General features: G+C 43.6%; 2 protein-coding genes, 2 long non-coding RNA genes and 1 pseudogene across 7 annotated transcripts; 2 read left to right on the forward strand and 3 right to left on the reverse strand.

Annotated features, from left to right (window-relative positions):
- Positions 1-6,025: 6,025 nt before the first annotated feature.
- On the reverse strand, positions 6,026-19,077 carry ZNF200 (zinc finger protein 200). Of its 2 annotated transcripts, none has more exons than XM_079945041.1 (5): positions 18,951-19,077; positions 17,907-18,233; positions 17,185-17,276; positions 16,763-16,886; positions 6,026-8,215 (listed from the first exon to the last, which is right to left on the reverse strand). In XM_079945041.1, the coding sequence occupies exons 2-5, from the start codon at positions 18,151-18,153 to the stop codon at positions 7,461-7,463; spliced, it is 1,218 nt and encodes a 405-aa protein (XP_079801167.1). In that variant the 5' UTR covers positions 18,154-18,233; positions 18,951-19,077; the 3' UTR covers positions 6,026-7,460. The 2 variants fall into 2 exon arrangements, with proteins under 2 accessions (XP_079801167.1, XP_079801168.1); XM_079945042.1 differs by lacking the exon at positions 18,951-19,077 and adding an exon at positions 18,440-18,558.
- Positions 19,078-19,256: 179 nt separating this feature from the next.
- On the forward strand, positions 19,257-38,813 carry LOC307198258. The gene is made up of 3 exons (XR_013831592.1): positions 19,257-19,389; positions 36,055-36,293; positions 38,170-38,813. It is a non-coding gene; the product is annotated as an uncharacterized lncRNA (long non-coding RNA).
- LOC307198256 (pyrin-like) lies at positions 28,404-30,182 on the reverse strand (annotated as a pseudogene). The gene has a single exon. The product of its transcript is annotated as a pyrin-like (transcript).
- Positions 32,588-42,505, reverse strand: MEFV (MEFV innate immunity regulator, pyrin). Its single transcript, XM_079945051.1, has 5 exons — positions 42,076-42,505; positions 38,960-39,778; positions 36,621-37,000; positions 36,100-36,195; positions 32,588-33,033 (listed from the first exon to the last, which is right to left on the reverse strand). The coding sequence occupies exons 1-5, from the start codon at positions 42,350-42,352 to the stop codon at positions 32,704-32,706; spliced, it is 1,902 nt and encodes a 633-aa protein (XP_079801177.1). The 5' UTR covers positions 42,353-42,505; the 3' UTR covers positions 32,588-32,703.
- On the forward strand, positions 39,206-53,988 carry LOC307198259. Of its 2 annotated transcripts, none has more exons than XR_013831593.1 (3): positions 39,206-39,343; positions 42,551-48,217; positions 53,900-53,988. It is a non-coding gene; the product is annotated as an uncharacterized lncRNA (long non-coding RNA). The 2 variants fall into 2 exon arrangements; XR_013831594.1 differs by having other exon boundaries at positions 42,551-46,974.
- Positions 53,989-63,377: the final 9,389 nt, after the last annotated feature.

Here is a 63,377-nt window from a genome sequence, read left to right on the forward strand (position 1 = left end):
CTACATATTATTTTATCCAGTTGCTTTCAAAATCACTTAAGAGAGTAAAGGAGAAAAAAAAAACACTTATCTTTTATAATTACCTACTTTTATCAGCACTCTTTGTTTGTGTGGATTTTAATTGCCATCTGGGGTCACTTGCTTTCAGCCTGAAGGAATTCCTTTAGTATTTTTTGTAGAGCAGTTCTGCTTTTTTTTGAAAGCTTTGCTCGATATAGGATCTTTGATTTACATTTTCCTTCCTGGGCATTTTTCACTTAAAAATTTTTTTTTTTTTTGACTGCGTTGGGTCTTTGTTGCTGTGTGCGGGCTTTCTCTAGTTGCAGTGAGTGGGGGCTACTCTTCCTTGTGAGGCACAGACTTCTCATTGCGGTGGCTTCTCGTTGCGGAGCACGGGCTCTAGGCGCGCGGGCTTCAGTAGTTGTGGCGCACGGGCTCAGTAGTTGTGGTGCACGCACTTAGTTGCTCCACGGCATGTGGGATCTTCCCGGACCAGGGCTTGAACCCGTGTCCCCTGCATTGGCTGGGGGATTCTTAACCACTGAGCCAGGGAAGCCTTAAATTGTTTATTGTTATTTGTGAGATTTCTTTAAATGTTGACTTCATAGCAAATTGTTGAACCATATTTTTTGAGCATGTCAGACACCCTTTCACAAATACTACAACTAGCTTTCCCTAGTTTATACTTTTCAGTTTTGCTTATTTTTGGATATATTTTAATTTCATATAATTATAACCAGAAAGTGCTGCATTTTCTTCCAGTTCTTTTAGGCTTTTCTTCCCCATTCTTTCATTACTTAAATATTTAGCTATATTTTCTTCTAGTTGTTTTTGGTTTTTGCAGATTAAATCGATAAATTGTATTTATGGTTCTAATTTCATTCTTCATATATTTACAAAATTGCTCCAGTTACTTTTTAATAACCTTTCCATACTTCACTGTTTGTAACACCACTTTTATCATTTGTAAAATGCTGATCATTGTATCTAATATGCATTGGGAACTTAATATGTGCTAGCCAGTTGGCCGAGACTTTTCTCTTCATATCTATTTTAATATTGCAGCCATGGGGTATCATTATCATCCCCACTCAAGGACATCCCTGGGTTTAAGGAGATTAAGTGACTGTCTCAAGGTCCCACAGTTAGGACATGGTGGAATCAGGTTTCTGACATATCCAGCTCCATGACCAAGTCCATCCTCTGAATGCCTCTGTAAATTCATATAGAGATGAATAGATGTAGATATATAAATATAGGTATAGAGAGATATAGATATATTTTTAGATTCTCTGTTCTGATACACTGATATGAGCTTTTATTATTGGGCTAATACCATGCTATTTTAGCTTGAGGCTTTTTAAAAAGTTTATAATACTTCACAATATCTGGTAGATTATTCTTGCAAAATTATGCCAAGATGCATGTATAGAAATATTTATTATTGTAAAACTAAATAGATATAACACTTGGAAATACCCCAAGTGTCCATCTAAAGGGGAGCAATTCAGTAAATTATGATCCATCCTTATGGAATCCAGTACAGCCACTCAAAGACTGTAGTAGATTTGTAAGTTCTGATGTGCAAAGAATTCCCAAGATATAACTTAAGGAGTGTTTTACAAACTCATCTCTTTAGTGTAGATGAAAATAAAGGATTATATTGGCATAAACATTTTAGGAGAGATACCCCAAACCTCTTCATCAGTTCCACCTTTTCATGTTAATACATACGGACTTAACCTTGTTTCTAAAGGAAATGTATACCATTTATTTTTCAAAATAATTGAAATAATTTGAAATATTTTTCAAAATATTTTATCAAAATAAGTAATAAAGAACCTCCCCACCAGTCTATTTAGTTGACATATTATTTTATTTAAATAGCTGTGATTGATGAACATTTAGGTTGTCCAGTGTTTTTTAGTTTAGTTTTGTTTTTTTAATTTATTTTTGGCTGCTTTGGGTCTTCAGTGCTGCACACGGGCTTTCTCTAGTTGCAGTGAGCGGGGGCTACTCTTCGTTGCAGTACGCGGGCTTCTCATTGCAGTGGCTTCTCTTGTTGTGGCGCATGGGCTCTAGGTGCGTGGGCTTCAGTAGTCATGGCATGCGGGCTCAGTAGTTGGGGTGCACGGGCTTAGTTGCTTTGTGGCATGTGGGATCTTCCAGGACCAGGGCTCGAACCCATGTCCCCTGCATCGCCAGGTGGATTCTTAACCACTGTGCCACCATAGAAGCCCCTTGTCCAGTGTTTTATCATTACAAATGTGCTGTGTAAGACATCCTTGTGTCTGTACCTTTGCTTACATTTGCGAGAATATCCTATCTGACCACACTATCTTCATTTCTGAGTTGTTTATATTTATCCTTTTTACTAGAATGTAATCTCCACGAGGACAAGGATTTTAATCTTTTCTATTATTGTTTGGCAAATATTTAGTCCCCACTCACTTCCCCTTGGGGTAACATATACTTTCCTATTCTGTTGACTTTGAACTTGGCTGTGTGACTTTCCTTAGCAAAATGTGAGTAGTCAAAACATGAGACCTTAAATCTGCTTGTGCAGCTTGGTTTGGCTCTTGTGCTGCCATGATTACCACAAGAAGGACTTCACCGAGTAGCTGCTGCCCCTTTAGTCCAGGTTTCAGAACGTGACACGAGAATCAGACCTCAATCCAACCTGAAGTCTAGGGTGAAGCAGAGCCACCTCAACCAACCTGTAGACCCAGGAGTGAGAAAAACAAATGCTTACTATAATCAACTGAGTTTTGGGATATCTTCCCTAAGTACCACTGCAGCAATAACTGACTAATTCAGTACAGAGATGTGGAGAGTATCGTAACAAAAGCCTAAAATATGTGGCATTGGTCTTAGGATCAAAGAAATTGTTTTTTTGGCCACAACGTGCATCTTGTGGGCTCTTATTTCCCTAACCAGGCATTGAACCTGGGTCCTCAGCAGTGAAATCGCGGAGTCCTAACCACTGGACCTCCAGAGAAGTCCTTATTTCCTTGTCCTATTGCATTTGCTAGAACTTCCAGTAGGTGTTGAATAGGAGTGGTGAGAGGGGATATCCTTGTTCCTGATCTTTCTTATTCCTGATCTTAGTGGGAAGGCGTCTAGTTTCTGACCATTAATTATGATGTTGGCTGTAAGTTTTTATACATGTTCTTTATCAAGTTGAGGAAGTTTCCCTCTATTTTTAGTTTGCTGAGGGTTTTTATCACAAATGGGTGTTGGATTTTGTCAAATGCTTTTTCTACAGCTGATCTGATTATAAGATTTTTCTTCTTTTTTTTTTTTTAATGTTCATTGCTTTTGAAATGTTGAACCAGACTTGCATACCTGGAATAAATTTCATTTGATCATCATAGATAATTCTTTTTATACACTATTGGATTCAAGTTGATAATATTTTGTTGAGAATTTTGGTGTGAATATCCGTGAGAGATATTAGCTGTAGTTTTCCTTTCTTGTAATGGCTTTGTCTGGTTTTGGTATTTGGGTAATGCTGGACTCACAGAATGAGTTAGGACGTGTTCCTTTTGCTTGTATTTTCTGGAAAAGATGGTAGAGAATTGTCATAATTTCTTCCTTAAACATTTTATAGCATTCATAATGAAACCATCTGTGCCCAGTGCTGTTTTGGAAGGTTATTAATTATTCAGTTTCTTTAATATGGGCCTATTCTGATTATTTTTTCTTGAGTGAGTTTTGGTAGATTGTGTCCTTCAAGGAATTGGTCCATTTCCTCTAGGTTATCAAATTTATAGGCATAGAGTTATTCATAATATTCCTTTATTATCATTTTCTTGCCCACAGGATTCATAGTGATGGCCCCCTTTTTTCATTTCTGATAATAGTAATTTGTGCCTTCTCTCTTCTTTTGTTAGTTAGCCTGGCTAGAGGTTTATCAATTGTATTGGTCTTTTCAAAGAACCAGCTTTTGATTTTGTTGATTTTTCTCTGTTGATCTTGTTGATTTTCTCTATTGATTTCCTACTTTTAATTTCTTTGATTTCTTTTCTAATTTTTATTTTACCTTTTCTTCTGTTTGGATTTAATTTCCTCTTTTGTAGATCATAAGGTAGAAACTTAGATGATTGATTTTAGATATTTATTCTTTTCTAATATATGTATCCAATGCTATAAATTTCCCTCTAAGCATTGCTTTCACTGCATCCCAAAATTTTCATAAGTTTTATTTCCATTTTCATTTACTTTAAAATATTTTAAATTTTTTCTTGAGACTTCTTCTTTGACCCGTTTGTTACTTAGATGTGTGTTGTTAAATCTCCAAATATTTTGGGATTTTTCAGCCAACTTTGTTATTAACTTCTAGTTTAGTTTAATCTCATTGTGATCTGAGAACATATTTTGTGATTTCTATTCTTTTAAATTTGCTGAGGTGTGTTCCATGGCCCAGATGTGGTCTATCTTGGTGATGCTTCATGTGAGTTTGAAAAGAATGTGTATTCTGCTGTTGTTGGGTGAAATATTCTATATATGTTTAGTGAAGTGTTGGAATTGGAGGTGAAGCTGGAGTGGGCTCGAGAGAGTGGAGAGGATGAGACTCACCCTGATGACTAAGGTTAATGAAAACCATTATTTTTATTAGCTTTATCATATGCCACCCTATTTATCCAACCATTTAGGTCATTTCTAATTTTTTCAGCATTATGATGTTGTGATACCTCCCCTTGTACATAGAAGATGAATTGCTGGGTCAAGGAGTAATAGTTTTAACATTCTTGTCACAGTAAATGGATGCTGCTGTCATCCCTCTTCTGCCAAGCCAAACATTTACACACACACACACACACACAAAACCTGCTCATTTAATGCACCTAAAATGGTATCTTGTTCTTTCAATATATAATTCTTAGATTACTATTAAGGCCAAACGTTCTTTCATATATTTCTTTTAGCCACTCATGTTTATCTGAAGATTATCTGTTCATGTCTTATTACTAGAACATCCCTTCGCTGCTCCCTTCCTCCCCCATCTCATCCTTCTGGTCTCAGTTTAAATGTCACTTCCCCAGAAGTCCTCCCTAGAAAACCCACCGGTATCACTCCTAGCAGCCTTTCCTTCCTAGCACTTGTGTGTAGCTGCATACCTGTTTTTGAGATTTACTGAATTTCTGCCCCCACCGGCACCCCACACCCTGGGAAACTCCATGGGTTTGTTGCTCCCCATTACAACCCAGGGCCTGGTGCCAAGGCTTTAGAGGATGTGTGCTTTAGATTTATAGCTGCTGTAGGAATAGGATCTTTGGTCCTTCATATTTTCTAACTGGACTTTGCTGCTCTACTGGAAAACCATTCATTGTTGTGTTTACTTTTTCTCATTAGCTGTTGTCAGGCTCCTTATCAAGCACTTACTTGTCCAACAGCTTCTCGGGGTGCCCTCCCAGGGACCTCGACCTTGCACACTTTACTGGCGGGGCACGGAAGACACTTGCTGGGTGTAGGGAGGGGGTTTGGGTCACGGGAGTATCACCAACCCAAACATCTTGGGGACCTTGTGGCCTGACTGTTGGGCAGGGAACAGGACCATCTTGCCCCCGGGACCTCACCCTCTCCTGTCACTGCCCGGCAGCCATTTAGCCTTTTAAGTTTTCTGGGTGCACAGGTGGGTCCCTCTGCACAATAACTGGGTGGACTCTGGCCAGACTTGCAAAGGAATAAGAGAATAATGCTGGCAGCCAGTTTTGTCCCTTATTTTAAAGGATACAGTAGGCTTGAAAGACAACATTGATAAAGGCTGTTTTAGTGTGGCTTAAATGGGGTTTCTTTTTCTATCTTTAATTAGGACTCAGGACTGAATTGTATCATAAAATGTCCTTTTAGCATGCTCTGTACAACAACAAAGCTTAAGAACCACATATTTTAACAAAAAAGAGCAATAGGCATAAAGGAAGAAACAAAACTACTATTTGTAGATGGTATAATTTTTAACCACAAATTTTAACAGAACTGAGAAATTACAAAATTACTGAACATTACATTCAGAGAAGTGGCTAGTTTTGCAAATATATAATTAAAAATAACTTTCCTATGTAAGAGCAATAACCAACTAGAAAAATATAATGAAAAAAACTATTTACAGTAACAAAATTGTGTAGAACTTACATGAAGAAAATTAGAAAAACTTAGGAATACTCTAATCAATGGAAAGATATGTTTCTGGATAGGAAACAAAATTTGTAAAGGTAATTTTCCCCCAATAGTACTGATATATAGCATTTTAACCTATTCCAATCAAAATACCAATGTAAAACCTTAGGAAATCTAAGAATAGCAAGACTGATCAAGAATCCTTAAAATGACGCACCACAGGATCGGTCCCGTGAAGGCACCGCTGGCCCTGCCTCTGGCAGACAAGTCAGGAGTCTGGGTATCAGGAGGCCAAAGAGAACAAATATCCACTACAATGAGGACACTGGAACCCTGTCTCCTGAGGGGCAATGTGAGCTAGCTATTGGAGACATAATTTCTAAAAGTAAAACACTTTGCTTGTGAGGTAGTGACCACCCATTGCCAAAGGTCTGATGGGAAATACGCATATGGCAAGTTTACTGACCAGCCATGGATCCAAGCCAACGTCCTCCTCCTCCTCTTGCCGTTTCCTTCCTAGCAGGTTTTCTTCTAGACTCAACAGAGGGGCAAGATTCTAAAGAGCTTTTCCAGGAGCGGGGCTGGGTGGCCAGGCCTGAGCGACCCAAACTTCTTTTGGCAAGGGAAAGGCATGAGAGAGCCGTGTGAGCAATTAATTGCGGAACAAAATACAGTGAGAACAGCAGACACTTTTAAATAATGCTCTGAAAAGGATTTCTGTAAAACAGTCACTTTTCACCACAAACTGCAAATGTTATTGAAATTCATCATTAGATCACATACAAATGACAGAGTAAGTCCTTAACATTCACTTGCTGTATTTTCCTAAATTCCAAAGTAAACAACCCCTTTCAACTCTCAGGCTTTAAGGGTATCCTTAGAGGGTTATATGAGTTGCTAGTAGAAGCTGTTGACCTAACAAATCAGTAGTTTGGTTCTTTTAGGGGAACACAGTTCCAGATAAGGACGTTTACATTATTTCTCAAGTGTGAATTCCTATGTGGGGGAAAAGCTGGATATACTTTCAGGACACTCATCACTCTTCACCTTGAAGGTAAGCATCCCCCAGACTTATATTTCAAAGCATTTTTCAGGGAAGGGGTCTGTGACCTGTACATTGTTATACAAGTTCACAAAAGCTCGAGTCCAAAAAGCCTGGTTGCTAACTGAGGTATAGCCCTTGAGGATGTTTTTGTTTTTGTTTTCTTCCCCCCTGTGAATTTTCTAAAAACTTGAGGTTTCAGCAAACATGGGTATTTATCCAATTTTGGCTATAATGAGGTTTTCTTATCTGTATCTTTTCAGATAGCCTGGGAATTCAGAATTCCTTAAGGAATATTTCAGGTTGAGGCAGGACCATCAGACCTTTCCCGATCCCACTTCTGTTTTCGGATCTTACATGCTGAATGGGTTTTTTCATGCCGGGTACAGTTTGACAGCCGACCAAACCTCCTCCCACACTTCGTACAACCATATGGCCTCTCAGCCTCGTGACTCTGCAGATGAATCACAAATTCTTTGTTTCCTGGGAAGGTTTTCCCACATTCTGGACACTTAAATATCTTCTCCCTTATATGGATTCCCTCATGGCGACTCCGATGAGAATTCTGACGAAAGTTTTTCCCACACTGAGAACATGAATAAGGTTTCTCTCCTGTATGGATTCGCTCATGTTTATTAAGGTTTGTTTTATGATTGAAGCTTTTCCCACAGTGACTACAGTCATAGGGTTTTTCTCCAGTGTGAGTCCTCTGGTGGGAAATAAGGTAAGAACTTTCATTAAACTGTTTCCCACACAGTGGACAAGTATACCATCTTCTTGTTCTCCGATTTCTGGTAAGTGCGATAACACTGATATCCACATATTTTGAGAGTTCCTCTAGTGGAGTATCATTTTCGATGGTAACTAAAAGATTTCTCATTTTCCTTTCCTTTGGAATGCATGTATTTAGTCCTTCCTCTTTCTGGCAATCTGGAGGTTGCTCAGAGACCACGGAGCAATCAATTTCATCACAATCTGAAGACTTTTCTCTCTGTTCTTCATTCTCTACAGGTTCTTTCTGAAGATCTTCACCCTCAGGATTACTGTCACTGACTGTTGAAACAGAGAGAGAATTTAATAACTTTTGAGGGCTATGATACCAGGCAGGAAAAAACAAGTCAGATTTCTCATGAAACAATAACCTTGAAAGTCAGAAATCTGAGGACTGGCTGATAATTGCCATCAACACTTTTCTACCCTTAATGAGGGTGGGATACATGACTGATAAATCTTTGCATACCCCATAAAGCAAGCACACAGTCCTCTTTTTACTTTTCTTTAAAAATTGGAATGAGTGGGACTACATTAAAATATTTCATTTGTTTGTTTTCTGAATAAGCACCAACTACTCATTCAACAAGTTCATACTGACCTTATATTCTGTGTAGAGCACTGAGCTAATAAGGACCAGGGGATGAAGGACATAAATACTAAAGGGTACTACTTGTAATCTTTAGGAGGCTAGTAAGTGAATGGTAAGATGAGTTACTTCTAGGTTTTCACTACATTAAATATTAAAATATTATAGTATTAGGTAATATTATAATATCCAATATAGTGAAAAACTGGAAAAATTCAAATGACCACAACTAAAGAAGGTACAGCAAATTCACACAATGGATTATTATTTGGACACTAAAGGATTACTACAATTGATAAAATGAAACTATGTTAGAAGTCAATAGTTGTCATTTTGGGGGAGGAAGGAGAGCAGTGACTGAGCAGGGGGCACAGAGGGATTTCTGGGCTGTTAGGAATAGTCAATTTTGGGTGTGGTTAGATAAATGTGTACATTTTGTGAAAATCTGAGCTGTACACTTAGGATCTGTAGACTTTTCTGCATTCACATTTCCCAAAAAAAGTCTGTGTAAAATAACAAATTATAAAAACTAGGCAATACAGTGAAAAAAAAAAAAAAGTATGCTCTGAACAGGTGACGTGACAAGGGATTTGTCTAACTCCAGGCAACTTACTGAGATTAAAGTAAAGGATTAAATCAACCACTTAGATAATGTGACTGAACATGAAGCTAGAATATGAATTTCTGCTGGATTTAGCAGTTTCACACCAATAGAATTTTTTCTTTTAAATTATTTCTTTTAATGATTCCCTTAGGATAATGAAAATGCTGGGTCAAAGCACATGCCAATTTTTATCACAGCTCTTGGTATGAACTGTTATACTACTTTCCAAACAAGCTGTACAAATTTCAATACAATCATCAACATGTGGTTATCAATTTTACCTAATCTTGCTGGCAGTAGATATAATTTTCAAATATTTAATAGGTATACAATGGTTTCTCATTGTAGCTTTACTTTGCACTTTGATTACTGCAAACTAGTAATTTATCTATTGGGCTGAGACTTTATCAATCACTACTGATATATTAATGGAAGTCTCCCTCTATAATAACTCCACGACTTAAAACCAGAAAAAAAAATTAGTCTTAAAATCTGATAAATTTCTATTGTTTCCTGGCCATTTTTTTTTAAAAAGGTATTTTTTAAATTAATTTATTTATTTGGCTGCATTGGGTCTTCGTTGCTGTGCACAGGCTTTCTCTTTTTGTGGCGAGCGGGGGCTACTCTTTGTTGCGGTGCACAGGCTTCTCATGGTGGTGGCTTCTCTTTGTTGTGGAGCACGGGCTCTAGGTGCACAGGCTTAGGTGCTCTGCGGCATGTGAGATATCTTCCTGGACCAGGGATTGAACCTGTGTCCCCTGCATTACCAGGTGGATTCTTAACCACTGTGCACCCAGGGAAGTCCTCTAGCCATTCTTTTATGCCTTATTATTACAGTTAACTCTAATACATTTGGAGTTTAGTATCACACTGTTTGTTGTTTGTAACATGTCTAATATTGGTAAAACCAGTCAGAACATCCACTTCTACCTTTTCACAAATTTGACTGAGTGTATTTACAGTATAAATAAATTTGGAGGGCACTGCTATCTTTATTTTACATGATTTTAGTTTTCCAGTTTAGACCTGTTCCTCTCCAATATTTAAGAATCTTCTTTTCTATTTACCAATAAAACATTTCTCTAGCTTACTCCTATCTTACAGTCATTCTGAATGACAGCTCTCATTATTTTGTGTTTATTTAAGAATGCTATTTATTGGGCTTCCCTGGTGGCACAGTGGTTAAGAATCCACCTGCCAGTGCAGGGGACATGGGTTCAAGCCCTGGTCCGGGAAGATCCCACATGCCACGGAGCAACTAAGCCCGTGTGCCACAACTACTGAGGCTGCGCTCTAGAGCCCACAAGCCACAACTACTGAGCCCACGTGCCACAAGACTAGAGCCTGTGCTCCGCAACAAGAGAAGCCACCGCAATGAGAAGCCCGTGCACCGCAAGGAAGAGTAGCCCCCTCTCACCATGACTAGGGAAAGCCCACGCACAGCAATGAAGACCCAACACAGCCAAAAATAAATTTAAAAAAAAAGAATGTTATTTATTGATTGTTAAATACTTATTCCTATCAACCTACTTTAAAACTATTAAATATAATAATGTTTTAGTTGATCCTTCTAGATTTTCTAAGTACAAATCATATTTTGGTTCCCTCTCTTTCCAATATTCATTCTTCTCAACCCCTTTTTCTTATCTTCTTGCTTTAGAAAATTAGTTAATGATATTAATAGTGATAGCAGGTTTCTTTATTCTCAGTTTTCAGGAATTATCATCAGCGTTTTATGAATGATTATAAACATTAGGTTATATTAAAGAGCTAAATATCTGTTTTCAGAACAATTAGTTGAAACTCATAAGATTTTTCTGATTTTTCTGAAAGGGTCAATGAAAATACAGTCGACTTCAACAACACAGGTTTGAACTGTGAAAGTCCACTTATACGCAGAATGTTTTCAACAATAAGTACTACAGTACTGTGCAATCCAAGGTTGGGTGAATCTGCAGATGCAGAACCATGGATATAGAGGAACAGCGGGTATGGAGGGCTGACTATCAATTATGCATTGATTTTTGACTGCTGGGGGGGTCAGCACCCCTTATCCCTGTGTTGTTCATGGGAAACTGTATTTTACCTTCCTTTACTGTACTAACTTTAAAAATAAAATAATTTTAGTAGCTAATATATTTATATGGCTCAAAAAATCAAAACATGAAAAAGTATACACAGAGAGCATTACTCTCATACCTCTCCATCCATTCTATTCATTCCCCAGACAGGTAGCAGTTTTTATTAATTTCTTTTTGTTTTCCCATTGTTTCTTTAGGCAATACGTTTTCTTTTTCTCCCCATTTCTTACATAAAAGGTAGTACACTATGTATATTTCTGCTACTTGCCTTACTTCAGTCACTATATTCCAGTGCACAGAGATTATCATGGTATGATGTGTGGAAACATACCGTATTCAACCAGCCCCCTGAAGAAACACTTGGATTGTTTTCAACTTTGTTTTTACAAACAATACCACAATGAATAAACCCTGTTTGTACATTATTTTGAATGTGTGCTATTGCTATTATCTGTAATTCAGATTCCCTGAAGTGGGTCTGCTAGATCAAAAGGTAAATGCATCTGTAATATGGGTAATTACAGATTCTCATAAACAGGAACTGTACCATTCTGCATGCCCACCAGCAATATACCCATCTCCCAACAACCTCACCACCAATGTGTTGTTTCTGATTTCTATAAATCTGATAGATTTTTTTTAAAAAAGGTAACTCAGTAAAGGTTTTATTTGCATTTCTAATTATGAGAAGGGCTGGACATCTTTCATGTATTTTATTTTTAAAATTTCTTTTATTGATTAATTTACTTATTTTTGGCTGCGTTGGGTCTTCATTGCTGCTTGTGGGCTTTCTCTAGTTGCGATGAGCAGGAGCTACTCTTTGTTGCCGTGTGCAGGTTTCTCGTTGCAGTGGCTTCTCTTGTTGCAGAGCACGGGCTCTAGGCGCATGGGCTTCAGTAGTTGTGGCTTGCAGGCTCTAGAACACAGGCTCAGTAGTTGTGGCGCATGGGCTTCGTTGCTCCGCAGCATGTGGGATCTTCCTGGACCAGGGCTCTAACCCATGTTCCCTGCATTGGCAGGCGGTTTCTTAACCACTGTGCCACCAGGGAAGCCCTCTTTCATGTATTTTAGAGTAATTTGTATTTCTGAGAAAATCTGTTGATCTTTCTGTTCCCAATTTCTAGAAGTTCTTAATAAATTAGGCTTTTGTCTGATATAAGGTGCAAATATTTACCTCCAATTTACTGCATTTTATTTGCTCAGATATTTTTTATTTTGTCATACAGAAGTTTTAAATTTTTTTTTTTGCAGTGCGCAGGCCTCTCACTGTTGTGGCCTCTCCCGTTGCGGAGCACAGGCTCCAGATGCGCAGGGTCAGCGGCCATGGCTCACGGGCCTAGCTGCTCCGCGGCATGTGGGATCTCCCCAGACCGGGGCACGAACCCGTGTCCCCTGCATCGGCAGGCGGCCTCTCAACCACTGCGCCACCAGGGAAGCCCTTAAAATTTTTATGTATTTACTTTATTGATCTTTTCTTTCAAGACTTCTGGATTTTTGAGTCTTAATTAGAAAAGCCTTCCTAGGCCACAGTTATAAAGGAATTCACCCTTTGATCCACTGGGAGTTTTTCTTGGTGTGCAAAATAAGGTATGATTCACCAAATGGCTACTAAGTTGTCACAACACCTTTTATCAAAAAGTCCCTCTTTACCTTGCTGATTGGAGATTCCAACTTTATCACAAACTAAGTCCTCATGTGTATTTGGTAAAACCAGTCAGAACATCCACTTTTTTTTTACTTAATTAATTTTGTTATTAATTAGTTTATTTTTGGCTACGTTGGGTCTTCGTTGCTGCGCGTGGGGCTTTCTCTAGTTGCAGAGAGCGGGGGCTACTCTTCGTTGCAGTCTGCGGCCTCTTCATTGCAGTGGCTTCTCTTGTTGCAGAGCACGGGCTCTAGGCGCACGGGCTTCAGTAGTTGTGGCGCATGGGCTTAGTTGCTCTGCAGCATGTGGGATCTTCCCCGACCAGGGATCGAACCCATGTTCCCTGCACTGGCAGGCGGATTCTTAACCACTGCGCCACCAGGGAGGTCCCTGGACTTCTTATTCCATCCCATTGATCTATCTAGTCACATGCCAATACTATATACTGTTTTCATGGCAGGCTTTAGAGGCTGCTTTAATACCTGATACGGCTAGAACCCTCCTGCACCACTGCTCTTCTCTTCAGTTTTCTCCGTTACTTGTAGTTATTTTTCCATTTGAATTTGAGATCGGACTGCCTACTTCCAGGGGAAAAAATCCTATTGGTTTTGTTAAAGGGATTACATTGAATTCATAAATCAATTTGGGGAGAACTGACCTTTTTTTATGTTAAAATCTTCCCCACCAAGAACATGATACTTCTTTCCATTCATTCAAATCTACTTCTGTGTCCTTTAGAAGTGTTTTAAAGTTTTCCTCACAATTTTTGCGCACTTCTTAAGTTTATTCCTAGGTGTTTAATCTTTTTTGTTCCTACTGTATACCTTCTAAATGATTGTGTTTGCATGAATGATTTCGGTATAATAATTTTACATCTCATTGCCTTACTAAATGCTTATTATCTGGAATAAGCTTTCAGACATTCTCTAGGATTTTCCAGCTACACAATTATATCATATGTAAATAGGTGTAGTTTTATCTTTCTCTTAAGTTCTTATAATACGGCTATTTTCCTTCTCATTTAACTGCACTGGGTAATACCTGAAACAAAATATTAGACAGTAGTAGTGGTAGTGGGCTTCACTGTTGTATTCCTAATTCTAGTGGGAATGCCCCCAGTGTTTCCCATTAAAGATGATGCTGGCTGAAAGGATATGTAGCCCATTAAGGAAGTATCCATTAGTCACTAGTTTGTTAAGTGTTCTTATGAAGAGGTTTGTATTTTGTCAAGTATCTTTTCAATAACTATGAAAATGATCATAGGCTATTTCTTTTTATTTTCAGATGGATAGACTTATAACAAATAGACTTTCTATGACTAAATCATTTTTGTATTCCTGGAATAAATCTTATTTGGTCATTGCAATTTTCATCAGATTGTGATATCTTTGTTACACTAATGTCATAAAAAGAACCTGGAAGTTTTCCTTCTTCTTCTATACTCTGAAAGTTCTCACAGAATTTGAACTGTCAGATTTTTAAAGATTTACAAGAATTTTCTGTGAAACTAAGGCTGGTCCTTTTTCTTGTGTGTGGGACTAGTTTTCTGACAATTTCAGTTTCCTCTATGGAAACTGGTTTATCTATTTGTGTGTAAATCATTCTACTTATTAGTTCCTCTACTTTTTCTATTTTTACCTTATTGATTTCTAAGTTTGTATTTATTAATATTTTGTTCCTGTTTTCCCTTACCTTGTTTTCCTAACTGTAAATCAGAGGCTTAATTAATTTCTGTAAACCAGTATACATTTTTTTTATCCCTGCATATTCTTATGAGTACCACTTTAGATTATACCATAGATTCTGATAGTGTTATGCAGAAAAATTATGCGATTTTAATTTGTATTACTCCTTTGACCCAAAGTTACTTAATAGTTTTAAATTTTACTGGTAGAAAGAAATTGTTTTCTCTGATTTCATTAATAATTTCTAGTTGTATTGCATTGTGATAGATCCTAATGTATAATTTCTACTCTTTGGACTCTATTGTGTTTTTGTTGCATAGTATGTAGTCAATTTGTATCAATCTTGGAAAGGTATATTCTCTTACCACAGTAGAGGGCAGAAACAACCATAAGAACTATCTCACTGAGAATTTAAGTGCTCTACCTTTTTGGTTGTTTTCATGTGGTTTACTTGGACTGAAACACAAATTCTGTCTTCCTCTGTCAAGGGCCTTCCTTTTGATTCCTGTCCCCACGAGGTTCATTCCCTTACACTTTTCCCTTTGCAAACCGACCAAATGTTACTATTTCAACTATCAGCTATATGCTGATGACTCCCAAATCTTTACATCCTTACATCTGAGCTCCAATCCCCAATGTCCAAGTGCCCAGAGGATAACCTCATTTTATTTCCTGCCATGGACTGAATCTCATTTAAAATCAAATCCGTGTTCTTCCAAACTCTGCTCCTGGGTCCAAATCCTGCCTTGACGTATCAAAGCTCTTTACAGCTGTAATTTAGAAGCTCTTAGAGAGTAGAAATGGAGCCTTATATATATTTTTAACCTCCTGAATATCAACTCCAAAACCCAACCCTGCCTGAAGGTAAAACAGCATTTATTAAATGTGGTGAATGACTCTAAGCTTAAATCATCAGCTTCAGAGTATGGATAAGGGAGAAGAAAGGAGAGGGTGAGGATTGGGTCTCAGGTCCTCAACGTGCAGGACCAAAGTGTTCCTGGAGTTGGCAACATGCCCAACAGTCAGTCACCCAAAATAAATGCTAGCTTTGCCTAAGACTCAGGAAAAACTCAGTGTAATAAATCTGATCTGTTTATACAGTTTCCTAAAATAAAATATTACATATAATAATCTATGGGAAATTAACCAGGCCTATTATGTACCACCACCCCAACCATACAGGATAAGACAACTACAGAGTTGAGTAATCATTATGTATTTCTGTCACCCTAGGCAACTCACAAAACCTCAGCCTCAGAACCAGTCTTGAAGGCAAGGTAAAAAGTATTAGGCACTCAGCAAAATGATTTTTGAGGGACCCTGGCTCTAGGGTAGCAGTATATTTCTAGGGAAAAACTGAAGCATCTCTAAGCAGCTTACAGAGAAGCTGCTGCCAGATGAGTTCCTATGTAGCACCTGTTAGCCACTACTGGGAAATGAGTACAAATGAAGAAGGTTTCATTCACCAACCATATAGGAAATTCACTGATGAAACTAAGAGAAATGCAGCAAGGAGGCAGTACTGTACTGGGCCAAGACTGTGCTCTGGTGTTAGATTCCCTGAGTCCAAAACCCTGCTCTACTACCTACTGCTGTGTGACCTTTAGCAAATTTCTTAACTTCTCTCTGCTTCAGTTCCATCATCTGTGAAATAGTAATGATTCCTATACACCACAGTACTATCATAAGAATTACATGAGATAATAAATGCATGCAAAGTAGTTAGAAGTGTCTAGCACATATTGGCACACAAGTGCTTAATAAGTACCAGATGTTATTTCCATCAAAAGTAGGATATATTTTCTCTTTCACTAGTAGGCTTCACAGCTATTGAACATCAAGAAAAAAAAAAAAGACTTAAAAGAATTAGTCATGTGTCCAATAAATACACTGATGTAAAATATATCTGTGGGGAGAATACCACTGGGTGCAGAGATTCAGAAACAGTATACTCGCATTTTCTATCTGTTTAATATTTGATGTGAGTATATCAACCTCAAGTCTTGCTTACCAAGAGAAGTCCCCTCCTTACTGCCCCCAAGATACAGGGAAAATGGCCACTCACAGCTGGAGAAGGCTCTGCCACATGGAATAAATCAAAAATTAAATGTGCATAAACATGTACTTAGCTGGTGTGAACAATGTCTCAAAAAAGTCTGAGATGAAATAGAACATGCTTTTCCCATAGCCTTCAATCTGAACACACAAGAGACTTGATTTCTTACCCAGTAACATCATCTCCCCAATGCTGTTGTCTTGAATCTCTGAGGTGGGCTGCTGAACAGGATCCAAGCTTACACATTCTTCTTGGGAGTGAAATACATTCAAATCCTCAAAGACCACCAGCTCCTGAAAGAGCAACAGGCCCCCTTCCTCTTAGTAACAGAGGTTCCTTGACAGCCCTGCTGTTAAGAAAGACCAAGATCAGGGAAGGGATGGCAAAAGGGATCTAGAAGTCCCATGCAGACAGGAAAGCCTGGCTCAGAGAGGAGCCAGAGGGAAAAAAAAAAGATGACTGTCCAAGGAGGCAGTGAAGAAAGAGCCCCATCTCCCTGCTGACTCCCAAAAGTGGGTTTATATACACGGGAGGGCTGCAAGAGTAGAGAAGGTGATGCACTCAAACAGTGAACAGGAAAACTGAACCCACCTCAGACTCAGCTTTCAAACACAGAGACACTGTCTCCTGTTTCTGCTGGATTCCTTCTCTGGGTAGAAGCTTCACTAAGGGATGAGGTTGCACTGGGGAAAGAGGAAGCTGTAGTTAATAGAAAAGTCAGTGACTCTAATATGGAGACTCTACCCACACCTTGAATCCAGGCTGTCCTCATTCCTTTGGTAGGTAACTCAAGGCTTTTTCTGTTCCTATGAGCCCAGTCAGAGATCAATCCACAAACCACAGGGTCTTGAACCTATATGGGGTCTCTTCACTATGAAAAGGATATTCCCCTAAGCACCTTTTAAAATTCCCATTACTACTAAGGGGAAGGATGGGGAAAGGTAAAGTCTGAAGATGCCCACAGCAAGCACAAAAGTTAACAAAATTCCACATAAGCTGAAGTCAATTCAATAATTCATCCACATTCCTTTATCCTAAAAAGATACTCCCCCTCCCCCAATGTCTGGGTAAAACTGACACTACAGAAAAGATACACACTGTTTATTCTGTGGCTTTACATACACTTAGCAAACCATTCAAGCTCCAGCTTGAGAAAAAAAATACTCCCTCTCCCTGGCACGTTGACTTATTGGAATCAACTCTTTTTTTCCGACACCCACCAACCTAACTTGAATTCATTACTAACAAGGAAGTCTAGCTCAGCTCCCAGTACCATCCCCTTCTCTTCTAGTAAAACAGTATGTGCTTCTTACCTCTGTTCTGAAGATTTGAGCTCACATCCTTCACAATAACCAAGGTCTCCTTGACTTTCTGACTGGGCTGGACTAGGCTTGGCTTGGGCAAGAAGGTGAGGAAGTGCTCCAGAACCAGCTGGTGAATGGTCTTGGGCCCACTAGTAGCATCTCGGAGTAGATCTTGGCCCAGCTTGGAGTTAGGAGGAACTCTCAGTATAAAGGACCTCTTTGGCTTTAGGGGTATAGGAACCACTTTTGCAGCCATCGTGCCTTGAAATCACACACACACTTGTTTCTGCAGAGCTTCAAGAGTCACCTCTTACTGGAGGAAACCTGTCAGTCACGCTGCAGATGAGAGAAACCATGAGTCAGGCTGGAGATGCCTGCACTCCAGTATGTGTCTTGCAAAGTGAGGCCACATGAGATCTAAATCAAAAAGGAAAGATAAACTACGGTAGGGAACTCACAACCGTAAGGAAGATCCCTGACCCGATACTCTTAGCAAGGCCTGAAAGGAATATCCTGAGAATGAAAGCATAAGATGTTCAAACCTCAAGGGCCATCCTCATGAGAAAATGAAGTGCAAACTCCACTGGGAAGAAAGGTTTAACTCATGCTGGTAGAAGAAGCAATGGGCCAGAAGACAGGAAATCCGGGGTCCAATACCGAGGGCATCTGTTTACAAGTCAACTTGGCCACCGAATCTGGCCTCACTGCGTCCCTTGGACCGCAGGTCCCTCGGATGCCCTTCCGGGGGTTGCTGATGGTTCAAGGAGCAAACGCAAGGCCGCATGAGGTGTCTACGTGTGGCCTGCTGACTCCTTTCCGCCCTCAAAGCCCTGTAAGAGCGACAGGGGACATCCCAGTAGGGCCCACCAGGCCAGGCCCGCTCTGCAGCCTCTCCCAGTGGCCAAGGGGCACCTTCACCGCAAAGCCCAGCTGCTGGCATTGCCTGGGGTGCGCTCCCGGCTACCTATCCAGCCAGGCTCCCCTAGCAACAGACTCTGTTCCGCTCCCCAGAGGCCGCCTCAGCCTGGTTCCCGCCCTCCCGGAGTCCCTCACCTCTTGGGGTTCTGCCGCCCCTGGGCGCTCACTGGGGACAGCCCAAAGACCCAGACTCGGGGAGAGACCGGGAAACTAGGCTCGAGAGGGCAAGCCCACCACTCGCCCTTCGGAATGTCCTCACAGGCTGCCGGCGACTACTGGCGTGCGCCGCCGTCAGTTGGGGAGGACGGCAGGGACGCGGTGCCTTCTGGGAGGCCGGGCGCCTAGGCAGCAGTGACGTCACGCCCGGTGCCCCGTTTCCGGTGCGGAAGCCTGGTCTCCTCGCTTGGAGCGAGCGGTCTGCGCTTGGGAAGGCGAGGCTCGAGGCCGGCCGGCGGAGCTCTCAGGGACGCAGGGAGGTCAAGTTGGCAGCAGCCACTCTCTCTGCGGCTGTACCTGGGAGATGGAAAGCAGAAGGCTGGCTCAAACCCTCCAAGACAGGTTGGCACCACTCCAGGTACGGACGGTTTAGCTGCAAGGGCTACTGGGAAATGTAGTTCGGTGCTAAACAGCCAATGGGAGATCGCCAGGCGCCGCGGTTGGGGCGGAGCAGGGCCGGGGCTCGACCGGAAGCGGGACGTCTGACGGACCGGAAGGTCTGTGAGAGGCAGACGCAGTTTCCGCCCCAGACCCTTGGGTCTATCAAAAAATTGCGGTGGCGGCGAGGTGGTGGTAGGTTGTGGGTTTTGTCGGTTCTAGGGTGCTGTTACAGCCGTCCCTTTCGGCAGGGGCGGCCCTTCGGTCAGAGCCGGGCGAAGCTCCCCTCCTCTATTGACCAACTTCTACACAGAGGTCTGGACCGGCCATCTTATTTTCTCAGGAATTCTAGCTGTCCATTTCCGTTACCGTCCTCAATTCGTCTTTTCTTTCTGCATTGTTCCCATACTCGGTTCATTTTCCAGTGAGGCAGTGATCAGGAATTGGGGCCACACAAGAGCAGGGATTGCCTTATTCTATGTAAACGCCAGCCTCAGGTAGGATGACTAAAGTGAAAATGAGTTGTGTTTATTAACGGTAACTGTAGGTGACTCACTCAGCTGTGATCTAAAACATGTTATAAAGAGAGTAGTGTCAAAACCGTGTGGCAGGGGCTTCCCTGGTAGCGCAGTGGTTAAGAGTCCACCTACTAATGCAGGGGACACGGATTTGAGCCCTGGTCCGGGAAGATCCCACATGCGGCGGAGCACCTAAGCCCGTGTGTCACAGCTACTGAGCCTGCGCTCTAGAGCCCCTGAGCCACAACTACTGAAGTCCTTGTGCCTAGAGGCCGTGCTCCTCAACAAGAGAAGACAGCGCAATGAGAAGCCCACACACCGCAATGAAGCATAGCACCTGCTCAGCACAGCTAGAGAAAGCTCTCGCGCAGCAACGAAGACCCAACACAGCAATCAGTCAATCAATCAATAAAATAAAAAAGAAAGAAAGAAAGAAAAAACTGTGTGGCAACAAAACTTAAAAAACAAAACGAATACCTGTCTTTCCAGACATCAAAATTACAAAAAAAAACCTTCTTTAATCAAAGCAGTGTAGTTTGAACTACACGTGAATAAATAGAACAGTATAGCCAAAATTGATCTGAATATATGTCGACCTGTATGCAAGGATAGCATTTAACTTGGTGCTAGCAGAAATGATTCTTCTGGGAAAAAAGGCTCTTGTCTTTACACTACATACAAAAAGATGGAATTTAATAGCCAATGAAAGAACGCTTAAGAGAAGGTTAAGTTTAATATTGAGGCGAAATAGGAAACTGAGGTGCCTTAAAGTAAAATATAAGCTTGTGTGACTGTATTTAAAAAAAAAACTTTAGAAAACAATAAAGTCAAGCAGTAGACTGGGACATAATTGTAGAAGATAAACCAGATAAAGACTAAGGCATTCCCGGCATTCAAAGAGCTCCTGCTAACTGACCAAAGACTAAGGCAAAAGCTATGAAGTCATTCCAAAGAGGAGGAAAACTAAATGATCATTAACATTTGAAAAGATGCTTAATGGGAATTCCCTGGTGTTTCAGTCGTTAGGAGTCTGTGCTTCAACTGCAGTGGGCATGGGTTCCCCCCCTGGTTGGGGAACTAAGATCCTGCATGCCCCTTCATGCAGTGTGGCAGAAAGAAAGAGAAAGGGAGGAAGGGAAGGAAGGAAAGAAAAAGAATGAAAAGATGCTTAGCCACTTTGGAAACAGTTTGGCAGTCTTTCAAAATGTTAACATAGATTTACTTACTATAGGATCCAGCAATTCCATTCCTAGGTATAAACCCAAGAGAAGTGAAAACTTGTACCTGAAGAGCAGCATTATTCATAATGGCTGAAAAGTAGAAACAACCGGTCTATTGAACAGATTAACAAGATATAGTATATCCATATAATGGGTTATTAGCAGTAAAAAAGGAACAAAGCAGTGATACATGCTGCAACATGGATGAACTTCGAAACATTGTGCTAAGCCAGAGAACCCAGTGACACAAGACTTTGTGTGATTCTTATGTGAAATGTCCAGAATAGGCAAATCCATAGAGATAAAAAGGTTAGTGGTAGCCAGGGGCCGGGGGCAGAGAGGAATAGCAAGTGAATGCTAAGCAGTGCAGGGTTTGTTTTGTGGGTGATAAAAATGTTCCGGAATTAGTGGTGATGTTTGTACACATTGTGGATATACTAAAAACCACTTAGTTGTGTATTTAAAAGGGTGAATTTTATGCTATGAGAATTATATCTCAATTAAAAAAGACCGCCAGACAGGGAAAATTATGTCCTACAAATACAACTGCTTAGTATGTAAAATATTTATGAAGAAGTACTACAGACAACTAAGTTCAAAATCTAGAGTCCACATGGCAAGTAGTTAAAGGACCTGTACCATTTTTATAGACTTGATGGAAGCAATTTTCACATGTTGAAGTATAGGGAAGTCATTCTGGCTTATACGTGATTTGGCTTGACCTTTATACTAACTAGAATAGGCCTGTCTTATGGCCTGTCAAACATACATTATACATCTGCTTTAACTTTTTTTTTTTTTTTTTTTTGCGGTACGCGGGCCTCTCACTGTTGTGGCCTCTCCCGTTGCGGAGCACAGCCTCCGGACGCGCAGGCTCAGCGGCCATGGCTCACGGGCCCAGCCGCTCTGCGGCATGTGGGATCTTCCCGGACCAGGGCACGAACCCGTATCCCCTGCATCGGCAGGCGGACTCTCAACCACTGTGCCACCAGGGAAGCCCTGCTTTAACCATTTGAAAAAAGAAAAAGGAATGCAGTTACCAGATTGTTTAGAATTCCACTTTGAAGATAGGGATAAGTGCCCCCCCCTTCCCCGCCCCCACGATGCCAGTGCTGGTACTCCTTTGAAGATGAAGTTCTCTTCCCAGACACCAAGGTCATGCTAACTAGCTGTGTGCCTGCTAATCTGTCCCTTTTGAAACCTTGAAGGAATGTACCTCTGTCATGTTTGATGTTTCTTCTTTGTTCTGACAAGATATAAAACTGTGGTTCAGATATTCAAAATACAGCCAGGTGGGACTTGTCTGGTGGTCCAGTGGGTAAGACTCCATTCTCCTAGTGCAAGGGGCCTGGGTTCGATCCCTGTTTGGGGAACTAAATCCTGCATGCATGCTGCAACTAAGAAGCCTGCATGCTGCAAGTAAAGATCCAGCGCAGCCAAAATAAATTAAAAAATAAATATTAAAAGAAAAATAGAGCCGGGTGGCGATTGAGATGTAGTTTCAGACATGTGCCTGCATCATTGAGACCCTGAATTTTCTGAACTGTATCAAACTCAAGGATACCACAAGCCATTTTCAAAACAGTATCTGCTAGTAGCTGCCAGCTGCAACCTAATGGTCCAACGTTTCCCCTTGTAACTTTGCAACTATTTTGGACCCCAACCAGTCCATACTTAAAAAGCACTCTTACTTCTTGCCAGCTTCAATTGTAGTTCTTTTTTTAATTTTTTTTATTTTTGGCTGCATTGGGTCTTTTGCTGCACGCGGGCTTTCTCTAGTTTTGGAGAGTGGGGCTACCCTTCGTTGCAGTGCGTGGGCTTCTCATTGCGGTGGCTTCTCTTGTTGTAGAGCATGGGCTCTAGGCACGCGGGCTTCAGTAGTTGTGGTACACGGGCTGTAGAGCACAGGCTCAGTAGTTGTGGTGCACGGGCTTAGTTGCTCCACGGCATGTGGGATCTTCCCGGAGCAGGGCTCAAACCCGTGTCCCCTGCATTGGCAGGCAGATTTTTAACCACTGCGCCACCAGGGAAGTCCTCAATTGTGGTTCTTGACAAACAACATATGTAGCTTTGCGGTTTTTGCCTATACGAGCCTCCCCTATTTTGTAGTCTGATGGAACACAATTCAGGTGCTTCTTAAATCTGTATCTTCCAGGCTGTAGTCCTCAGTTTGGCTTGAATAAAACTCTTTTCTATTACTATTATAATTGTTTATCAAATATGTGTGTTTGGGCTTCCCTGGTGGTGCAGTGGTTGAGAGTCCGCCTGCCGACGCAGGGGACGCGGGTTCGTGCCCCGGTCTGGGAAGATCCCACATGCTGCGGAGCGGCTGGGCCCGTGAGCCATAGCTGCTAAGCCTGCGCATCCGGAGCCTGTGCTCCGCAACAGGAGAGGCCACAGCAATGAGAGGCCCGTGTACCACAAAGAAAAAAAAAATGTGTTGACAGAATGAAGCAAAAGAGTAGAAATACACATGGAAAAATTCATAGCCTCATTAGCAGGTAATGAAATAAATTAAAACAGGTAAGACCTCATTACATCTCTATTACATCAGCAAAAATTTTAAACGACAAACATTGCTTTGGGCGTGAAACATTCTTTCCAAAATATTGTATGGCCAACTACTGCAAGTGTTATCAAATAGCTCACATTCTGGAACAATTTTAGGAATAACAGGAGAAAATATATGTGTATGGGGAGGAGGTGGCAAAAAATGTACGCCAAAATATATATATATATATATATATATATATATATATATATATATATATATATACACATATATACACCAAGCTGTTTATGGAACGATAGCAAGGGAGAATTGGCAACAACAAATCACCAACCGTAGGGAACGGCTAAACAAATAGGGAACGTGAGCTGTGCCAGCATGTGGATTATGCATGTAGAACAAAGCTCCATGAAGAAAGCAAAGCGTGTGTTTTGTGCTCTGGTCACAACCATGGAGAACCTAAGTCCAATCTAGGCTTAGTGTGAAGATGGGAAGAGAAGTTGGGGTAGGAGGAGTTTGGGGTTCAATCTTCATTTGATCCTCCTTTTTTCTTTCCTTTTTTTTTTTTGCCATGCCATGTGGCATGCTGGATCTTAGTTCCTCAACCACGGATCAAACTCATGCCCCCTGCAGTGGAAGCATGGAGCCCTAACCACTGGACTGCCAGGGAATTCCCAATTCTCCTTTTCTCTTACATCCCTCTCTATGTTTCTTTATTTGTGTGTGTGTGTGTGTGTGATAATTTTTTTAAATTGAAGTATAGTTGATTTACACTGTTGTGCTAATTTCTGCTGTACAGCAGTGTGACTCAGTTGTACACATATATATTCTTTTTTTAAATATTCTTTTCCATTATAGTTTATCCCAGGAGATTGGATATATATAGTTCCCTGTGCTATACAGTAGGACCTTGTTGTTTACCCATTCTAAATGTAATAGTTTGCATCTACTAACCCCAAACTTCTAGTCCATCCCTCTCCCTCCCCCCTCTCTTTATGTCTCTTTAAATGGAGGATGATAGAGGGACATCTGTGAACTAGAACACCTAATATTCCACAGGCCCACAGATTTGCAGATACAGCTCAGTACAGAATAATGTGACACTTGGGATGTGTGTCAAATGTTTTTCCATGACAGCAGCCCCATCTTTTTCTTGGTCTCTTGTAGGGAGGTGGGATCTCACAGTAATCAAATGAGTGACAACAAATGCAGTTACAACTGCATTTTCTAATGGACTTATTTATGGGGCCCAGCCAATAATTCTAAGAACCACAGTTCATTAATACATGTACAAAAGTGTATTATAATAATCCAGTTTGCTTGTTTTTTCCTAAGGCTTCCTAAGTCCTCAAGATAGGGAGGATATCCCATAAATCAACTTGATTTAAACTTCCTCTCTGTCTCCCTTTGCTTCATCTCTCATTCTTTCTCTAATCTTCCTCTCCCCACTGTCTTATCTCCTTTGGACTATTCATAGAACAGATATTTAGTCTGGCCATAAAATTATGTGTTAAGGATATTTTTCCAAGTGATTTGTCTTAGCCATTTAGTATAATATCCCTGAAGTTCTAACAAGGCAGCTCCTCAAAGACTAGCTCACTAGCTAGGTAGTAGCTCTATCGATAGAAACTTGATTGGTGAATTGTATAAAATCCTCAAAACCCTAAAGTGTCTTGTTTCTGTTCCTTTGGGAGGTGAGGATAATCAGAGCAGTTTTTGGAGATGCAGGCAGGTTGACTCTGATTATAGCCTGCCAACAGGAAAATGTTGAAAGACCGGAATTGGGTTAACCCAGTGCACTAACCCCCAGTTCCAGAAAAACAGGAGAAACCTGGAGAAAAACTAGGAGCATATAGGAACTTCCCTGGTGGCGCAGTGGTTAAGAATCCGCCTACCAATGCAGGGGACACGGGTTCCAGCCCTGGTCCGGGAAGACTCCACATACCACGAAGCAACTAAGCCTGTGCGCCACAACTACTGAGCATGCACTCTAGAGCCCACGAGCCACAACTACGAGCCTGCATGCCACAACTACTGAAGCCCGTGTGCCTAGAGCCCATGCTCCGCAACAAGAGAAGCCACCGCAATAAGAAGCCCGTGCACCACAACAAACAGTAGCCCCCACTTGCCACAACTAGAGAAAGCCTGTGTGCAGCAATGAAGACCCAATGCAGTCATAAATAAATAAATGTATTTTTAAAAAAGTTAAAAAAAAAAAAACTAGGAGCATATAGTGGTGTCCTCCTTCTTCCCTCTAAGCAAACAGAATATTACTGGGCAGTATCCATAATGTGAGTGCACAGAAGGTCACTTTTACATGCACACACCAGACAGTGTAACATCAAACAGATGAACATTCTACAAAAATTCACAATTCTTCCATCAATTTAATATTCCAGGAAGACAGAATGGATAACATCTATCGCCTGGGCATTTAACAGTAATGCAATATATGATCAAAACAAATTCTAGTGCTTTAGAGTTCCAGCCTTTGCTGAAATGATTAGTCCTTTAGATCTATAGAAAAAATATACTACAGAGAATACCATCTTATATACCAGACTCTTGTAACAAAAGGCTTTGTTAGCACCCGCAGGCTTAATCATTGACTCTGTTAAAAATGATTTCTTTTTTAAAGTGTTTTTTTTAATTAATTAATTAATTTTTTTTTTTTTTTTTGCGGTACACGGGCCTCTCACTGTTGTGGCCTCTCCCATTGTGGAGCACAGGCTCCGGACGCACAGGCTCAGCGGCCATGGCTCACGGGCCCAGCCGCTCCGCAGCATGTGGGATCTTCCCGGACCGGGGCACGAACCCGTGTCCCCTGCATCGGCAGGCGGACTCTCAACCACTGCGCCACCAGGGAAGCCCTAATTAATTTATTTTTGACTGTGTCGGGTCTTCATTGCTGCGTGCGGGCTTTTCTCTAGTTGTGGTGAGTGGGGGCTACTCTTCTTTGCGGTGCACGGGCTTCTCATTGCGGTGGCTTCTCTTGTTGCGGAGCACGGGCTCTAGGCGCATGGGCTTCAGTAGTTGTGGCTTGCGGGCTCTAGAGCGCAGTCTCAGTAGTTGTGGCACACAGGCTTAGTTGCTCCGCGGCATGTGGGATCTTCCCGGACCAGGGCTTTAACCTGTGTCCCCTGTATTGGCAGGCGGGTTTTCAACCACTGCGCCACCAGGGAAGCCCTAAAAATTTCTGCTTCTAAGTGATTTTTCATCTTGAGACTTCAAAAGACATTTTTAACAATAAATGAAATAGAAATGCTCAACTAAAGGAAGTCATATTTGTAGCACTTAACTAATGGTCTCATACTGCTTCCTCTTTTCTGAGTATAATGGTAATTTTCTTACTTAGCCAGACTCAACTGTCTTATAGCTTTCTGATTTCCACTGCAACCTTGGAGAATACAACCAAAACTATGGATCTTATTAATAGTAGTTTAGACACCCACTAGAGAAAACAATACAAGCAAAGTCGTCTTAATCTCACCCTATAAAAGCCCTCCTACCCCTGGCAGAGTCTCAAAATGGTTCATCCCGTCTCCTCGGTGGATGCTAAAATCTTTCACTGTTGCCCTGTAGGCCGACATTCTCTTCCTGCATCCCTGTACCCTAAACTCTGATGCTCTGTGGTGGCTCCAGCATGATATGGACTGACATCGGCATGGTTTTGGTCTATGTAATGACTTACTGAAGGCGTTCATGTGATTTTTTTCAAGGTCTTTTTCTGTCCATAAACGATTTTGTTTCCCTTACCACCTACTTTAATCTAGCTGAGAAGTCTTGATAGTTTAATGGGTTTTGTTACAAAGTCACAGAATAATCGCTCAGTTTCCTGAAGTGATAAAGGTATAGTTGTTTTTACTCACTCTTCCAGCTCTCAGGCAAATAGAAACTGCAGACATATATAGGGTTTGGTCAAAGATCAAAGCGTAGTGGCTCAAAAGTATTCTTTCCTACTTATAATCAGCAAGTCATTCTAGGCAGAATTCTTCTCTATTCCATAGCTTTATGGTGATGATTAACTAAAATAAAAATGTGGAACTAAGCACGTAGTAAATGTATAATAAATATTATTATCATATATTATACTCTTATTATAGTCTACTTGTTAATAAGAATAAGAACATTGGATTTCAATCATGACTTGAACTCTACTTCCTGTGAATGATAACAAGCCACTTAACCTCTATTTGGCCTCCCTGAAACACTTTACTAGCTCTCCCTGACAGCACAATGAGGTCCAAATTCCTATGCATAGTGCATAAGGCTCTTGACAATATGAGTCTTGAGTTTCCATTCTCATACCACACTGACATACCATCAAAAACCCATCAAGCACTTTAAATTGTAAATCTCATGCTGCTTCATATTGTGACACTTCATATGCCATTCTTCACTTAAAATGCCTTTTCACCACTCCTTTTCAAAATAATTCTTAGTCATTAAGACTCACTTAAAGTACTCTGTGAAATTCTCTCAGAATCCTCTATTCAGTTACTACTTGTAACATGCTCACATATTGTTCCAATATATATTTATATTTTAGTACCTATGTTGCTCTGGGCTTACACATTTACTGTTCAGATCCTTACTACAGTTAAGGTTTTCACTAAAAGGCAGAAGTTTTATCTTGCTCTCTCTGTAATCTCAGCAACTGGTGCTGCTTTTAGCCCAAAATCAGTCCCCAAACACTGGTAGAAAAATAAGTAAATAAACAAAATGCATTAATTCCAGGCCTCAAAACTCTCATTTGTAAAATTAAAAAGTTATGGTTAATGATCATCTATGTAAGCTCTATGATGTTATTATTCATAAATAATTTTATTTATAAAAAACAAAAGGGAGGATAGAATGAGGGAACACATCCTTGCCATGGAGTCCTGAGGGAAAACGAGGGTGGGCTCTCTGTCTCAGAAGCATCTTAGAGTGCTAATTCATACAAGGATTTATTAAGCAACAGCTGTGTGCTTCCTTCTCTGAAATCCATGGCATGTCATCAATACATGTGTTCTCTTTACCCTTGGTTTACCAATATTTGTTTACCCAGCTTACTTCTGCTTCTGTTCCATAAGCTCCTTGAGCACAGGGCCTATTCTCTTATTGATTATATTCCCCACAGCAGCTGGAACCCAGTAGGTGTTCAATAATGACTGTTGAATGTATGGATTCAAGATACAGGGCAGGAGCCTGAAGAAAGATGCAAAGTGTTGGATATTCAGTGAGGCCCCTGGCCACCCACTGGACGGATATTCAGAGGATCCATGTTCTCTCCATCATGTGTCCTGGGGCTGAAGATAGGTTGAAGGGGCCCAGAGGAAAAGAAGCCAATGGATGTTGAGATGTGGGATTTGGCTGTCACAGTGTAAAAGGAAATGTCCCCAGTCTTGTAGTTCAGGAAGATGCCCACATGCCTGGGGGGCTCCCTCATCCGGGTGGAGGGAAAGTTGGACGCCTGGCACTCATTTTACTTCATCATCATTTCTACCCAATAACTATTCTCTGGTGAGAGAGCCATATTCTCCTTGCTGCTCGTGGCTGCCTTGCAGACACCCAGGACCCACCCTGTCTTGTCTCCCACCTTCACTTCTCAGTAGTGGCAGCTAGAGAGCAAACTCAGAGAGCCCAGGGCAATGATTCAGCTATAGAATCTTTCTGGACTAGCAGGTAGACGGTCCCACTTTTTTTCCAAGTCTCACACTCTTCAAGTCATCAGAGAAGATGAAAGATGAGGTTGGGGTGGGCAGCTTCTGCTTCCAGAATCACATTAACTGCAGAGAGAATTAGAATTCCTAGCTTGAGGTCCATGGGCAACATCCCCACAGGGTTCTCCCCACATCCAAGAAACGTGGACAGGGTCATTCTTCTGGAATGTACTGGGGGACAGCACAGGGACCCAGCAGGCCAGGTCTACTTGCCTCAGGGTGCCTGACCACCAGTCACTTCTGGAACTACAGAGAAAAGGAGATGGGAAAAATCCTGAGCATTCCCATTCAGAGGGCTAAATCTACCCTGGTCCCCACAACAAGGAAAGACAGTGACTCCCTCTCCCTGCTCAGGACTCGGCTTCCTCTGCTTGGATATAACCCCATTCCTCTCTGGTACCCAGGCCTGCCTTGGATACTCTGTACTCTGGTGAGTTGACAGTCAGTGACCCTGGCACAGAGCCTGTGAGGACTTGTCATGACTTTGCTCCCACCTTTGTTACAGGTGTTTTCTCTTTTCTAAATAATTCCCAGAAATCAACAGCACAAGGGAAAATTGCAGTAATCCCTGGCCAACACATACTACCACCACCGGACTCACCGTTGAACATTTCCATTTCTGAACGCAGGGTTTCTAAAAGGAGAAGGAGTTTGAGTTAGGTTCCCAGGTAGGGACAGGTGTGGGAGGGGCTGAAGGCAGAGTCAGAAAGGCCGTGGGGGATGGAGAAGGGACACCAGGGGGCTCCAGGCTACGTGGCTCTCAGGGAGGAGGTGAGCAGGCGCCTCCCATCTTCCCACAAGCCCACCTACCCAAGAAGTGCCTCATGCGCTTCTCCACAAACTCTGATTTCTGGTAGAGCAGGTGGATCTTTTCTTTCACCTCTGGAGGGGTGGCCCACAGTTCAGGGACAGTCACCTTCTTGGCCCTAGAGACAAAAGATTGTTGGCCCAAGAGGCCTGGAGCGTGGGGGTAGCCCAGGGTCTCATGAGCTGAAAGGGAGGTGCAGCCTCCACAGGGCACACCCAGTCCAGCCTTGGCTTCTCAAAGAAAGTTCTCCCTGGGCTTCAAGTTCTAAACACTGGTCCTCAACTCTGGCCATGGATTGGCATCACCTGGGGGAGTTTTAAAAACCACTGGTATCAAAATCACAGTGAGTTTTGATAATGGCCATAAAGTGGTACTGATGTTGAAATGCTCAGCCCAGAATTACTTATGTCAAATTAATTACACTTCCCTGAGTCTTTTTCTTTCTATTGAAATAAAAATGATATTAAGGGCTTCCCTGGTGGCGCAGTGGTTGAGAGTCCGCCTGCCGACGCAGGGGACATGGGTTTGTGCCCCGGTCCGGAAGGATCGCATGTGCCGCGGAGCGGCTGGGCCCGTGAGCCATGGCCGCTGAGCCTGCACGTCTGGAGCCCGGAGAGGCCACAGCAGTGAGAGGCCCGCGTACTGCAAAAAAAAAAAAAAAAAAAAAAAAAAGATATTAAGTGAGAAAAATAAGCACAATGAGATACCACTTCACAGCCATTAGGATGGCTACTATTTAAAAAAATAAAAAATAACAAGTGTTAGCAAGGATATGGAGAAATTGGAACCCTTGAGCACTGCTGGTGGGAATGTAAAATGGTGCAGACACCACGGGAGATAGTACTCTAGTTCCTCAAAAACTTAAACATAGAATTACTGTATGATACAGCAATTCCACTTCTGGGGATATACCCAAAAGAAGTGAAAGCAGGACTCAAACAAATATAGGTATGCCGATATTCATAGCAGCATCATTCACAGTAGCCAAAAGGTAGAAGCAACCTAGTACCACTGATGGATGAATAGATAAACAAAATGTATATACACATGATGGAATATTATTCAGCCTTAAAAAGGAATGGAATTCTGGCACATTCTACAACATGAATGAACCTTGAAGACATTATGCTCAGTGAGGTAGGTCAGACACAAAAACACAAATATTGTATGATTCCACTTATATGATGTAGTTAGAGTAGTCAGATTCATATAGACAGAGAGTAGAATGGTCGTTGCCAAGGGTTGGGGGAGGGGAGATTGGGGAGTTGTTTAATGGTATGGAGTTTCCATTTGGGAAGATGAGAAAATTCTGGGGATGGATCATGGTCATGGTTGCACAACAATGCGAATGTACTTAAAGCCACTGAACTGTACTTTTTTTTTTTTTTTTTTTTTTGCGGTATGTGGGCCTCTCACTGTTGTGGCCTCTTCCGTTGCGGAGCACAGGCTCCGGACGCGCAGGCTCAGCGGCCATGGCTCACGGGCCTAGCCGCTCTGCGGCATGTGGGATCTTCCTGTTCCGGGGCATGAACCCGTGTCCCCTGCATCGGCAGACGGACTCTCAACCACTGTGCCACCAGGGAAGCCCTGAACTGTACATTTTTAAATGGTAAATTTTGTTATGTATATTTTACCACCAAAAAAATACTTAAAAAAATTGATGCCTGGGTTGTACTCCTGAAGATTCAGGTTTAATTTGTCTGCGGGGACCTGGATGTCAGGATTTTGTAAAGCTCCCTCAGGCGATTGGAAGGTCCAGCCTCTTCCCCTCCCCTCCCCTCCCCTCCCCTCCCCTCCCCTACTCTTCCCTCCCTTCCGCTGCTTGCTGGGCTTAGCAGATCCACTCCTGGAAAGTGCTTCCCTCACTGTGGCCACAAGCACTCCTGCAGGAACAGTTTTCATAAGGCGAATTGCATGGGACACAGTCTGTTAGGGGGGGTTTCTTATGAAGCCACCACCACACAACAGGCCATGTTCATTTGGTCCAGTCTTTGACCCCATGCTCCCCCTCCTGATTGTGCTCCCATTCTTGCTACACAAGTCCAGAAAGGCCTTCACCTTCGGAAGCTGCAGGAGATGGGAGGACCCAGGGAGGAGCCACAGGCCGCGGGTTGGGATCATCTCCCTCCTAGGTCTGCCTCCCCAAATACTTCCTACAGTACACCCAAGGGATCATCAGGGGACCTCTTGGTACCTGTGCAGGGTGACTCTGACGTCCTAGGAGAGAAAAGAGGGAAGTTCTCTATTACCAGTCTCATAGGGACTGTGCTGACTCCTTGGCCTCTCCTCCTGGGCTCCCAGCCCCACAGTGTCAGCAAAAATGGGGCACCTCTCCCCAGTTCTAATTCTAATCTGCTGAGGTGGCACCCTGGCTGGGGCCTGCACATAACTGTACCCAAACTCTGCTGGTCTCTTCTGGGAGATGTCACAGGATCCCCTAGATACTGGGCCATCCTGGGCTCCTGAGAATTCATTGAAGGGGCCTGGGCATTGTGGGTCACCAAGACCAAGTCCCGCCCCTGGCCCTAAGAGCCTCACCCACTGGCTTGGGCATAGCTGATGGCAGTGCTGGGAGCCCATGTCACCCTACTGCACACAGTGGATGGGGGAAGGCCAGGCCCAGCCACACTTACCTTCATAAGCTCCCATTCTGGCTGGCACTGCTTGGCCTCCAGCTCCCCAATCAGCTTGTCGAGAAGGGCGATGTCCCCTGTCACCCGGGTGCCATATGTCTCCCTGACTTGGCCAATGGTCTGGCCCAGCTCCTCCAGACAGGCCACAAAGAGCTGCTCTTGCTGCTCTAAAAACTGGCATAACTGCTCCAACTGGTACTGGATTCTCTGCTTCTGGGTTTCAGCTTGTTTCTGGGGAACAGAAGTCAGGGAGGTGTAGGGGCCTATGCGGTGAGGTAGACGTGTGTGCCCAGGGAACCCGCAGAAGCCCACCTCCTGGAGGTGGGTAAGAGCAGGCTTCCTCAGCCTCTTGGAGGCCTGAATTCCAGAGTAGGAGGCAAAATGAGCTGGAACCTTCCAGAACAGGTTGGCTTTTGGAAAATGCCCTAAAACCTGGTAAAATGGATTGAATTGTGTCCCCTCCAAAATGTATGTGTTATAAGTCCTAACCCCAGTACCTGAGAATATGATCTTATTTGGAAATAGGGTCATTGAGGATGCAATTAGTTAAGATGAGGTCGTGCTGGAGTGGGGTGGGCCACTGGAGTGGGGAAATTTGGACACAGATACACACACATGGAGAATGCCATGTAAAGAGACACAGGGGGAAGGAGACACCTAAAAGCTAAGGAGAGAGGCCTTGGAGCAGCCTTCCCTCACAGCCCTCAGAAGGAAGCATTTCTGCCAACACCTTGCCTCCAGAACTGTGGGAGGCATACATTTCTGTGGTTTATGCCGCCCAGTTTATGGTACTTTGCAAGGGCAGCCCCAGAACACTAAGATAACTGGTGTCACCTTCTTCCTTCCTTGAAAGGCAGCGTGAGGATTGCATATGTCTGGAGTCATAAACAGACAAGGTCAGGACCACAAAGTCTCCAGGAGGGAGAGTTCTCTCCACTCCCCGACAGTCTCAGACTGCCCTGAAAGGGGTCAGTCAGTCCATCTATTTGAACGCAAGTGAACTTGACTTCCAATATTCTTGCACACTGGCCAACCATGACCTCTTCTGCCGTCCTCTTTCTCATCATCACTAAAAAGCTTCTGTGGACATGTGAAGTGGCTCTAGGGCATCTTTCCTTCCTCCAAGGAGGGAGAGGGCCCTTCAGATCTACTAGGACTGGACAGCAGAAATCTCATTTTTGGCTCAAAAGGACAGGATTAAGTCTTTAGTTCTTTTGAATCAAAAAAGTTTCTTCACCTTTTGTCGTTGTTTTTAATATGGGCACATTCATTTATTAGCTAAACTGATACACACAATTAACAAAAAATACTAGTGGACAGAACTCTCGTGTAAATTCCAGAGAGCCCAGGGCCTCACAGGATGCTTCGTGGATGTTTGCCCGGCTCCTGTTCCTCCACCCACTGTAGTCCCTTAGTCGACACACGAGAGTGGTTCTGATGTTGCTTGGTATTTTCTTGTAATTAAGGAATAAGACTATAAACTCGATGTGTGTGGAATCTCACTCCTTCCTCTGTGACATCAGCAGCCCTGCTGAATCACGTCCTGGGTTTCAGGTGCAGAAGAGTGTTCTCTCAGTCTTTAGAATGGAGCACCGCAAACATGCACCTGTGCATCTGGTCTGCACAAGTCACACTTTCTCCAACACTTTCTAAGTCTAGACAATCAACAAAACAATCAGCCAAGGCTGGGCTGTGGTATTTGCCATTTCTGTGGTGTTGATATTCCCACCGTGGCCAGTTTCAAGTTTCCAATGTGATGTTCCTAAACATGGAGTCTGGAACACTTCTTCTTGTTGTTGACGGCAGTAACGTGGACTTTTTTTTTAAGAGGACGGGTCAGTTGTCTCATTCAATGGCCTATATTCTAAAATTCTATAATTTTTCTCATGATTAAATTCAGGAGAAACATTTGGGGCAAGAATACCATAGACCTAATGCCATGCTCTTTCTAGCATACCCCACTGGGAGGCAAAGACTGTCCAGTTTGCCATCATCATTATAGTTATACTAGGATTGATGCTTGGTTAAGGAAGCGTCTACCAGATATCGCTACTGTAAGTATATATTATTTCCTTTATAATTCCTAAGTAATTTGGGGAGTGGTACTTTGAGAGTGTGTAAATATCCTGTTCTCTAACGATTTTCTCTAAAAATTTTAGTATCTGTTGCTGATCCCTGTCGGTGTCAATTGTATAGTGGAAATTTTCTAATTCAATTATTCTTCTATACTTGTTTTATCTGGGTTTCTGCTGTAAAGAAGAGCTTTCCCAACCCCTTCCCTATGATTAAAAATATTTCTTTTAATTATTGTAAAAAGGAGGAGGAGAAGGCGAAGACCTGAAAACAGCATCTCCTTTCCACAGAGCCCGTGTCACTGTATCTTAAGGGAAGGCTGAACCCTCTTGTCTCCCTGGGTTTCCCTGATCAGCCCAGGCTCCTGCCTCACCCTCCTTGGGGGGGCACCCCTGACCTCTGCTCCATCCACAAGTTCCAAGTCACCTGGGATTATAGGAAAGGGTTTTCATTTTACTACAACTCAAGAGTTTCCCAGAAGTCAGACACCTGGACCAATGCCACCCTCCTCCCATTTCTGCCCTTTGTTATCTTTGCCTGTTTGCCACTGCAGTGTGGTGGGTCCCTGAAGAAGTTTGGAACTCAGAGTGGGAGACAGGATCCAACCAACAGAAATGCACCAGATAAATCAAGGCTCTGGGGGTAGGCTCCTTCGCATGCAGGGAAAACAGGAGCAACTTAATGCATCCGAGTCTGGACAACAGCTTAACAGGAAGGCCACTAAGTTGTACTTATTGAGATCTGTGGCGTTTCTTTAAAACCACAGTTTTAAAGAAAATGTCTACTTTAAGCATTTGAATTTTAAAAATCAACATGGTTTTTTACAAAAAAAACAATAGACCACAACAACAATTATAAAAACAATACAGAGGAGTATTTAAAGTTGAATAGTCTCTCCTCCCCTTTCCTCAGTCCCATTCCTCAGCTACAGCCACTGGCATTCCTTTCTCTAAACCATTTTGTGGTGAGTCTAAGAAAGCATGATAGGGTCCTGGGAGATTCCACTTCTTGCTGGAGGTGGTTTCCCTCCCCAGGGACAAGCTCATCCTTTGATACCTGTTATTCCCTGCCCCCCAAGAGCAGGTGATTCTAACTATGTGATCGGCTCTGCTTCCCTGTGAACCAGTACAGGACATCAGGGACCCCTGCTCACTCTCGGTTCCCTCCCTCCTTCTGCAGGGGTGAATCCAGGCAAAGACTGGCCACAGACCACCCTAGCCTTACCAGGAAGTTTGCTGTCTTCTTATCCCCCTGAGATCTCTGCTCCTCTCCAGATTTTCTCAACTCCTTCAGATGCTCCAGCTGCTTCTGAATTTGTTTCTGGAAAAAAAGAGCACTTGTCAAAGCTTGAACTTGGCTCCTGCCATCTTGGTGCCAACTCTAGATGGGAAAACTTGCTTCACGGAATAAAGCTGAAGGTGAGGCAGCCAAGAGCACAGGGAGAGGTACGCAGGAAAGAGGAAGAATGAATCCATCACACCAAAGGAAGCAGAGCCAAGAGGCAGTGAGAATGATTTCTAATGACCTCTTGTGAGCACCTGGATTCAGCCATACCTAAAGCTAGATTCCCATAGCTACATGAACCAGTAAATCCCTCTTTGTTGGCTTACTTTGTATTGTGTTTGCCATTTACAGCCCAAAGATGCTGGCCAATGTACCAACTCCCAGGGTTTTGGGGGAAATGAAGCAAGCCCCGATGTGTTCAAGTGCCCAGCAGAGAAGGACCCCAATGCAGAAAGCCCTACCTTGTATTCCAGGGCGGCCTCCTCGATGGGGCGAACCCGGTGGCCTCGGTGCTCCTGACTCAGCCCGCAGATGAGGCAGATGGGTTCCCCGTGGTCCTCGCAGAAGAGCAGCTGGACCTGCTTCATGTGACGCTCACACTGTGGCAGGGACTTGGGGCTCAGGCTGGCCATCTGCAGGCCCTCCTGCCACTCGAGGCTTCCATGGCTCTTCCCTGGGAGCAAGTCCTGGCACTGAGGGCAGCTGGATGAGTAGCCACGTGAGACCTCAGGATCCCTAGAAGCAACGGGGCAGCTGCAGGAAACATGCACGCAGCTGCCACCAACCGGGTCTCCTTCCTGGGCACAGCAAAGGGGACACACAGCCTTGTCCTGCAGTCTCCCTGGGGACATAGCAGTGGAAAAATCTCATGAGTGACAAACCCAAGATGTTACCAAGGAATGCTGCAAATCACAGCGAGAGTCCGTGCCTGGGATACGTACATTCTCGGTTAGACTGAGGCCCCTTCCTAGCTTGTCCTCCCCCGACTTCCCTCCAGCGAAGTAGCAAAGGAGCCACTGGGACTGAAGGCTAAGGGATAGATTTCATACCAGTCCTGAGGATTGGAATTCTTGGGCATTTATCCTAAAGAAAGGCCTTTTGCTACAAATTCTATGCCTTCCTCCTGCACGCACACTGATAACAGGTGATATAAAGACAGTAAGACATTCTGACTGGTGTTTGCCACTTAACCACCACCTAGACTGCTCATAACTTGAGTAGAGCTCCCAAGGGATGGTGACTTGCTCATGGCCAGACCTCCAGCCCCTAGCAGAATCCCTGGCATGTGGTGAGCATTTGGGAAGTGCGTGTTGAATGAAGGAATGAATGGGCCACTGCTCACATCCAGATTCAGGAAGCATGAAGTGAAAGTAAAGAAGGGGACTTTACAGGCTGAAGGGTATAGCCCACCATGATGACCTACAGCTATGACCAGCTCTGCCCCAAGACCATAGCACAGCTTCATAAAGCAGAAATGACAGGAGATACAAGAGGAATAGAAACGCACTCAATCCACGAGTCCCCTCCTGCCTCCTCCTCTTGCAGGGTCCCAGGAATTCATATCACATCTGCAAGTGAGACTGCGAGCTCCCCAGTGACCATTTTCCTCTCCTTCCCTTGTGATAGTATTGATTGCTGTCCATATGGCTGCTCCCCGCCACCACCCAAAAAAACCATTTCTTAGCCTCCCTTGCAGTTAGATGTGGTCATGTGACTCCAGACACACCTCACTTTATTGCACTTCACTTTATTGTCCTTCACAGACTCTTTCATTTTTAAGAAAATGAAGGTTTGTGGCAACGCTGTGTTGCCAGATGATGGTGAACATTCTTTAGCAATAAAGTTTTTTTTTTGCAATAAAGTATATTTAAATTAAGGTAGGTACATTTTTCTTTTTAGACATAATGCTATTGCACACTTAATATAGATGATAGTATAGTATAAACATATGCACCAGGAAACCAGAAAATTCATGTGACTTGCTTTACTGCAATATTCTCTTTATTGCAGTGGTCTGGAACCAAACCCACGACGTGCCTGTACATTCTGGCCAAGAGGAAGTAAATGGAGGCATCACGAGCAGCATCTAGAAACTTCTGAAAACCTTCCCTAAGTGATACTATTCTCCTTTGTCCCTCCATCCTGCTGCCTGGAATGAGGATGCCACCATCTGAGACCACAACCTTAAGAGCAAACTCCGTAGAGCAGAAAAGCAGCAGGAGCTTGGGTTCCTGACCACGGTGTACCACATTTGTCCTGGACCACCTGTGTGTCATTTATGTGAAAGAGGAACAAACGTCTATCTTGTTTCAGTTATGTTATTTTGGCGTTTCTGTCATTCACAACCCATCACCATCCTAATTTCTGCCTCTTTAGTAAAAGAGACCTAGGACTTTAGCCAACAGCTCCCTCCCTGCCCAGACAGAGGCGAATAGCAGAATCGCAGCCCCATGACATACTGCCATGAGGTATTGTGAGAAGGTGATATTTGTACCCAATCTTTCTCAGATGTTCAACCTGGGGTCCATGAAGCCCTTGGGAATTCTAAAGAAGGACTTCAGAGTGTCTAAGAACTAACTAACTGAAATGTATGCAACATTTTTATGAAAATGTGCAGATATGCATTTTTCAGGATTCAGAGCCTACATCAGATTCTCAAAGGGTGGAGGACCTCAAGGGGGACCCAGAGATCCAGTGAAATGAATACAGTGGGGATAAAAGCAGGTTTGCAGGGGGAAACCTGCAAAGGTCATCATTCCTAAGGATGCCAGGTCTTCTGGATTCTGAGGTCCTTTCTTACCTGAAGATGGAGGGACTTCTGGATTTGAAGGATCATGGAGCACACCACCTACCACCTCCTCCAAGGGCTTAGAGGTCTTTGGAGCCTCAGTTCCACTCTTCTCTGCAGGTACTGTGGACTCTGGATGCTCCCAGATCTTCTTTCCAGCCAACGATACACTGGAAAGTGTATTCCTGAGTGCTACCCCCTCCAGAGTCATGGCGTGTTCTGGCTTCCTGGATCCTTTCTCTGCAGCCACAGTAGCCCCTGTGTTCAGAGTGGCTGCTGAGCCCGGATTCTCACATCTCATTTTCTCTTGAAGCATAAGAGTTTCTGGGTTGAGAGGTTCTGTCTCTCCTGAAGAAATGGTAAATTCAAGACTTTTGGGTCGCTTCTTTCCTGAAGGTAAATATGCTTCAGATATCTTAAATTCTCTCCTTCCCAGGGACCCAGCAAATGACCCACTGGAGAGTCCTTGGAGCCTTCCTGCAGAGCTGGCGTTCCTGCGCAGCCTGACCCCCACATTGCTCCCCTTCTCCCCCTGTGGCTTGCTGGGAAAGGGGCTTCTCTTGGAAGACAGAGTTGTGTTCCTGGCCCCTGGCTTGCCCTGCACATCCAGGCGCTCAGAGCCTTTCTGATCTCTCTGTTTGCCCAGAGGCTTCTTCTGGGGCCCCCTTCCAGCCTCGGGCTGGATGGATGGTGGGCAGCCAGCCCCATCACCACTTTGTCGCTGCTTGTCACCTTCCAGGCCATCTGGTATCTTCAGACTCTTGGGCTTAATCTCCCCAGAGGAACCAGACATTGCTGAACTGTCTGTGTCACTTTCTTTTACCTGACACCCTGAAAAGACAATGAGATGGAAAGGCATGAAAATGTCCAGTGCTTAGGTTCAAGGTTTGGGGGAAGGGAGAGAAGACAGAATCCCTTTGGAAATTAGAGAAGCTCAGGACATTCTAGACAACAGCAGTCAATTACCATTAAATAAGAACATACTAATTATCTGCTATCTTATTTCTGAAATAGTGCTTTTTAAACTTTTTAGGCAGGAGAACTTGTTTCCAATATAAGGTCTTACATAGAATTCTTAATATATAAGTGAAAACCCTAGTTTATGGGTATACATTTGTGTGCGATTTACAGATCTACAAAACTCACTTATCAGTCAATAAAGATCAGCACAAAAAATTGAAATCGGGGTCATGAAGGACAGTGAAAACTTCAGAAACTAATTTATTTTGGGTTTTTTTCCCCCTTTGGTTTCATGAAGTGAAGAAAATCCTAACTCACACAGATAAGTGTAAATGGTAATTTTTTTTTTTTTTTTTTTTTTGCGGTACGCGGGCTTCTCACTGTTGTGGCCTCTACCGTTGAGAAGCACAGGCTCCAGACGCGCAGGCTCAACGGCCATGGCTTACGGTCCCGGCCGCTCCGCGGCGTGTGGGATCTTCCCGGACCGGGGCACGAACCTGTGTCCCCTGCATCGGCAGGCAGACTCTCAACCACTGCGCCACCAGGGAAGCCCAATGGTAATTTTTTATAAAAGACAGCTTGCCTGAAAATTTCAGAACAATGTTTAATTAAACAGAAATGACAGGAAGGGCTGAATTCTAGGGTCTCCATAAAAAGTTCAAGCATGAACTGTCACACTGATGGCCTCCAATATTTTAAAATTTGGTTAACCACTCATTTTAATATGAATTTGTTAGTTTTGTAAGTTAGTTAATAAAATTTGAATCAAGTATTTGCTAACATTCTAAAGAATCCCTGAAATGTCTTCCTGGGATACAATTTGAAAACCACTACTTTAATAAAGAAATGAAAATAACCTATAATTAGCACCTTAATTTTTGGTTTGAAAAGCCCTTTTAAAATTAAAGTTGCTTAAAACACTTTGCTATTGGCTTTCTAGGAAAAATATGTTATGAAAACTGGTTCAAGAACTGGTAAGAAACCCTGAAGAGATGAATAACCAGATTTTAAAATACAAAAAATTAATTTTAAAATTCTACTCATCAAATTACACCAGACTCAGATTACAGTTTAGCTTTATCACTCTTTCAAAGAGCAGAGAATTTTTATGTTATGTAAACTCTTCTACCTCATAGAAGCACATGGAAAGCATTCCTAATGTATTCTTAAAGTCTAGAAATAGAAGAAAATTTCAAACATCGAAAAATAGTTTTTTAAACTGATCACAGATTAGCCCCTCAACCCCAAATGTCCCCAAAAAAGTCTTTAAAAGCAGAAATCAAATAGGCCACAGTCTTTGATCACAATGTAATAAAATTAGAAAGTTACGGCAAAAGAGTAGCAGAAGAAGGATAAGGAAGGAAAAAAGGAAAGAAATATAAGATAAAAGGAAGGAAGAGGGGCTTCCCTGGTGGCGCAGTGGTTGAGAGTCCGCCTGCCAATGCAGGGGACATGGGTTCGTGCCCCGGTCTGGGAGGATCCCACATGCCGCGGAGCGGCTGGGCCCGTGAGCCATGGCCGCTGAGCCTGCGCGTCCGGAGCCTGTGCTCTGCAATGGGAGAGGCCACAACAGTGAGAGGCCCGCGTACCACAAAAAAAAAAAAAAGGAAGGAAGAAAGGAAAAGGGAGAGAGAGAAGGAAGGAGAGAAAGAAAGACAAAGAGGAAAGGAAGGAAGGAAAAGATAAGGAAGGAGAAAGTCCTTTTAGAATTTTAAAATATCTTTGTAACGTGTTAGAGAAGAACTCAAAACTGAAATGAAGTGGATAACAGTGAGATTACCCATCAACCCTCTTGACAGGAGTGGTTAGTTTCTTGCTCACCCAAAGATACTCATCTGTAGGTAAGTGTTAATGACAAATGAAGTGAGGAATTCTCTACCAACAGACATCCAGCTCCTGCCTTTCCTGATTCTGCCCCATAGTCAGAACCTCATGCTTCTGGGTTTTTTTAAAAAAGCCATTGAGAGCCTTAGCTTTACTCCAGCTTCCAAGACCAGAGAGGGGGAAAGGACTTGCTTGGCTAAAGTCACCAGGATTGTTGCAGACCTCGGACTCCTAACCCCCAAGTCAGGACGCACTGGCCGAACTGGTCCCTCTTGTACCTTCCACCCCACTCTGCAAACAGCCAGCAGTCGCAGTGGGGCAGGAGGGCGCATGGGGCCGCTTACCTGGGCCGATTGCACTGTTGAGCTCCTCTGCCAGAAGGTGCTGGTTGATGGCCCTCAGGACCTGCAGGGTCAGCCGCACGGCGTCCTCCTCCCCATAGTGGGTGACCAGCAGAGTGGCCAGCTTCACTGGCTTGGCTGTCTGGAGTTGGCCCCGGGGAATCCGGGAGTGCTCCTTCTCCAGGCTGGTGTTCTGCAGCTTGAACTTGAACTTCTCAAAGTCATAGGGCACCAGCTCTTCCAGGGAGTACAGCAGATGGTCACTACGGGTCTTGGCCATGGCATTGACCAGGAGAGGCTGGAGGCAACTGTCTGGCTTCTGAGGGGAGAAGCAGCTGTCTGTCCTGGAGCCCAGAGGGAGACTAAGAAGCAGCTTGTGAAATAACGGAAAAGGCACAGGAAATGCTCTGTGTTTTGGTGGGAACTGAGAGTAAGGCTGTGAGTATGTCATTGTTGGTTTGTGTTCTCTTTCTTACAGATTCAGAGGCATTTCCAGCTGGGAGGACTCAATGCCTTGTCAGACACCTGGTCGTCAGCACCCAGCTCTCACTGACTTGGGCTGGACTGCATAGTGGTGGATGAGTCTTTGAGGAAGGGTCTGGGATTGGATTCCAGATTCTGGATCTTTGGGCAGGCAGTCAGATGCTTCCCTCTCCCCTCCCAGGATACGGGGGTGGGAGTGTGGGGAACAGAGCCCCTGGTCCCATGCTGGAGAGAACCATGATAAGGGTCAGCCCCTCTGGCCAACTGCTCTTCTCCAGACTCTTGGGGTTTTATTGACCCTCTGGAGCCAATGACAGGGGGATGGGGAGCAGCAAATGCAGCCCTGCAAGCTCTGCCCCTCCCTGCCCAAGAAGGCAGGTGAGGCCAGAAGGGCACCACCAGGAGACAAGCCCTGGGGTCGCCCCTGTTGATGTAGTTCCAGTTGTCTGGTTCTTCCAGCAACACGAAGGCCTCAAAACGCGACGCCTGGGACCACCATCCTGATTTATTTGTCCCAGCGCTAACTCTGCCGTGGCTTCCTGGGAGCAGACTCCGGAGGGAGGGTGTCATGCATGCACGTGTACTGAACACGTGTTCTGGACCAGGATGCTGGAGAAACAAGGGTGAAAAAGGCATAGTCGTTCTTAGGGCTTGCAGCCCAGTATGGGGCCCCAGCGGTGGCTCCAAAGCTAATGGAGTTTGTATGGGGGGAGCTGACTGCTTCCTCTGTTAACGGCTGTGTCTTTCTGCTACATTGATTTTTATCCTCAACTTTTTGGTTCAAAAAATTTCAGGGCTTCCCTGGTGGCGCAGTGGTTGGGAGTCCGCCTGCCGAGGCAGGGGACGTGGGTTCGTGCCCCGGTCCGGGAGGATCCCACATGCCGCGGAGCAGCTGGGCCCGTGAGCCATGGCCGCTGGGCCTGCGTGTCCGGAGCCTGTGCCCTGCAGTGGGAGGGGCCGCAACGGTGAGAGGCCCGCGTACTGAAAAAAAAAAAAAATTTCAAATTCACAGAAAATTTGAGAGCATAGTACAATGAACACTTATATACCCTTTACCTAGGTTCAGCAACAATTTACATTTCATGTTTGGTGATTCTCTCTCTCTCACACATGCACACACTTTTTTGTTTTTTTGAAGCATTTCGTAATAAATTGAAAGCATGTCAGATATCACTTCAAATACCCTAGCTATCCTAAATACTAAGAATGAGGATACAAGGATATTACTTTATTATTTATTTATTTAAATTTTATTTATTTATTTTTGGCTGCCCCCACTCAGCTTGTCAGATCTTAATTACCCGACCAGGAATTGAACCCGGGCCCTCTGCAGTGAAAGCGCCGAGTCCTAACCACTGGACCGCCAGGGAATTCCCAAGGATATTATTTTAAATAATCACAGTAGTATTATCACACTCAAGAAATTTAATGTTGTTACAATACTACAAGCTTTCCATAATCAAATTCCCCAATTGTCCTGGTAATGTCTTTGATAGCTTTTTTTTGTCCCAATCCAGGATCCAATCAGAGATCCTGCATTGCCTTTAGTTGCCATATCTCTGTAGTCTCCTTTTATCTAGAACACTTTCACATTCCCCTCACCTTTTAAAATGCTTTCAAGACATTAATGTTTTTGAGGGCTTCCCTGGTGGCGTAGTGGTTAAGAATCCTCCTGCCAATGCAGGGGACACGGGTTCGAGCCCTGGCCCGGGAAAATCCCACATGCTGTGGAGCAACTAAGCCCGTGCGCCACAACTACTGAAGCCCGGGCGCCTAGAGCCCCGTACTCTGCAGCAAGGGAAGCCCACGCACCTCGACGAAGAGTAGCCCCCTGCTCGCTGCAACTAGAGGAAGCGCGCGTGCAGCAACAAAGACCCAAAGCAGCCAAAAATAAATAAATAAATATAAAAAATAAAGTGGGGACAGTGGGTGAGGTCTCAGACCTGGAGGCTTGCTTCGTCAAGCCCTCTTATTAAAAAAAAAAAAAATGTTTTTGAAAAGTCCGTTCCAAGCACAGTGTCCCTCAATGTAGATTTGTGTGATTGTCTCCTCATTAGACTGAGGGTCCATTCACGCCTCCTTGAGATCTCTCCGTTGTAAAAGGCCATTTTTTTCTTTGTAATTAATATGGAACCTCGGTGTGTGGAAAGGTCTCGCTCCCTCACAATCTTTCACCCCATGGTGTTAGCCTTAATAGATGATCCTTTCGTAAATCAGTTGCTAGAGTGGTGGTTGCAAAATGGTGGTATTTGTATCACTTAGTTGGCATCATTTGCACATCCTGGATTAAACTTTGTGTGTTCCTCATGAAATGTTTGGCTTACAGATGTTTTGTTGGTAATACAATTACCCTTCAACGATGCTTACTCTGTGCTTTTTTTTTTTTTTTAACTCTGTGCTTTATATCCATTATTCCCTAAAATCTCTGCAGTATCCCTTCAGTGCAGGATTCATCATCTCCATTTACAGCCGGGATTAGTGGCTTAGATACTTGCCCAGAGCCAGGGTTCAAACTCACTCTGTTAACCACTTTGCAGTATTGTCTCCCTGCATGATGGTACTTTGTTATTTTACTATTCACCACTAACTGTAGATGTCACCTTTTCAGCGACCAACGAGGCTCAAAATGGGCCATGCTGACCATTCCCACAGGTCAGTGACAGCATTCTGTTGCCTGGCTGAACAAACATCCCCTCTGTATGACCAACCTGGGATCAAGGCTTCCAATTGGTCCATGGGCTTTATATCTTACAGAGTATTAAGTGTTTGGGGTTTAACAGCTGACAGCATCCAGTTTTCTGGATCCTGGTGAGAAAATAATACCCAAACCCAACAACTTCCCTAAAAAATGAATGAACCCAAATGCACTTTTATGGTGCAAATGTCAGATGTGTGAAATTCTCACGTTGGGCCAGAAGGGTTTTAACTGGGGTTTCTCTGGGACCAGGACCTGTACAAGATTCCGGAAGGCAGTCTCCCACTGCTGAGACAGAAATGATGAAATCGTGCAATGCCACAAAGCATCCTTCGTGTTCCTGGGATCTCTGACACTATCTTGTCTGGCCAGGAAACTCCTCTAAGCTAAGACTAAGGCAGCTACGACAGAATCGGGTAGGAAGTGGGGCTTTCCAGTCTACAGCAGGATATTTTGCAATTTCAGTGACACTTTTTGCAACAGGGGCAATTCTGAAGCAGGGACTTCTTGAAAGGCAGTGTTTTGTTGCCAGTGAGGCCTTTCTAGGTCAAGAGAGGTTCACAGAGCTTCCATTTTTTGAGGTTCCAGTGATTTAAAATGAAGAAATGTGAAAATAGGATTATAGTCCTTGGGATGCATTTTAAATGTTTGATTTAACAAGTAAAATGGATTGTTGATGAACTCTTCTTTCTTGTACCTCTGTGACTATACCTCTGTAACCTTCAAAGCAGCTTTCAGTCCTGTACCTCTGTGCCTTTATTTGGGGACATGACAAATCTAAAACCAATGCAACTGCTGCAAAGGGTCCAACTTTTGCTCTCCTCCTAAGTGATGCACAGCTCAGACACCCGGATCTTTTCTCCATTCCTGGTCATCAGGGGTATCACTTTCTACCACATTCATTTTTTTATCATTTTGGGATTTTAAAATCAATATGTATTTTATAATAAAAAAGATAGTTTTTAAAAAGTATTTTATAATTAGCTTAGCTTCAAAGCTGATTTCAGTCCTGTCCCCGCAACCATCATGATAAAGGAGGTTTACTGTATTTGAATATAATACATGTCTCTTATTAAGAGAATGGAAAGACCTGTTGAGAAGATCGTGGAAGAGTTCCTGTGTTAACCTGGAACTGAAAATAATGGATCCCTCTGTAACCCAAACTCTCCCTCACCCACCAGTATATTGAATTTTAAGGGAGAAATCTGAGACTTTGAGAGGCTAACCATTCAAGTTCAAAGAGAATTTCCAGGCAATGAACTCCCTCTGAGAAACATACTGTAACTGTGGTCTCTGAGGGTGAACCAAATTCAGGGACAACCTCCGACCTCCTGAGCAGAATGGGAAAGCAGGGAGAGGAAGCCAACTTCCCAAAGTAGGTTGCGGTGGGTGGCTTTGACCTGTCCCAGGTGATGCAGTAGTGGTGTCAGAATAGGTCTCGAATCGGCTTACCAAATGAGAGCTTTGTTTGCACTATGGTAACCTTAAGCAAGAGCGTTTATAAGTTATAAAGTGCAGTACACATTATTCTGATTGTTAAACCTAGATGGAGGGTAAGTGGGTGTTCATTTTACTCTTTAAATTTTCCTATGTATTTAAACTTTTTTTTTTTTTTTTTTGGTCTGTCCACATGGCATGCGGGATCTGGGATCTTAGTTTCCCCGACCAGGGATGGAACCTGTACCCCCTGCAGTGGAAGTGGGGTCTTAACCATGGACCGCCAGGTAAGTCCCAACATCTTACAATTTAAAAAATTGAAAAAAAATGTTTTGTTCTACCAGTGTTTATACGGACCCTATTAGGAGGCTCGCCTTGAGCATACAGTCCCTGACAGCCAAAGGCAACTGCTTTCCCTTCCCCGCACCCTTTGAGGTTCGGTTTACATAATCCTGCCCCCACTCCCAACTCCCACCTCCCACCCCTGGCAGAGCTGACCCCTCTTGCCTGGTGCTCCGGTCATTCCTGTTCACCACCTTGCATTGAAACTGTTTATGAGTTTGGAAGCTGCCCGGAGTGGTGAGGAGATATGGGAATCCAAGATCTAGGACCTGTGTGACCTGGGCAAATTACTCGACCTCTCTGAATTTGTTTTCCTGTCTGTCAAACGGGTCGTTTCTGGAATTCAATGAGATGATTGCAAGCGCGCCTGGCACCGTGGGAGAAGTGCCAGCTTCATTCTTTGGTGTCCAGCGCTTGGCACGTCGTGGGCGGTGTCTACAAAGGTGGACAGCAGATCCCTGCCCCTCACTGCCATCACCTCCAGGACCCCTTCCGCCCAAACCCCGCGCTTGGGGCAGGAGAGGTTTGTCTGCGGGAAGAACGGCCCCAGGATAAAGGGGAAGTGTCTGCGCAGGGCAGTGACAGGCGGGCAGGCGCTGGGGTGGAGACCCGCCCGGCGCACCATTCCTGCCGGGACCCCGTGGGGCCTGCCGGAGGGAGGGAAAAGTCCGAGATGCGCGACTCACCCCGGGGTCTGTACCCGCGGCGTCGGCGTTTGTGCGATGACTCTCTGAACTACGTCTCCCAGGAGGCTCCGGGAGTATGAAGAGCCAATCGGAGGGCGGGTGGGCGGGCCCTCCGGCACCTACGTCTACTAGGGGGCGCTGGGCTGAGCCGCCGTTGATAAGATTGGCAACCGCAATGGCCTATAGCTGCTTCCCGCCCGAGCGGCCGCACTCCAGGCGCTGAGAAGGAGCGGCCGAAGCTGCTGGTATCCCGGACACAGCGGGAAGTGGAGTCAGCGCGGCACGTGAAGACCCCAACTCGCGGTATTCGGCGCCAGGGGGCTGCACTGGGGCCGTAGATCCCCAGTCTTCCGCCCCTGACAAGCCTATAGATCATTCATGTTTTACGGCGAATATTTACCGAGGGCCTACTGTGGACCTCTTACTGTGTCAACAGCGGCGAGGGTGGTCACGGCAGGCAGTATCCCTGCCACAAGGCGCTTATCTCCTGGGAAGGAGAGAGGTGGGTAAACGGTAATTTCCAGTCCTGGTAAGAGCTGTGAAATGGATCATTGAACCCAACACCAGCACTGCCGTCTTCTCGGTTTTCAAACGCTACCCCTAGGAACCCTAGAGTGCAGGTTCTTAAACTACTCTGTATCATGATTCTTTTTGAAAAATCTAGTGATATGTTTATGGACCATAAGGGTAGTGTTTTTTGTTTTGGGGGGTTTTGTTTGTTTTTTGGCAGCGCCACGCGTCTTGCGGTATCTTAGTTCCCCTACTAGGGACTGAGCCCAGCCCGGCAGTGAAAGCCCTGAGTTGCCAACCACAGGACCGCCAGGGAATTCCCTTTTGTTTGTTTTTCTTGTGTGTGTGTCCAGAAAAAAGCACATGCATCTATAGTTCTACAGTTTCGTATATCATTTCAGGGGGTTCATGGACTTTCTGAAGTCCACCTGGAGAAATCTAGCAGGGGTCTTTCGACAGACACTCCTCCCCCCAACCCCCCCCCCCACGTCAGCTAGAGCAGCCCCTGCTTTTTATTTTATTTTTAAATTTATGTATTTATTTATTTTTGTTTGCCTTCAGTCTTCGTTGCTGCACACGGGCTTTCTCTAGTTGCATGGAGCGGGGTCTACTCTTCGTTGCGGTGCACGCACTTCTCATTGCAGTGGCTTCTCTTCGTTGCGGAGCATGGGCTCTAGGCGCACGGGCTGCAGTAGTTGTGGCATGCAGGCTCAGTAGTTGTTGCACACGGGCTTAGTTGCTCCGTGGCATGTGGGAGCTTCCCAGACCAGGGGTGGAACACGTGTGCGCTGGCATTGGCAGGCAGGTTCTTAACCACTGTGCCACCAGGGAAGTCCAGCCCCTGCTTTTTAACTGTTTTACATATTTCACCCTCAAGAAAGATTTCCTTTGATCTAAATCTACTGCAGGAGAAAAAGAAAAAGAAGGAATACCCAAATAGACGGTCTAGCTGTAATTCTAGTTCCAACATTCCGTTTGTTTAAGTCCTTCCCATCAAGACTACTTTCTAGTCTCAGGTAAACATAACCAGACTGAATTCACCAGCATGGTGGTGTGAAGGGCACCTTCTCATTCAGATCTTTGTCATTCTTCTGGAACATTCCCCTGCCTACCACACTTGCCAATTAGTTTGAAACTGTAAACAGTTTTTTTTCTGTTTTGGCTGCCTGGCTTGCGGGATCTTAGTTCCCCCACCAGGGATTGAACCTGGGCTGGGCAGTGAAAGCGACATGCCATAACCACTGGACTGACAGGGAATTACCAGAAACTGTAAATAATTTAAATGGCTATCACCTGGGGACTGGCTTAGTAAGTTTTGGTGAATCCATCCTGTGTGCTGCGCTGCACCCCTTGAAAACAGTGCAGTGGATTTCCATGTGTTAATGTGCAAAGATGGTCAATATATATTATTAAATGAGAAGAGCACGTTTACCGTACACTGTGATAGTATAATCCCATGTTTGTAAATAATGGGAAAAATATTTTTTTAATTTAAATATCTGAAGATAGACTCAAGGAATAATGTGGCAACCTCTATAGAGTAGAATTGGAGTTGGGGGTTGTGCTTTTTACTCTATGTCCTCTATACATTTGTGTGGTTTTCAATGAGTAAACATTTTATGACACATGAAACATAGTCTGTGAATTTATTTTCAGTGTAAAATAATAAGGGAAAACAGAAAGTATACCAAGCTCAGTCTTAGAGGAAGACTTTCATGCTTTGTTCATTATTTTTATAATAAAAACTTTCCAAAAATCTCATTAACAGGAATATTTTTCACTGGAATGAAGAGGATTAGGAATGGTTTTTAAAAAGCAGTCTGTGTTGGGGCTTCCCTGGTGGCGCAGTGGTTGAGAGTCCGCCTGCCGATGCAGGGGACATGGATTCGTGCCCCGGTGCAGGAAAGATCCCACATGCTGCGGAGCGGCTGGGCCGGTGAGCCATGGCCACTGAGCCTGCATGTCCGGAGCCTGTGCTCCGCAACGGGAGAGGCCACAACAGTGAGAGGCCTGCGTACCGCAAAAAAAAAAACCCAAAAAACAAAAAAAACAGCAGTCTGTGTCCATAGAGAAACAAATATGTGAAGTCTTCAAGTAATATGTGAGGTTTGCCAATACTGAAGGAAACACAGAACAGACCTAATTCCAAAGTAAACAGACATACATACAATACTGCAGGCATCAAATTAATGCAGACACAAGAGTCTTTAACAAGAGCATAAGGGCTTATGCCTTAACTCCCCTGAAGATATAGAGCAGAAGCTTACATTTTAAAAATATGGTTGAAATAAGCTAAAATGACTGAAAGGATATTTGCTCAGCAAAGCCTTAGTATCTGGACAAGTTCCTTCATGCACAGATTAGTATCAAAACTCAGGTGGCATTTCACCTGCTGTCCTATAGAGGGTGCCCTCGCACATGGTCTCTGGGGCTGCAGCTGGAAGCACAGTAGACACCACCCCACTCCCATCCCTACCCACAGTACAAGCCTCCACCAAAGCCAGCAGCTGGAAACAATTCTTAATGCTGCAAGAAGTAGGAGAAAATGACTATGTGAGTCAAAGCTAAAATTGGACATCAAAGACCACAGAAAAGTATCTTCCAAGGCGGATGTGATGGTGGAGGTGGGTGGGGGTATCAAAATACCAAAAGTCATGCCTTTGGAACTGCAATGAATGATAACATATATTGAGCACTTTATATATACCAAGTGTCATGTGAGTGCTTTATATGCCTTCATAGCACAGGCTCTGGTGTCAGACTGCCTGAGTGAGAATAATGTCCCTACAGTTAAGCAGCTGTGTGACACTAGACAAGTCATGTACCTACTTAATTCAGCCTTGACAAAGAAGGAAATTGTGTTACATGCTACAGCATGGATAAATCTTGAAAACATTGTGCTAAGTGAAATAAGCCAAAAACAAAGAGACATATTTCATGATTTCACCTATGTGAGGTACCTAGAATATAGTCAAACTCATAGAGACAGAAAATAGAGTAGTGATTACCAGGGGCTGGGAGCAGAGGGTAATGGGGGGTTATTAATAGGTAGAGTTTCAGTTTGGGATGATGAAAAAGTTCTGGAGATGGATGGTGGTTATGGTTATACAACAATGTGAATGCATGTAATGCCACTGAATTGTACCCTTAACAATAGTTAAAATGGTAAAATTTATGTTATGTATATTTTACCACCCCCCCCAAAAAAAACTTGAAAAATGCACATACCCTTTGCTTCAGTTATTCCATTTCGAGGATTCTATTCTAAAGAAATTATTGAATGTACACAAAAGTTGCATTATAAGATGTTCATTGCAAAATTGTTCATTAAAGCAAGAATTGGAAACAACCTGAATGTCCATCAACAGAAGAAATAGTAATTATGTTACACCCATACTGTGCCATACTGTGCAGCTGTTAAGAGTAAGAAAGGCCTATTCATCTAGATTCAGAGATTTCAGAGGCACACTGTGAAGTTAAAAAAGTCTGGGAAAATATTATATATGTAGCATTATAAATACATCTAATGAATACATATACATATGTAAACACATCAGAAGGAGACCGGTAGGATGTACAACCGTTACCTATAAAAAAGGGAGCAGAAGTGAAGCGAGGGGGTGATGGAAAAATTTCCTCATTTTCTTTGTATCTATCTCTATTCTTTGATTCTTGTACCATGACCATTCATGTATTACTGTTGTTCTGGTTATCTTTTGCTGCATAACACCAAAACTTAGTGTAAAAACAATCTTTTTATTATTATAGCTCATGATTTTGTGGTTGGGATTTTGATCAGGGCACAGCAGGGACAACTTATGTCTGCCCCATGACCGGAGCTTCAGCTAGTGTGACTCAGATGTCTGGGGATCACTGGAATGGCTGTAATCGACTGGGGTTGTGTGTCTGAGGCATCAGTACTGGCTGTCTGCAGGTGATTCTTGGGTTCTTCTCCCTGTTGTGTCTGCTGGGACTGGAATGTTGAAAATGGCTTCTTCACTCCTGTGTCTGGTGCCTGGGCTAGGATGGCTGGAACAGCTGGAGATGACTAGGCATCTCTCTCCATGCCTCCATAGCTTGGGCTTCCTCGAAGCATGACAGTCTTAAGGTAACCAGACTTTCTAGATGGTGGCTGGTGTTCCCAGAGCTAGCATTCCAAGAGGCCCCAGATGGCAGCTTCAAGACTTCTTATGAAGTCCCAGAAAGTTACTTCCAGTTCATTCTATAGCCTAAGCAAGTCACTACAGCCAGCCTAGATTCGGGGGAAGAGGATTTGACACCCCCTGTCAATAGGAGAAGTAATCATGAAATTGAAGCCATTTTTTAACTTACTACACTTAGACTCTTAACAGGAAATTCAACCTGACCCATGATTTATAGTAACCTTCATTGAAACAGAGCACACCCACCTCTCACATGTCTTTCATCGGTCATTACAAATGTAGAGCCTCTTGGGAAATCCTCTGCCAGTCCTATTGCTTCCTTCCAAGTTTCCTATTAATTCTTCAAATTAATGTTGAGATCAGTGGTTCTCAATTTTGGCTGCACATTAAATCATCTGGGGAGCTGTAAAGAATCCTGATGTCCAGATGCCAAATACATCAGAATCTCTAGGGGGTGGTAACCAGGTGCTATATTCTGAATGTTTATGTCTCTTCAAAATTCATATGCTGAAATCCTAATGCTTGATGTGATGGTATTAAGAGGTGGGACCGGGACTTCCCTGGTGGCGCAGTGGTTGAGAGTCCGCCTGCCGATGCTGGGGACGCGGGTTCGTGCCCCGGTCCGGGAAGATCCCACATGCCGCGGAGCGGCTGGTCCCGTGAGTCATGGCCGCTGAGCCTGCGCGTCCGGAGCCTGTGCTCCGCAACGGGAGAGGCCACAACAGTGAGAGGCCCGTACCGCCAAAAAAAGAAAAAAGAGGTGGGGCCTTTGGGAGTTGCTGAGGTCATGGGGGTGGAGCCCTCATTAATGAGATTAATCCTCTTATAAAAGAGACCCCACAGAGCTCCCTACCCCTGTCACCATTTGAGGACACAGAGGTTGGCAGTCTGCAACCTGGAAGAGGACACTCCCTTGACCATACTGGCATCCTGATCTTGGACTGCCAGCTTCCAGAATGGTGGGAAATTTCTGTTGTTTCTAAGCTACCAAGGATTGGAAGCTCTAATAGACTTAAGACACACCAGGCATCAGAGAGTTTTTTTAAAGCTCCTCAGGTGATTCCAATGTGCACATGACTGGGAAGCACTGGTCTAGGTTATAACTATTCCAGTACCAGTAGTTTCCAGAAGCAGCGCCTTAGCACGTCAGCCAGTGATCATTGTTGGCAAAGCAGTGGAGCGGCTGTGTGGACCTGGTCATGGAATCGCAGGAAGCCTTGAGAAGCCTTGACTGGTGGTAAAAGGCTGGGTCCTCCCTTTCCAGGGATGACTCCTGTTCCCCATGGAGCCCCGCTTTGACTTTACAATTAAGGAGGTGGCATCTTTCACCCCCTTGCTACAGCCAGCTGCAAGGATGAAACAACTTGTGAGCAGGTTCTGCCTGTGCTCGTCTGATTTTTACCCTGTAAGTCCTTTGCTCATGGGCCTTGTTGAACAAAATGGCTCTAAGGACAGAAAACAGCACTTTGGGGAATAACATAAATCCTACAAGCTGCCTGTTTACTTCCCAGGGGAAGCTCTACCGCATTGGAGTTGCCTGATACACTGCCAGGGATTTTGGCAAACCCTGAGTTTCTGGGAGAAGAACACAGAGTGGAGCCTTTGGGAGAAAGACTCAGGTTAGTGGCTCATTTTTCTGCCAGCAAGTTCTTGAAAAAAAAAATACAAAGGTTCAAGGCATACTCCCAGCATCTCAGAGCATACAGAACCGACAGGAAGACCTGTCAGGGCCAAGGCCCCAGGTCCCTCCCTGCCCCTTGTGTTCTCCTGCGCCTTCGCCTTAGCAGAACCTACAACTTTCTTCCTCTCCTTTCTGGCAGAGAGTTTTTCTTGAGGCTGGAGTGCAAGCCCTGCTTCAAACCAACAGCGAGATTGCCTGGGATAACCTTGCTAGTCATGCCATTATGCCTCTTTCCTTGGAGGTGGATATATTTTTAATGAACTAGTTCAAATACACAGAACATAAATACCTATGTAACTACACTCATAATTAATGTTATGATGTCTATTTGCTTGACTTTGTTATTTCTATTTTATAAGAAACAACGCATCTCTGGACCATCTACTTGTATTGCTGGCAGGGTAGTCAGATGTCTTTCATGGCCTTCTAGAGCGAGTTCTCCTAGCCAACAAGATGGAAGCTGCAAGGCCTTTTACCACCTTGCCTTGGTCATTGTTGGGGGCTCTCTAGCATTTGGAGGACCCTGAGAGGAACATCTTAGAGGAGGAGTGCCACCTTGTCCAGGGTGAACTGTATTTCTGGGGAGTTAAGGCAATGGAAGTATGCCCCACACCAGACCAACGTGAGGGTCGCTAGTTCTTTGCTGCTGCCCTTCACTCTCCCTCCCCCTTAGGAGGAGCCCCAGTTAATATAAAATGCAAAATAGGGATGGATAGGCCTCTACTGGGGCCACTTGGTATGGTCTCACCTTTATGAAAGGCCTCAAGTTTTAATTTATTTTTTCTTGGCCTCGCAGCATGTGGGATTTTAGTTCCCCTACCAGGGATCAAACCTCCACCCTTTGCACTGGAAACGTGGAGCTTTAACCAGTGGACCTCCAGGGAAGTCCCAGGGCCTCAAGTTTTAGATTTTTGAAGTTATCTCTAGTAGAACACCCGAGTTGTATTCTTGTGTTGAGTGTTAAAGATGCTAAATGCAAATATGTAAAATATATCACAATTTTAATAATATTTTAATTTTTTAGGAGCCTTAAAAATGTGGGAATAGGCTTTGCTAGACCTCCGGGAGGTCTTGACAACTGGAAAAGACAGGACAGAGGCTAACCTATATCATTCTGGGGAGAATTTCCCTCGTTCCAGTTGTTCAAATGCCCAGATTTAGGGGCTGAATAAACTGATTATAAGTGCTAAGGAGAGGCCAATAGCTGAGCTTCCCTTCCCACCCCGTTCTACATCTTTACAGGAGACTTGAGAGGAAGCTGGGAGCCAAGCCTGGAGGCTTAAGTCTGAGCTTTGGGTGTTTCTGAGATTATTCTACCCAGATCACTAGGCTAGAAATGTCAGAGGATTTCACAGTGGGTACTCATTTCAGAATTAAAGATCATGCGGGACTTCCCTGATGGTCCAGTAGCTAAGGCTCTGTGCTCCCAGTGCAGGGGGCCTGGGTTCAATCCCTGGTCAGGGAACTAGATCCTGCATGCTGCAACTAAGGCCCAGCACAGCCAAATAAGTAAATATATATTTTTTAAAAAAAGAATGAAAGATCATGAAGTTTCCTGGAGGACCCATAGGATGTTTTTTTAGGAATGTGAAAATGACTAGGTAAGCAGGGCTAAGTGTACTGTATCTCACTCCCTACCATACTGTGAGCCCCTTGGAGGTGGATTCACCAGTCTATTCCTTGACTTCCTTGATTTTAGCCTATACAATATCCTCAATACACTGTGAAAGAATTACTGCAGATTCTGGAAAGTCACAATTGAAAAAAAAATCTTAAAGTGGCCCCTGCAGGATTTCTCTAATTTCAAGAGACAAAAAAACATGGCATCTTAAGGAGAGGACTGTCTCAGCTAGAGAAAGGGATGAGCCTCTCCTAGGTCCTTTAGTATCCTATTTTTACTGCCAGCTTTAATAGTTAGGCAGTGATTAACAATTGCTATATAAAATCCATACAGGGAGTTCCCTAGTGGTCCAGTGGTTAGGACTCTGTGCTTTCACTGCTGAGGGCCTGGGTTTGATCCCAGGTCAGGGAACTAAGATCCCACAAGCCACATGGCCCATCCAAAAAAAAAAAAGATCCATACAGTAGTTTTTTGTTTGTTGTTTGTTTTTAAAACCTCTTAGCAAGGGAAGAGGAAGCCAAAAAACAAAACAAAACAAAAAAACAGAAGGCAGAATTGGGAAGCAACTTAAACCCCTCCATCTCACTTCCCCTTCACACAGCACCAAAGATGCTTCCAAAGATATAAAAATACTTGAGAGGTCCAAGACTATTCTAGATTTTGTCCTATAGATAGAACACTTGTTTTCTAGGGCTTTGGGGGATAATTAACACACTTTATTAAATATAAGTCCACAGGAAAACCAAAATGAACTTTTCAAAGAAGAAATAGAATGAATCTCATTTTCTAATCAATGCAGTAAAAAAAAATTTTTTTAGAGGAGAACTTTCTTGACCAGCTTGACCAGTTGACCAACTCTTGGCTTAAAGAGGAAATAATAAAAACTGCAATGATGGGAATTCCCTGGCAGTCCGGTGGTTGGGGAACTAAGATCCTATGAGCTGCATGGGGAAAGAAAGAAAGGAAGGAGGGAGGGAGGGAGGGAAGGAAGGAAGGAAGGAAGGAAATATGAAAACTGTAGTGACAAACTATTTTGAAATCATCAATAAGGAGAATATTTTATATAGAAATCATGGGATGTACCTAAAGCTGCACTTAGAGGAAAACTCATAACCTTAAACACTTTTACGATTAACTCTTTTTTTTTTTTTTTTTTTTTTTGCTGTACGCGGGCCTCTCACTGCTGTGGCCTCTCCCGTTGCGGAGCACAGGCTCCGGACGCACAGGCCCAGCGCCCATGGCTCACAGGCCCAGCCTCTCCGTGGCACGTGGGATCCTCCCGGACCGGGGCATGAACCCGCGTCCCCAGTATCGGCAAGCAGACTCTCAACCACTGCGCCACCAGGGAAGCGGCCACTTTTACCATTAAACAACAAAGACTAGAAATAAAGTACAATGATATTTATTGAAAGTTTATTTTGTATAGAGCCTGCATTTAAATATATTTCATTAACCTTTATAGTACTTATGAGGTGGGCACTGTTTTTTGCCCTTATCTTTTCAAAATGCTCAAAAGTTACAAGGCATATCCATGCAATGTTCCATGTTCTTAATTTCCAAGAGCTATTTTACATCTCTTAATTCAAAGCTACAAACATTTATTAATTAAAGCTTTATTAATTAAAGCTCAGGGTACTTTAAGGGATAAAGAAATGAATTACTGCTGTTCTCAATCTTGTGAAACTCTAGTCATCTGTGTGATGTTGATGTATGTATATTGGAAGGGCAGGGGAGGACACAGGTCATAGTATGATTGCAGTTAATCCTCCCAGTTAAGAAGAACTGTGTTAAGTGCTAAAAATGATCTCTAAACAAAGCACTGAAGGAGCCCAAAAGAAATGTAATTCTGACTTGGAGAGGGGGCAGGAGTCAACTGCAGTACTTGTTGCCACAATTCAGGGCCTGCACCATGAAGGTTTTTGCAGCCTTGTTGAGGAATCTGTGCTTTATTATCAGGGCAGTGAGGCACCATTGGAGGTTTTGTCTGTGTGGGTGGATGTTTGTGTAAAGACTTTTATTTATTTATTTATATTTTGGCTGCGTTGGGTCTTCGTTGCTGCGTGTGGGCTTTCTCTAGTTGCGGCGAGCGGGGGCTACTCTTCGTTGTGGTGCGCGGGCTTCTCATTGCGGTGGCTTCTCTTGTTGCGGAACACAGGATCTAGGCACTCGGGCTTCAGTAGTTGTGGCTCGCAGGCTCTAGAGCACAGGCTCAGTAGTTGTGGCGCACAGGCTTAGTTGCTCCGCGGCATGTGGGATCTTCCCGGACCAGGGATCGAACCTGTGTCCCCTGCATTGGCAGGCAGATTCATATCCACTGCGCCACCAGGGAGGCCCATGGACTTTACTTTTATTGCTGCAATTCTGTTTTATTTTGTTTTTTCCCTTCAGAATTGTTTCTCAGATGTGGAACTGATTGATAAAAGAGGAGAAATATTTTAAGATTCTTAAAACACACTGTCAAATTGCTTTTCATAAAGTATAGTGCATTCATGGGGTCTCTCTCCTATGTGGAGACATCGGTATCTATAAAGGTCTGAATGAAGAAAGCTTCTCTCCCAGCCAGGGCATTTGTGAGCCTCCTCTCCTGAATGAGTCCTCTGGTGCTCAGTAGGTCTAATGTCGAGAGGTTCTTCCACGTTGGAGCTCTTAGGGTTCTCTCTATATATAGCGGTTATGATGATCTATAAGCTTTGCTAAGTCTGAGGATTTAGCACTGACTTTCCTTTGGATTAACGTTAACCAAACTAACTTGCTAATATTTTTCGGTAATGTTAATATTTAAACATTTTCCTCTGACTTTCTAAATGTTTTTAGTTTTTTTTTTTTTTTTTTTTTTGTAAAATAGAACCATGGGAAGCATCCCCCTCTAAAGTAACAATGAAGGGATGCAGAGTTCACAGGTTTTTTTTCTGCTTTGAAGAAGCTTCTTCATTTTCTCTTCTGATCTCAAAATCTGAGAGAAGAAACAGAAGTTGAACATGTCACACTATTCCACGGAGAAAGAGAGTGGGGGAAAGAGTTGTGCTAAACCAGTCATGGGATGATAGAAACTCTTAAGTAGATCCCAAAGCTTTTTGCTCCAATTAAGAAATTTTCTTTCCTTGAAAACTCAACTATCTTGAAGTCAAATCATTGTTTCATTTCTTTGGAAGGATTTCTTTGAAATCCTGCAGTTCCTTCACCCGTGACTCTTCTCTGTGCTCCACAGGGAATCTCAGGCCAGCTTTGGTACTGGATATCTTGGCCGTGACAGGAGGCATGTTAGTTTGGGTCACCACTGGTTTTTCTGAATTCAGACTGATTTCTGGGGCAGACAGCCTCTCTATATCTAGTTCTGTTTTCAGTTAGGATTATTTCACCTGGAACTTCTGTCAGGCAGTTTTTCCACATTAGGACAAAACTAAAATGAGGAGAAAGCTCCTTTTGTGGTTAATTAAGGCCATCATCTTCCAGTCTATGGAAGAGCAGTGAATTCTATGTTAAAGTCAATAAACTAAATTAGCTTTATATTATCTTTTGAATATTCTGATAATAGAATTATCTAAGTTAGGACTAAAATGTAAGTAATTTTCCTAAAATTCTGACTCTTTTAAGGCTGAGAAACATTCTCTTATTGAGTCCCAAGAAAAGAGAGAGCGGTAAAAGTGGGAGTTTTGGAACTATGTCCTGGATTATTTTCAGTTAAGAGATTTTCAAATAAAAATTGGTATCTGAACTGGGTTGGTTGGTGACCAGCAAAAAATGTCTTTATATGTTTCAGCTGAAGTCTAGAAGTGGATTATCTTGAAATTAACCAAAACAACTATCTAACAGTGTTTCTGGCAATCTAAGGACAACTAGTAAAATTTTCTCCAGCTCAATTTCCTGCCATGTCCTACCATTCCTTTTCTCACTGAGAGCAGTTATGGTTTGTACCCTTTTTCTGTGTCCCTTACTCTCCTTCCTCACATCTAACAAACTTTACTGGTCTGAAGTCAATTGTGAGTTGATAAATAGTGATTTAAGATCCAAATAGAGGAAAATGTTTAAATATTAACGTTACCAAACAACATTAGCAAGTTAGTTTAACGTTAATCTGAAGGATAATTTAAATTCCAGAACATTTTATCAAAATGCCTTATATTTTCAAGGAGAAAGGGCAATATATTTCAGATCAATTAAAAAAAAATGTCTTTTGGGACTTCCCTTGTAGTCCAGTGGATAAGGCTCCACGCTCCCAGTGCAGGGGGCCCGGGTTCGATCCCTGGTCAGGGAACTAGATCCTACAAGCGTGCCACAGCTAAAGATCCCACATGCCATAACTAAGGCCCAGCACAGCCAAGATAAATAAATAAATAATAAATTTAAAAAAATAAACGGTTCATTCCTTTAAAAAATTGTTTAAAAAAGAAAATGTGTTTCAAATGAAATGCCACTTAAAGTCACTATTTTGTTTATGTTTGGATTTCAAAGCTAACTGTGGGATCAAAGAGTAATGTGTTACAGGTAAAAGCAAACCTGAAGCCATAGATCACAGGAAAACTGTAGTCAAGTAAAGTGGGAAGAAACCAAAACTGGGGAGAGTTGCAAATAGCAAAGGCTTAGGGTGGTAGAAACCTGGAGGCCAGGATATCCTAAGATGAGAGTCAGGAAAAGCATTTCAGAATGACAGAAGCTGCTTATTTGCTCCTACGCCAAAGAGCACAGATGTGAAATTCTTAACGCTGCAGATTTCATCAAATGTCATTTTGAAAACCAGGCACAGACAGCTACACCCCGCCCCTTGAGTGCAAGGGAATCTATAAGACTCAGGTAAGGACTGAAAGTAGCTCTAGAGACAGAATTTAGTACCCATGAGAACTAAGACCAGGAGTAGTAGGGTTTTTTTAATCTGAAATTCAAAATTGTTTTCTCTTCTACATAATAGGGAGCCACCAATAGCTAAGGACAAGAAAATACAGTTGACTTGTACAACATGGGTTTGAACTGCGTGAGTCCACTTACACATGGAAATTTTTCAATAAATACATATTACAGTACTACACAACCCAATGGTGGTTGAATCCGTGGATGCAGAACGACAGATATGGAAGGCCAACTGTAAAGTTACAGATGAATTTTCCAATGTGCAGAGGGTTAGCGCTCCAAACCCCCACTGCATTGTTCAAGGGTCAACTGTATAAGAAAGTGAAATCAACAGTGGTTACTAGAGGGCATACTTACTTCCCTTAACTTACATTTCACCCAGGCTTAAAGTAGTGGGTTTAATCTTTTTCATCATTTAGAGAACTTAATGAAAGCCATGGATCCACTTCCTAGAAAATACATGTACACATGCAGTTTTGTGTACAATATCAAAAGGTTTTAAAAATCTCCAGATCCACCCATGTGACCCTCTAGAACTGTGTTGATGGTAGCCACTACCTGGTGGGTCTTAGCAACACTAGCTGCATTTTAAGTGCTCAGTAGCCGCCATCACAGTAAGTTCTATTGTACTTAGAACTGCTGCTCTAGAATTTCTAGACCCTAGGTTAAGAACTCCTGCCCCAAATGAACCCCTATAGTTCTGCTGGCCTGTAACACCACTCCCAGTCAAATTGGTATTTGACTATAAAATACCATCTATAAAAGTTATTTTCTCTGCCTGAATATAGATAGGCCTCAAAGAAATGGAGGAATACTATCAGTAATTCTGAATAACTCTGAAAGTCTATCTAGCTTTAAGTACCTGTTAATAACCTAAAATCAAAAGGAACTTAAGATAGCAAATTGGTTTATCCTTCATTCTTACCATCTCAAGGTATGTGTAGTTTTGCAAACATTCCCATGCTCCACATCCTGCAATAATAATCCGAGTGGCTTTTCTGTGAGATAGGGTAAGCCTTCAGGAATTTGCTGTGCATTAGTAACAGCCAATATTGAGTTCATACTAAATGCCAGGTATGATTCTAAGCATCCTACATATGTTAGACCGGTTAATCCTCACCCAGTGTTATAAGGTGGGTATAGTATTATCCCCTCAAAACAGGTGAAGGAACTGCGGTTTGAGGCTTAGTGAGATTGAATAACTTATAAAATGCCAGAGAGGTGGTTATTAGGTTAGAATCTATTTTCTCCTGAAATATGAAGATCTAAAACATGAAAAAAAATGGTCTTACAGGACTCTGAGGTCACGTGTCTCAACAAGGCTTTCTGAAATGGACCTGCACCAGCCTGTGCGCTGTGAGGCCTCTGGGTCTGAATTTGCCACAACAGCTGGTGGACCTTTTCTCTGGAGGGTGTCAACTACAAATTAGCATTTTCCATTGGCACTAGCCATCTACCTCTACAAAGATTAAATCGTGCTGCTGCAGCTGCTGACTTTCAACACCCCTTGAAAGGAGTTCAGGGTGGAGAGCTGAAATGAGGCACTCTGTGCTCTGGGAAAAACTGGCAGAACAGGTCTTCAGATAGTTAGATATTTTCAGGAGCCAATTTTATGAGCCCAATTCTTGTATCTCCTCATATCTAGAAAAGCACTAAAATTCTTCATGGTGACATCTGCTCCTCGTGACTAGCAGTAACCTACACGAGACTAGCAGAAACCTTCTGTAAAAACTATGTGCTTGATTGCATGTACTCCCCCTTCACCAAAATCATTTATATACTGACCTTCCCCCCGCCTCTTTGGAGCAGTTTCTCAGAGCTATCTGGTACGCTGTCTCCTGGGCTGCAGTCCTCATTTTGACCCAAATAAAACTTAACTCACAACTCTCACGTTGTGCATTTCTTTTTTGAAGTAGACAAGTGGAACAAGAAAAAAGATACAGTACTCAGGACTCTCTCCACCCCGTCATTGAAAGTTGACCCTCTCCGTCCCCACATCACCCTTTACCATCATGGTTTTAGCGACAGACTAAAGTGTGATCCTGGGCAAGTGACTTAACTGACACTCTGTAACATGGGGATGATAATAATAGCGTCTCGTTCCTACAGTTTTGTGTGCTGTGAGGATCCAGTTGCATGTAAGCAGGCGCTCAATAAACGATTACTGTTTGTCATGATTCAACCCCACGACCCTTTTATCTCTTGAGACCACGGGCCTGACCGTCGCTGGCGGGAATGGAGGAGGTGGGCCGACCTGGGCCGTGTCTCACAGCTGGGAAGCCCTCCCCTCACCAGCACAAAGCCTCGACTGCGCCGGCCAGGGAATCGACCCTCCGGGTTTCCTTCCACTTGCCCCTCACGATGAAATTTCATGGCGGACCAAGGAGGGAGATGAACAAGGATCTCGCCCCCTCAGGGCTGGACAATAAAAGGCACGCCCCCGGCAAGTTTAAAATCGGAAGCCGGTGGTGCGGGCTGGGTCCGCAGCGGCCCTGGGGGACGTCCAGCCGCCTGCAGCCGGACCCTGAGCGGACATGAGAGCGCCACGGGCCACAAGCCCACTCTCCCCACTGACGACCTCCGCACCCGGCCCCGCAGCGCCAGCACCTCAAGGGCGCAGGCGCGGGCCGCGCTGCCTACGGCATCTCTCCGCAGGCCCTGCGGCGGCGCTGACCCGGCCGGGGCCCACTCTTCTCCGCCTCTTCCAGGCGCCGAGCCGGCGGCCGAGTGGACCCTGGGTCAAATGCCTCGGAGGCTGCCCGGGCGGGTGGACCCTCTCCTGAAGCTCCGCCCAACTGCAGCGGGTGGGGACCACCTTGAAATCCGTTTTGACCCGGACAGC

The sequence above is a fragment of the Stenella coeruleoalba genome (genome assembly GCF_951394435.1).
Source record: "Stenella coeruleoalba genome assembly, chromosome: 15".
NCBI classification, from domain to species: domain Eukaryota; kingdom Metazoa; phylum Chordata; class Mammalia; order Artiodactyla; family Delphinidae; genus Stenella; species Stenella coeruleoalba.

Excerpts from the sequence above, each read along its gene's own strand:
- ZNF200 (XM_079945041.1), bottom strand. The coding sequence starts at position 18,153 with ATGGCTGCAAAAGTGGTTCCTATACCCCTAAAGCCAAAGAGGTCCTTT. Across the intron at positions 17,277-17,906 it reads CTCAAATCTTCAGAACAGAG|TGCAACCTCATCCCTTAGTG; the intron begins GTAAGAAGCACA and ends CTCTTTCCCCAG. Across the intron at positions 16,887-17,184 it reads GTTTGAAAGCTGAGTCTGAG|GAGCTGGTGGTCTTTGAGGA; the intron begins GTGGGTTCAGTT and ends TTGCTCTTTCAG.
- MEFV (XM_079945051.1), bottom strand. The coding sequence starts at position 42,352 with ATGGCCAAGACCCGTAGTGACCATCTGCTGTACTCCCTGGAAGAGCTG. Across the intron at positions 39,779-42,075 it reads CAACAGTGCAATCGGCCCAG|GGTGTCAGGTAAAAGAAAGT; the intron begins GTAAGCGGCCCC and ends TTGTCTTTTCAG. Across the intron at positions 36,196-36,620 it reads AGGCCGCCCTGGAATACAAG|AAACAAATTCAGAAGCAGCT; the intron begins GTAGGGCTTTCT and ends CTTTTTTTCCAG.